The following is a 72,089-nucleotide window of genomic DNA, read 5'->3' as shown; positions in this document are numbered from 1 at the left end:
CTATAGAGAGATAAGTCTGACCAACCCTCCTAGGTTGGATGCTCAGACTATGAGGATAGTATAGCAGCTACAAGTAGAAATGCAAAATCTACTCACCTCAAAAGCTGCTTTGGAATTAACCATGGAAGGCACCTATGTGAATCTTCCAACTATGCTTGGAGAGCATTACAGACCTTGGATGATGCAGCCTTCAACTAAAGTTTACACTGCAGATTTCATCTCCAAGCCCACACTAAGCTCTGTCTGTAAAGGCATCATACCTCTCACTCTCCTTATCCTTAAGGTACCAAACTAGACTACATTCCTCCTCGAGGCAGGAGTTTCATGGTCTACCCACCTACAAACTGGGAGATCTATCACATAGAGCCTTCACCACACAACATTTTGTCGACAAGGAAAAGACTGTGCAAATACCCCTCCCCATATAACTTCACATTTCATGTTTTTCTTCTAGGGGGAATCACCTTTCTATTCAGAAAGAAATTTAGTATGCCTTCTTTTCTGCAACAAGAATTCTATGTGACATCACCAACTCTCTCTCCACGCTCCTCAAACGACGTAGGACCTTTACTCAACACTTCAAGTCAAAGAGTTATGTTTGATGAGAGGGTTCATATGATCAACAACCTCATGAACATCGTGCACTGGTCTTTGAACAGACAAGCGGAGTATGAGCGACAATTCAACATGCTGCTCGATCGTCTCTAGAAACAGAGGCCACCACCAGATGCTTAGATATTCACCTTTTGATGATGCCAAAAAGGGGAGAGTTCTAGATCAAAGGGGTAGGGTTAAAGAGGAGGATGCAACAAAGCAAGCCAAGTAGAGGGAGCAAAGCCTAAAAGGAGCAAAGCACACTACAAACGTAGAGGGAGCTTAATTTTAAATTGTTTACTTTTTAAGTCTAATTTTAATTACTCTAATGTTATTTTATTTACCTTGCCTAGAATATTTATACTTTGGTTCTTGATTGGCATTTGTTTTTGACAATTTTATTACTATGGATTTATATGATTTTCACAAATTTGTCTAAGCTAGACTTTGTAGACTACGTGTACTTAATTTGCATAGTATCACATCTAGGAGAGACGAAGCTATATTTTTATAACTCTTATTAATTGTATTTGTAAGGGTTGAGCCTGGAAAGGCCTTTTTAAAGAATACTTAGTGTTTGAGACAGAAGTGACTTGTGAAAAAATACTTGGGTTTGAGCATATAGAGACTTATTGAAAGAATACTTGGATTTGAGGCAGAAGTGGCTTGTGAAAAAGTACTTGGGTTTAAGCCTAAAGAGGCATGTTGAAAGAATACTTGGGTTTAAGCCAGAAGTGGAGTTTAAAGAATACTTGGATTTATGTCTGGAGAGGCTCGTTGAAAGAATACTTTGTTTAAACTAGAAGTGACTTGTAAAAGAATACTTGTATCTTATTGATGATAGTGGAACTCAATCTGCTTGGATTGAAAATTGGGCATAGTCTCTAGGTTGGAGATGAACCAGTATAAAATACTTGTGCCACTTCGTCTATTTCATTACAGTAGTTCATCTAATCAAGTTTCAGCATTTCGTCTGGTTATTACTTCACTGCAAAAATACGAGTTTTTAATATACACTATTCAACCCCTTTTCTAGTGTGTATCATTTTCTCCAACGATAAGGATGGAGAAAAAGTCTCACATTTTGTTAATGGACAAGAAGCATGTTTATTAGTCATTGACTTTTGTATTTCATTTTTTCTTGGAAGTGTTAGAAAAGATGTCTTAACCAAGAAGGGATAAATTGGTTGTTTAAAAATTTCTTACTCAGTTTTCTTGATTTTGAAAAACTTTTCTAAAACTTTTCAAATATGTATGTTGATCTATAAGTATATAGAATACCAAGTTGAGATTCTATGAAAATCCAAATTTATTCAGTTCTATATGAAATGTTCATGTTTCATATCACATCAAACATAAAATAAAAAATACAAGAATGTAAACACAAGTAAAGGGATAGAGAAAAATGCACAAACAATTTATACTAGTCTAGGCACATTCACTTGTGGCCTACATTCAGTCTGCAATCAACCAGGTTGAGATTTACCACCAATCTTAAATATCAAGAGTTTTAAAATCACAATACCACATGCAACCAGCCGTCAAAATAGTGAAAATGAAGTTCCTTCATTAAGATGAATTCATTAGACTTTCTTTTAGGAAGACATCTATTGGATCCAAAAATGTTATTTCAAATATTCCTTCACTAACTCGAAAATAAAATCCTATCATATCATCACCTAAATAAATCGAGAACCTTTCAAGAAATGGTGAGAATCATAAGTCAATGACTAATTAACATGTTTCTCACCTATTGGCAAAAGGTGAGAATTTCTCTCCATTCCAATTATATTTTTTTCTCTTACAAAATAACAAAACTTTCACTTACCATTTATGACTAAAGTTCTTTACGAAACAATTTCAGGTGGAGACTGAGTTTTCTTGGGATAATCTTATTTGATGGGATAAAAATAATGTGTTTTTTGATACTAGTTAATTAAGAGTTTCTCAAAGTCACTACTTGAAATTTATTTTTTTGTTATATAAATAAAAATAAACAATCTAATCTGTTAATAAATTAACTAGATTGTTTTCTAAAAGTTATCATACAATTTCATTGTTTATTGACCACTAATTTTTAATTAGTTAAAAAAAATAACAATACAACACTTGTAATAGTTATAATCACTTAAAACCAATACTCAACATGCTTACAACATATAATCATTTTTACAACAATTAAATTACTTGCATGCTATAATCAAACAAATTAACCAAAGATAAACGAAATTTCAAACCTTGTAGAAGAAACATATTCATTACAAAAAGTATAGGGGAAAACTAGTGGATTGAAAAACTTTTAGTGGTTTGCATTATGTTAGTTTGTTTCTCACACATATTTTCTTCTACCTAAAATTTAAACAATGTTGAAACTAATCATTGTATATAATGGGTGAGAAGCATGTTGATTAGTGATTGACTTTTGTGTTTCATCATTTCCTTTGAGGCTTTACAATTAATTTAGGAGATAATATGGAAGGATTTGGTTTTGTAATCAATGAGGGAGTATATGAAATAACATTTTTTGACCCAACAAAAGGCTTTCTAGAAGAAAGTTTAATGGCTTCATCATTATGAAGGAACTTTACTTTCCTTATTTTGACATCTTGCTGCACTTAGAAGTCCATTGGTCAATATTCTGATTCACTTTCTATGGTGTATATGAAGCACCCTAGGATTGGCAGAGCTCCCAAAGCCAATATATTGGAAATTCGTAAGGTATTAATTATCATGCAATGACTGAAATGGGATCATAACAATATTGGTTTATAGAAGGGTTGTATGTTGCACCTATTAATTCTTTTGATTCATTTAATGATAGGAAATAAATAGATTTTCTATCATTTGTCAAAAGAACAATTAGTTTCAACCTATAATATTTTTGTAAATCAATGTTATCTCCATCTCATTTCAGTTTTTGCATGAGAATCAATACCATAAAAATTCCCAAAAATTGATTTCGTGAGCCTTGCCAAACCAAGGGTGGTTCAGATACAACAAACAAAGTGAATCAAAATATTGACCCATAAACTTTTAAAATGCAACCACCTGTCAAAATAGGGGAAGTGAAGTTCCCTCACGAAAATGAATTCACTAGATATTCTTCTGGGAGTACATCTATTGGATCCAAAATTGTTATTTCAAATATTACCTCACTAACTCAAAAACAAAATCCTCCCATATCATGTCCTACATAAATTGAGAAGCTTGTAGGAAATGGTGAAAATCATAAGTCAATGACTAATCAACATGTTTCTCGCCCATGGACAAAAGGCGATAATTTCTTTCCATCTCAATTATTTTTTCTTTCTTACAAAATAACACAACTTCCTCTTAACATTTATGACTAACATTCTTAATGAAACAATTTCAGGTAGAGGTTGAGTTGTCCTAGGATAATCTTATTTGATAGAATCAAAATGGTGTGCTTTTTTATACCTATTTAGTCAGAGTTTAGATCCAACATTGTTTTTCAAAATATTATTTCACTAACTCAAAAACCAAATCCTCGGATATCATGTCCTAAATAAATTGAGAACCTTCCAATAAATGGTGAAAATCATAAGTCAATGACTGACAAACATGTTTCTCCCCTATATAGAAAAGGTGAGAATTTCACTTCATCCCAATTATTTTTTATCTTACAAAATAACGCAACTTGCTCTTAGCTTTTACGGCTAATGTTTTTAATGAAATAATTTTTGGTGGAGGTTGACTTGTCTTGGTGTTATCTTATTGGATGGAATAAAAATAAAGTGTGTTATTTGGTACCTGTTAAGTCAAAGTTTCCTAGAGCCACTAATTGGAATTTAGTTTTTTATTATATAATTATAAAGAAATATTCATATAAGTTAACAATTTTCCTGGGTTGTTTTGAAAGTTATTATACAATTACTTTGTCTATAGGCAACTAATTCTAAATTAGTTAAAGAAAAACACAACCCTTATAGTAGTTAAACTGATAAAGCCAATACTCAACATGCTTAAAACATATAATAATTTTTACAATAATTTAAATTACTTGTATGCCACAACCAAATAAATTAAAAACTAGAGGCAAAAACTAGTGGATTAAAATTTTTAATGGTTTTCATTTTGTTATTTTGTTTTTTGCATGTATTTTCTTCTACCTAAAATTCAAACTGTGTTAAAACTAATCATTGTATAAAATGAGCGAGAAGTATGTTGATTAGTGATTGACCTTTGTGTTTCAACTTTTCATTTGAGGCTTTTCAATTAATTTAGGAGATGATATGGGACGGTTTTGTTTTGTAATCGGTGAAGGATTATTTGAAATAACATTTTTGGATCCAACAAAAGGCTTTCCTGAAGATAGTCTACTAACTTCATCATTGTGAAGTAACTTAACATTCCATATTTTGACATCTAGTTGCATTTAGAAGTCCATTGGCCAATATTCCGATTCACTTTGTGTGGTGTATCTGAAGCACCCTTGGATTGACAATGCTCCCAAAGGCAATATATTGGAAATTTTTAAGGTATTAATTATCATACAACGATTGAAATGGGATGATAACAACATTGGTTTACAGAAGGGTTCTATGTTGCACCTATTAATTCTTTTGATTTATTTAATGGTAGGAAATAAAAAGATTTTCTATCATTTGTCAAAAGACCAATTAGTTGCAACCTAGAATTTTTTTTGTAAATCAATGTTATCTCCATCCCATTTCAATTTTTGCATGAGAATCAATACCTTAAAAATTCCCAAAAATTGGCTTTGTGGGCCTTGCCAAACCGAGGGTGGTTCAGATACAACAAACAAAGTGAATCAAAATATTGGCCCATAGAATTTTAAAATGCAACCACCTGTTAAGAAAAGGAAAGTGACGTTCCCTCAAGAAGATGAATTCATTAAAATTTCTTCTTAGAATACATCTATTGGATCCAAAATTGTTATTTCAAATATTACCTCACTAACTCAGAAACCGAATCCTCCCATATCATGTCCTAAATAAATTGAGAAGCTTCCATATGAAATGGTGAAAATCATAAGTCAATTACTAATCGACATGTTTTTCGCCCATTGACAAAAGACGATAATTTCTCTTCATCCCAAATATTTTTTCACTCTTACAAAATAACACAACTTCCTCTTAAAATTTATGACTAACATTCTTAATGAGTTATCCTGGAATAATCTTATTTGATGGAATAAAACTGGTGTGTATTATGATACCTATTTAGTCTAAGTTTCTTAGAGTCACCACTTGAAATTTATTTTTTTACTATATAATTAAAATGAAACAATCTTATCAGTTAATAATTTGACTGGATTATTTTGAAAAGTTATCATGGAATTTCATTGTCTATAGGCAACTAATTTTGAATTTGTTAAAAAAAAACAACACAACACTTGCATTAGTTATAATATGATAAAACCAATACTTAACATGCTTACAACACAAAATCATTTTTACAACAATTTAGATTACTTGTATGCTACATTCAAACAAAGTAAACAAAGATAAAAGGAATTTCAAACCTTGTAGAATAAACATATTCATTACAAAAAACTAGAAGGGAATACTAGTGGATTGAAAAACTTTTCGTGGGTTTTATTATGTTAGTTTCTTTTTTTCATCTATTTTCTCCTACCTAAACTTCAAACTATGTGTTAAAATAAATAATTGTATATAATAGGCGAGAGTTATTTTGATTAGTGATTAACTTTTGTGTTTCAGCTTTTCCTTTAAGGCTTCCCAATTAATTTAGGAGATGATATGGGACAGTTTGGTTTTGTAATCAATGATGGATTATTTGAAATAACATTTTTGGATCAAAAAGGATTTCCTCAAGAAAGTCTACTAACTTCATCATTGTGAAGTAACTACACTTTCATTATTTTGACATCTTGTTACATTTAGAAGTCCATTGCCCAATATCTCGATTCACTTTGTGTGGTGTATCTAAAGCACCCTTGGATTGGCAATGCTCCTAAAGCCAATATATTGGAAATTTTTAAGGCATTAATTATCATGCAATGACTGAAATGGAATGATAACAACATTGGTTTACAGAAGGATTCTATGTTGCACCTATTAATTCTTTTAACTTATTTAATGGTAGGAAATAAATAGATTTTCTATCATTTGTCAAAAGACCAATTAGTTGCAACGTAGACATATTTTTTAAATCATTGTTATCTCCATCCCATTTAAGTGTTTGCATGAGAATCAATATCTTAAAAAATTCCCAAAAATTGGCTTTGTGAGTCTTGCCAAACTTAAGGTGGTTCAGATACTACAAACAAAATGAAACAAAATATTGGCCTAGAGACTTTTGAAAGGCAACCACTTGTCAAAATAAGGAAAGTGTAGTTCCCTCACAAAGATCAATTCGTTAAACTTCCTTCTGAGAATACATTTATTGGATCCGAAATTGTTATTTCAAATATTACCTCATCAACACAAAAACCAAATCCTCCCATATCATGTCCTAAATAAATTGAGAAGATTCCATTAAATGATGAAAATCATAAGTCAATGACTAATCGAGATGTTTCTAGCCCATTGTCAAAAGACGATAATTTCACTCCATCCCAATTATTTTTTCTCTCTTACAAAATAACACAACTTCCTCTTAACATTTATGACTAACATTCTTAATGAAACAATTTCAGGTAAAGGTTGAGTTGTCCTGGGATAATCTTATTTGATGGAATAAAAATGTTTCTTTTTTATACCTATTTAGTCAAAGTTTCTTAGAGTCACTACTTGGAATTTATTTTTTTATTATATAATTAAAATGAAATATTCTTATCAGTTACTTGATTGAATGGATTATTTTGAAAAGTTATCATGCAATTTCATTGTCTATAGGCAACCAATTCTTAATTTGTTAAAAAAAATAACACAACACATGTACTAGTTATAATATGATAAAACCAGTACTTAACATGCTTACAACACATAATCATTTTTACAACAATTTAAATTACTTGCATGCTACAATCAAACAAAGTAAACAAAGATAAAAAGAATTTTAAAACTTGTAGAATAAACATATTCATTACAAAAAACTAAAGTGGAATACTAGTGGATCGAAAAACTTTTTGTGGGTTTCTTATGTTAGTTTCTTTTTTGCATCTACTTTTTTCTACCTAAAATTCAAACTATGTGTTAAAATTAATAATTGTATATAATAGGCAAAAGGTATTTTGATTAGTGATTGACTATTGTGTTTTAGCTTTTCCTTTGAGGCTTTCCAATTAAATTAGGAGATGATATCAAACAGTTTGGGTTTGTAATCGATGAGGGATTATTTGAAATAACATTTTTGGTTCCATCAAAAGGCTTTCCAGAAGAAAAGCCTACTGACTTCATCATTCTGAAGGAACTTAAATTTCCTTGTTTTGACATCTTGTTGCATTTAGCAGTCCATTGGGAAATACTTCGATTCACTTTGTGTGGTGTTTCTGAAGCACCCTTGGATTGGCAAAGCTCCCAAAGCCAATATATTGGAAATTTTTAAGGTATTAATTATCATGCCATAACTGAAATGGGATGATAACAACATTGGTTTACAGAAGGGTTCTATGTTGCACCTATTAATTCTTTTGATTTATTTAATGGTAGGAAATAAATATATTTTCTATCATTTGCCAAAAGACCAATTAGTTGCAACCAAGAAATTTTTTGTAAATCAATGTTATCTCCATCCCATTTCAGTGTTTGCATGAGAATCAATACCTTAAAAATTCCCAAAAATTGGCTTTGTGAGCCTGGCCAAATCGAGGGTGGTTCAGATACAACAAACAAAATGAAACAAAATATTGACCCATATACTTTTAAAATGCAACCAGCTATCAAAATAAGGAAAATGAAGTTCCTTCACGAAGATGAATTCGTTAAACTTCCTTCTGAGAATACATTTATTGGATCCAAAAATTTTATTTCAAATATTACCTCACCAACTCAAAAACCAAATCCTCCCATATCATGTACTAAATAAACTGAGAAGCTTCCATGAAATGATGAAAATCATAAGTGAATGACTAATCGAGATGTTTCTCGCCCACTGTCAAAAGACAATAATTTCTCTTCATCCCAATTATTTTTTTCTCCTACAAAATAACACATTTTCCTCTGAACATTTATGACTAATATTCTAAATGAAACAATTTCAGGTAAAGGTTGAGTTGTCCTAGGATAATCTTATTTGATGGAATAAAAATGATTTTTTTTATAACTATTTAGTCAAAGTTTCTTAGAGTCACTACTTGGAATTTTTTTATTTATTATATATTTAAAATGAAACAGTCTTATCACTTAATAATTTAACTAGATTATTTTGAAAAGTTATTATGTAATTTCATTGTCTATAGGAACCTAATTTTGAAATTGTTAAAAAGAATAACACAACACTTGTAGTAGTTATAACATGATAAAACCAGTACTTAACAAGCTTAGAACATAGAATCATGTTTACAACAATTTAAATTACTTGCATGTTATAATCTTACAAAGTAAACAAATATAAAAGGAATTTCAAACCTTGTTGAGTAAACATATTCATTAAAAAAAACTAGAGGGGCATACTAGTGGATTTAAAAACTTTTCGTGGGTTTCATTATGTGAGTGTCTTTTTTAAATCTATTTTTCTACCTAAATTTCAAACTATGTGTTAAAATTAATCATTTAATATAACAGGCAAGATGTATTTGATTAGTGATTGACTTTTGTGTTTCAACTTTTCCTTTGAGGCTTTCCAATTAATTCAAAAGAAAATATGCCACGATTTGCTTTTGTAATCGACGAAGAATTATTTGAAATAACATTTTTGGATCCAACAAAAGGCTTTCCAGAAGAAAGCCTATTGACTTCATCATTCTGAAGGAACTTAAATTTCCTTGTTTTGACATCTTGTTGCATTTAGAAGTCCATTGGGAAATACTTCAATTCACTTTGTGTGGTGTATCTGAAGCAGCCTTGGATTGGCAAAGCTCCCAAAGCCAATATATTGGAAATTTTTAAGGTATTAATTATCATGCCATGACTGAAATGCGATGATAACAACATTGGTTTACAGTAGGGTTTTATGTTGTACCTATTAATTCTTTTGATTTATTTAACGGTAGGAAATAAATAGATTTTCTATCATTTGCCAAAAGATCAATTCGTTGCAACCTAAAATTTTTTTTGTAAATCAATGTTATCTCCATCCCATTTCAGTGTTTGCATAAGAATCAATACCTTAAAAATTCCCAAAAATTGGCTTTGTGAGCCTGGCCAAACCAAGGGTGGTTCAGATACAACAAACAAAATGAAACAAAATATTGGCCCATAGACTTTTAAAATGAAACCAGCTATCAAAATAAGGAAAGTGAAGTTCCCTCATGAAGGTAAATTCATTAAACTTCCCTCTGAGAATACATTTATTAGATCCAAAATTGTTATTTCAAATATTACCTTACCAACTCAAAAACCAAATCCTCTCATATCATGTACTAAATAAATTGAGAAGCTTCCATGAAATGATGAAAATCATAAGTGAATGACTAATCAAGATGTTTCTCGCCCATTGTCAAAATACAATAATTTCTTTTCATCCCAATTATTTTTTCTCTCTTACAAAATAACACATTTTCCTCTGAACATTTATGACTAATATTCTTAATGAAACAATTTCAGGTAAAGGTTGAGTTGTCCTGGGATAATCTTATTTGATGGAATAAAAATGATGTTTTTTTTATACCTATTTAGTCAAAGTTTCTTAGAGTCACTACTTGGAATTTATTTTTTTTATTATATATTTAAAATGAAATAGTCATATCACTTAATAATTTGACTAGATTATTTTGAAAAGTTATCATGTAATTTCATTATCTATAGGAACCTAATTTTGAAATTGTTAAAAAGAATAACACAACACTTGTAGTAGTTATAACATGATAAAACCAGTACTTAACATGCTTACGACATAGAATCATTTTTACTACAATTTAAATTACTTGCATGTTGTAATCTTACAAAGTAAACAAAGATAAAAGGAATTTCAAACCTTATAGAGTAAACATGTTCGTTACAAAACTAGAGGGGAATACTAGTGGATTTAAAAACTTTCCGTGGGTTTCATTATGTGAGTTTCTTTTTTACATCTATGTTTTTCTACCTAAATTTCAAACTATGTGTTAAAATTAATAATTATATATAATAGGCAAGAGGTATTTTGATTAGTGATTGATATTTGTGTTTCAGCTTTTCCTTTGAGGCTTTCCAATTAATTCAGAAGATGATATGGGACGGTTTGCTTTTGTAATTGACGAAGGATTATTTGAAATAACATTTTTGGTTCCATCAAAAGGCTTTCCAAAAGAAAGCCTATTGACTTCATCATTTTGAAGGAACTTAAATTTCCTTGTTTTGACATCTTTTTGTATTTAGAAGTCCATTGGGAAATACTTCAATTCACTTTGTATGGTGTATCTGAAGCACCCTTGGATTGGCAACGCTCCCAAAGCCAATATATTGGAAATTTTTAAGGTATTAATTATTATGCAATGACTGAAATGGGATGATAACAACATTGGTTTACAGAAGGGTTCTATGTTACACCTATTAATTCTTTTGATTTATTTAATGGTAGGAAATAAATAGATTTTCTATCATTTGTCAAAAGACCAATTAGTTGCAACCTAGAATTTTTTTGTAAATCAATGTTATCTCCATCCCATTTCAGTGTTTGCATGAGAATCAATACCATAAAAATTTCCAAAAATTGGCTTTGTGAGCCTTGCCAAACCGAGGGTGGTTCAGATACAACAAACAAAGTGAAAACAAAATATTGGCCCATAGACTTTTAAAATGCCACCACCTATCAAAATAGGAAAGTGAAGTTCCCTCCTGAAGATGAATTAAATAGACTTTCTTCTAAGAATACATCTATTGGATCCAAAATTGTTATTTCAAATATTGTCTCACTAACTCAAAAACCAAATCCATCCATATCATGTCCTAATTAAATTGATAAGCTTCCAAGAAATGGTGAAAATCATAAGTGAATGACTAATCAACATGTTTGTCGCCTGTTGTGAAAAGACAATAATTTCTCTTTAGTCCAATTATTTTTTTCTCTTACAAAATAACACAACTTCCACTTAAAATTTATGACTAACATTCTTAATGAAACAATTTTTGGAAGAGGTTGAGTTGTCCTAGGATAATCTTGTTTGATGGAATAAAAATGATGTGTTTTTTGATACCTATTTAGTCAGAGTTGAGATCCAAAATTGTTATTTAAAATATTCTCTCACTAACTTGAAAACCAAATCTTCCCATAGCATGTCCTAAATAAATTGAGAACCTCCCAAGAAATGGTGAAAACCATAAGTCAATGACTAATAAACATGTTTCTCCCCCATTGAGAAAAGGCGATAATTGCTTTCCATCCCAATTATTTTTTGACATACAAAATAATTCAACTTCCTCTTAACTTCTATGATTAATGTTCTTAATGAAATAATTTCAGGTGGAGGTTGACTTGTCTTGGGATAATCTTGTTGCATGGAATAAAAATAACTTGTGTTGTTTGATACCTGGTAGGTCAGAGTTTCCTTAAGTCACTACTTGGAATTTTGTCTTTTATTATATAATTAAAAAAAACATTCATATAAATTAACAATTTGACTGGATTGTTTTGAAAGTTATTATACAACTTCATTGTCTATAGGCAACTAATTCTAAATTAGTTTAAAAAAATAGTGCAACACTTCTAGTAGTTAAAATGTTAAAGCTAGTACTCAACATGCTTACAACAAATGATCATGTTTACAACAATTTAAATTACTTTCATGCTACAATCAAATAAATTAAACAAAAAAAAAGATGAATTTCAAACCTTGTAGAAGAAACCTATTCATTACGAAAAACTAGAGACGAAAACTAGTGGATTGAAAAACTTTTAATGGTTTTCATTATGTCAGCTTGTTTTTTGCATGACTTTCTTCTACCTAAAATTCAAACTATGATAAAACTAATCATTGTATATAATGGATGATAAGTGTGTTGATTAGTGATTTACTTTTATGTTTCATCTCTTCCTTTAAGGCTTTCCAATTAATTTAGGAGATAATATTAGACGGTTTGGTTTTGTAATTGATGAAGGATTATTTGAAATAACATTTTTTTATCCAACAAAAGGCTTTCCAAAAGAAAGTCTACTGACTTCATCATATTGAAGGAACTTAACTTTCCTTGTTTTGACATCCTGTTGCATTTAGAAGTCCATTGGCCAATATTTCGATTCACTTTGTGTGGTGTATCTGAAGCACCCTTGGATTGGCAATGCTCCCAAAGCCAATTTATTGGAAAATTTTAAGGTATTAATTATCATGCAATAACTGAAATGGGATGATAACAACATTGGTTTACAAAAGAATTCTATGTTGCACCTATTAATTCTTTTAATTCATTTAATGATAGGAAATAAATAGATTTTCTATCATTTGTAAAAAGAGCAATTAGTTGCAACCTATACATTTTTTTTTGTAAATCAATGTTATCTCCATCCCATTTCAGTTTTTGCATGAGAATCAATACCATAAAAATTCCCAAAAATTGGCTTTGTGAGCTTTGCCAAACCGAGGGTGGTTCAGATACAACAAACAAAGTGAAACAAAATATTAGCCCATAGACTTTTAAAATACAATCACCTATCAAAATAGGGAAAGTGAAGTTCCCGCACGAAGATGAATTTTTTAGACTTTCTTCCGGGAATAGTTCTATTGGATCCAAAATTGTTGTTTCAAATATTCCCTCACTAACACAAAAACCAAATCCTCTCATACCATCTCCTAAATAAATTGAGAAGCTTTCAAGAAATGGTGAAAATCATAAGTGATAATAGGTGTAGAGTTAGCAAGTGACTAATATCATGATACATACTAACATACGTTCCCACATTTACATGTAGAAATGTTAGAAATTAAAATAAATGCAATAAACATAAAAATAGAACCAAACATTAGACATAAAATTAAATGATAACAAGAAAAGTATCCTACCTGAACCAATAGTAGAAGATGATTTTTTTCATGACAAAGCTTCAAAAGTTTCCTTTTTTTATAGTATTTTCTTTTTGAGGATCACGAACTTGAGCATTTTTATCAAGCATCACGTTGAGGGATCTTTTCTCTCTCCTATACGAGAACATCATCACATGGTAAACTTGCACGACAAAAGCTTCAAATAGTCTTTCTAAACCAATCGTAGTGTTTTTTCATCAATGATAATGTATACTCCTTTACAAAGTAATTATTAGTGGATGAAAAAATAAATCTAGAACATTAATTGTATCATAACATTTTCAAAATAATCTAGCCAATCTTCTGAGTTAAAAGCTATTTTTGTTTAATTATATAATAAAAATAAAATGAATCCAAACAATGTTTCTAAGAATTTTTGACATATTAGCTATCAACAAGCACAACATTTTAATTATATCAAATCAGATTAAAATCTCAACAAATTCTGCCATGTATAAAATTTTGTGCTTTTAAGATCATGTATCATAAATGTTAAGAGGAAGTTGTGTTTCTTTCTAAGAGAATAGAAGAATAAGGACGGGAAGAAATTCTTACCTTTTGATAATGAGTGAGAGGAATATTGATTAGTCACTGGCTTCGTGTATGCTTCATTTGTTGGAAGCTTCATTAGGTTCTTGTGTACTTCATTTGTTGGAGGTTTTCCAAGTACTTTAGGAGTGATATAGTAGGATTTGATTTTGGAGTCAGAAGGGGATCTTTGAAATAACATTTTTGTATTTGACTAAAGCCTTCTAGGAAGAAAGTCTAATAATTTTATCCTTAGAAGGATTTTCACTAGTTTCCCTAATCTGACACCTTATTGCCTTTTACAAGACCATGAACTAATACCCAGATTCAATTTATACGGTGGAGTTGAAACAAACTTGGATTTACAAGGCTCACAAAGACATTCTTCATGAATTATGGTATTATCTATGCAATAATTGAAATAAGATTAAAATAGCATTACACATCTTTAAGATTCACATTGTTAAGGAAACAAAGATAGAATATTAGTAGAAAAATGAAAATGGGCATTAAAAGATCATCACCAATTTTCAAGATTTATGTTGCATTTAAAGCACACGTAATGACCCTATCAACTTTATCAACTTAGAATATAATCTCACAGTATAATATACAACTCAACAACTTTACAACACAACATACAACTTAACAAATTTATACATCGTCAAACATTTCAAGTAAGAGATCTCTTACAACACAAGTAAGAAGTTTAAATGACTTGATCCTACTGAACCACAATGTCTGACCCTTCAAATCTAGGTCAAGTCAACACAACTTCTAGCATTCCAATACCAATTCAACAACTATTTGGTTTCTTGAATGTCCCACAAAAACTAGAAAAGTCCACTACTATGTTAGTAATATATTAGCTTGGGTATGGGTCCACCACAACGTTAGTATGCATAAACTAAGCCTATACGAAATTAACTCACTGACTACTTTTCAAATATTGTGTACCTTTCCAATATTTAGTTAATGATTTTGGCCCCTAACCTTATGCCTTACTCTAACAGTCACTTCATAAGTAGTATGACTCGACCTAGTCCGCATACTATATTAACTAAGAATCTAAAGAAGATAAATTTTAAAAATCAACACTTTATTTCAAGAGTCAACTCTCTCTCTCTCTCTCTAAAGGATTTTTATCTTATTGTGCTCATAGAGCACTGCAACAAAGATCCTCACAATACGATCTTTCAACTTATAAAACAACTCATCCTCCTCTAGTTCTAAGTTCAACTTCACAACTCAAGAACATGCATTATGCATTAATCAACACAACATATATCAACTTCAATTACAACTAAATTATCTACTTCTCATTAAACATACTACATTGCAACACTTGTAAATATAATCCAACTCAAACAAAAGTCAACTCATCATACAACATGAATTATTCATTATAAATCATAATATACCAATATTTTATCAACAAAATGAAACTATTGACACTCATGTACACACAAACACACACACACACACATATCAACATCACTCATGAATTTATATAAAGATAATTTCTTAAAACAAGGGTCTTACTGCGCACAAGTGTTCATCGAACAACCAAGACTTCTAGAGTTTGCTATTGGGCAAGCTACTCTCCACTCAATGAGGAAAACTCCTTGTGGCTTCCTCATCAAGCAATTATTGCTCATCGAACAATTAACCTCCCTAAGAGCTCATTTTTGGGTGGTTATAGCTTGTTAGGCAAGTTTAACCCCTTGTCGATTCTCTTGCTAGTCAACTATAGCTTGTTGAGGGAGCAGAACTCCCTATAGATTCTCTAATCATGCATCCCATGTCATGTTGGTCAAGCTCCCCAATAGACTATCCAAAAAATCATTTTCTTGTTGGAAAATGCTTTAGTCATTAAGCAAGAATGTGATTATGGACAATTGTTCATCATCCATGCGTTTGCTTTGGGCATGATATTCATCTCATTAGACGAGAAGCAAAGTTACACCATGAAAATTTTCTTTTCTTAACTTTTCCAGCCACTACCTACCATCATCTTCACATGCAACTTGGGAAATGCAATCCTTACACTTTCAACAAATCCAAAACAACTAAAACAATAAAAATTAACAACTAATAAGTGAAAGATCATGAATTCATCTTCAAGTTTAAAAGAAAAATCCTAACATCTAAAGATAACAACTTCAAGATTCTATAAAATCTACCGCCAATGGGCAAGACAACTCAAAAATCAACAACAACAACAATAACACAAGATATGATGAAAATACAATCTATTCTTACCTCAATTGCTTCATAATTAAGGAAAAGAGGAGAAAACAACGAACCATGAGACCCTTCACATGGTAACTTCTTCTCTAAGATTCTTAGCTCCCCCACTTGGATGTCCAAAGCTTATCTTTGTAAAACTTCTCTCTAAAATTCAAATAAATGAATTTATGAAGTTCAAGTTCTCTGAAAATCTTATTTACCTTCCCCCCATGTTTGGTCAACTTTGACCTCAACAAAAACAACTATAAGTAACATAATTCATAAAAACTCTTTAACTCTTAGAACTTTAAAAACATCACATAAAATAACATTGCAACTTAACTATACAAAAAAACATAAAGCCTTATACAATATGCAACATACACTCAACATACAACACAAAAATACACAAGTAACAATTATTTTTGGAAAACCACACATTTATCGCATGGTTCAATCTACAAGGAATAATGAACACATAAATACCTATTACAAACAACAACTAAGTTCTAAAAACTAAGTTTTTAATAAAAAAAATCATTCTCTTGTGGGATAAGTACAATTTTGCGAACAAGATAATTCAATGAAGAAAGGATATGTCTTGGACATTTTAGTTTCAAAAGAAGTTTGTATTCTATAATGTAAAATTGAAAATAGACTTGTAAATTTAAGTATCAAAATTCTACAAAGGCAAGAAGAGCTCACACCACATCTAGGGAATTATTGAAATATTTTAACTATCTAAAAATAATAAAACCATAAATTTCCTTTGTTGCATGTCATTAATTTGATTAATCCCTAGAAAAGTCATACTCCAAAAAAATAAGGGAATACATGTAAAAATGTATGGTAATGCATATGCTAATTGGATGAGCTCTACTTTAGGCAAAAAAATTATATCAAGACATTGAATTCTCTTTGGAGCAAAGTTGAGTTATACATAAGAAAAACAAATTGTACCTTAAGGTTGTCTATGGTTACCATACTCTATTTAGAGTCTAACATGAAAGCTTTTTTTTTTTTTTTCATTTTCTTTTGTTGCACCAGGAAATTCCCAGCCAATTGTTAAGGATTAGTTACTTTTGAGACGTACAGATCACTAAAGTGAGTTGTCTCTCAAAGCAAAGTATATTCAAAAAATTAAACTTTTGCTAGTATGCTTAAGGAACCCTTATCTAGCAACTATGTTGGACCATATTAATATATGAAAACTTCTTATTGTTACGATCATTTAAGAAAGAATATATTCTTTAAAACCATTGTAGTAAAATAGTGATATGAAAATTTCAATTTTGTAACTTGCACAACAACATGCTCCAAAAAGGAAACAAAGAAACAAACTTCAATAGGAATGTTTCCTTTAGTATGCATGTTTATCTCGGTGTGACAAAAAAAAAAAAAAGAATAGGAGTGATACTCTCTAATATAATTTTGTTTGGAACACCCTTGGGATGGAATCATTATATAAAATTCATAATAAAATTTACTACTTTAAATGACTATAGTTTATTATAAATAAATAGTTTTGAATATATAAATTATACTAGTATGTTATCATGTTCAATACACTAACTTTTTATTTTATATAGCTATAATTTATTATATAAAAAAAATAATTTCGAATATGTATTATATTATAATTGAAATTCATTAAAAATAATATTTTTAAATTTATAAATTATATTTTAAATTTATAATAACTGATTTATATTGTAATACAAAAATATTTTAATTATTAATATTTTCTAAAGCCTTGTTGCTTTTGTTTCTTAGTTGAAAACCTTGTTAACTTTATATTGCCAACTAACCTTGGATTAGAATCTCAATTCTATGAGTGCGTAAAATTACAAGTGTTTTTTTTTTTTTTTTTCATTTTCGTTTATTGAAATGACAAAGAAAAACGAAAAAAGTACTTTCTATTCATCAAAGATGAGTCAAAGCATAATAACAAAAGAGAAGTGGAACGCGTTTCGGACCATTTTTATTGCATGCTTTACATGATTTTTTTTATCAATGAATATAAATCAACTTGTATAAAATTGTCCTTATTTAATAGGTTTTAGCTTGTTCGAATCTTGAATTGTGCTAGATTAGTAACTGAAAAAATATTTAGGAGTCATCAGTTTTTAGTCAAACTTACCATTTATCAATTACGATATTTTAACTTAATAATCGAATTATTTAAAATTAAGAATTAAAAAAGACAAATTAAATCTATGTAAAAGAGTTAAATCAGAACTATTTAAACTAGGGGTTTAAGGTAGGGGTGGGCAAAATGAACTGAACTGAACTGAACTTATAAAAACTATACCGAACTTAAAAATAGTTCTTATGAACTGAACTAAACTAAATATTAGTTCAGACTAACTGAACTGAACTATTTTTTTTGTGTCATTGAACTGAACTGAACTATACTATAAAAACTTGAACTGAACTGCAGTTTAAACTGCACTGAACTGTTATGATATTTTGAATTGAACAATTTTGACTCATTGATCTATCAAAATAAGACACATTTGCCAATATTACTTTATTTTCCATTTTATTTAAATTTTTCAATATATATATATATATATATATATATATATATATATAATTAAGTCAAACAAACTCATTGAATTTTAAGCCTAAAAATAAGTAGTCCAACATAGCTCAATTGATCCGTTAGATTCGACAAAATTGATACAATTTTTTTTGGATCACTTTTTTTTTTATTTTAAGTTTTGGTTATTAGACTATCGAGTTAATCCATTAAGACATAACATGTTAGACACATTTAATTTTTATCCTTTTATAAAAATAGTTCAATTTTTATAATTCAGTTCAGTTTTATAGTTCAATACAGTTAACTATCCAACAGTTCAGTTCAGTTCAGTTTTTTTTTTAAACAGTTCAGTTCAGTTTTTTTACAAACAGTTCAATTTTTTATAGTACAGTACAGTTCAGTTCACCACCAGTTCAGTTCAGTTCAGTTTTTTTTGCCCACCCCTAGTTTAAGGTAGAATGCGAGTCTTAGATTTGCGTGTTGATATTGTAATTTTAATTGCATAAAAAAATAAATAAAAAAAAAATAATTCACGTCATCGTGTAACTACAATTAGATAGACCCGTCATCACTTATCAATTGTAATTTCAAATTTATATATAAATTTTCACATTTTTAATGTTATTACTTAAGGTATTTACATTCGACCCCAAATAAAAATTAGCCAATCAAATGTTTATCTGCTAACAAATAGAATTTTATTATTTTATTTCTAAGACATTAATTTTTTTCTAAACAAACATCATTTCGTCTTTAATAGTTAGTTAAATGTAACTCATTTTTTTTTGTTAAGATATACTTTGTATGATCTACAATTGAGATATTCAAAAAAAATTGTAAATCTTTTTCTCAATTTTAATACACTTCAAATTTATATTTTTCTTTGTCTTGAGAAAATATTTTCCATTCATAATTGTTTTTCCTGAAAGTGGTTTACATTTTCATATTTTCAAGATTTTTTAATGAATGTTTTTACTTTCCTATTTCACCATTTTTTGTTTCAAGAAATAAAAATACTAAAAATATATTTATTTATTTATTTTCAATAATTTATTTCGAGAAACAAAAATCATAAAAATATATTTGATTTACCTATTTTCAATAATTTATAAAATTATAAAGGGGAAATTATAAAATATTTTTGTTTGAAGATTAAAATGTTATGCTATAACATTGACTAAGAATGAAGTTGCAGCTATAAAGCATATAGTTATAGAATAACATAGCTAATATAAATTTAGAATGCTAAATAAAAAAAAAAGAAAAAGAAAATACATGACAACATACAAGATAATTATAGGACTAAAAAAAGTAAACCAACAAATTGTAAGGGAGAGAAATCAAAGAAACACGCTAACAATAATAGAATTATATAAGAAAAATCTTTAAATAAGGATAGTGGTGAGGTGAGTTGGTGATAGTGACATATATCGAATAACAATTAAATTAAATAAGGAAAAAAACATCAAACAAAATAATGGAGGTAAGTGGTGATTGTGCTAATTTAATAGTGGTGGATAGTTACCTAGTATGATTGTGTCTTGAATCTTAATTTCCTTGATCACTGCTAGATTGAGATAGAATCAGAAAGAAGGATACAATAATTAGAGGTAGAATCATAAAGGGGCCGATAGATTGAGATAGAATCAGAAAGAAGGATCCAATAATTAGAGGTAGAATCATAAAGGGGCCATTGATAGAGAGGTAGAATTAGAAAGGAGGGGGTGAATCAAAAAGGGGGCACTGATAGGGTGAGGTAGAATTAGAATGGAGGGGTCGACAAAATGAGGTCGAATCAGAAAGGAGGCGCCGCTAGAGTGAGTTCGTCAAAGAAAGAAAGGGGAACTATGAAAAATTAGGGTAACCAGGTTATATATATGTGTGTAAGGGTACCTATGTAGTTTTACATAAGTGAATAGTCATGAGTATGGACAAGCAGGTAAAAAAAACTCATATTCATTACTCGTCGATATCCTTTAAATTACCAATTTATTACTTATTGCAAATTTTATTTAAGGGTGTGTATTTTTTTTAAAAAAAAAATTCACTTCTATCATGTCTATTTTTAAACTTGATCAAAGGTGTTAAAAGAGGATTAGTACCTCAATTTTCCAAATTAGAATAGTGTATGAGGTTTAATTAAAGAAAATATTTTTTTTAAGAATAATGGATTGTTTTAAAATGGATTTTTATGATTTGAAAGATATGTTTTACAAGATAATGACGCTTTAGTAGATACAAACTTATTTTAAAGATTTTTGGGCCTAGTCCTGATGAACCCAATAAGCTTTTTTTCTTGTCAAGGAGTTTATAAGGTCTAAATCTAACACTTTTTCTCTATTTTGATTTGTCATCGTAGAACTCTCGTCAAGAGAATCATCATCCGAAAGAAAAACTATATAGAGATTGTAGTTGTATGTTTTGTGTAACATCTTTTTTAAAAAAAATAATAATGAATGCATTAGAATAAATCAAGATTCATAAGAGAAATATTTTATTAATTAAAATAAATGGGAGAGCTCATCAAAAACAATTAGGCTAGATTTTGGACTTAACCCGAAGACTAATTCAAAAGAGAAAAATAGAGAGGGATTAGGTCACTAAGCATATTTTTGAAAACCTAGAGTGCTCACAAGAGGAAATCTAGAGGAGAATATCGGAGGAGGCACAAACTAGCAATAGAAGCCACTAAAGAAGCATCATTCCACAAGAATCATCACTCCAGGTTGGGGCAGTGAGATTATCAATTCCTTAGACATATTTGAGGGATATGTTGATCAATCTCAAGATGAAGACATGATCCTAGTTTGTTTTGATGATCACAAATGAGCCTCTTAAAAGATAAGAATGCAACTTGTAGTTTACTTTGTGTTTTAAGCCTCTTAATGAATAAGAATGCAAGTCATATCTTGTCTTGTGTGGTTTTAAGCTATGTTGCCTGTGTGCTTTGTGCTTGGTAAATAACTTATCATTTTGTCACTATTTAGATAATGATTAATGACTTAGATAAGTGTTAAGATTGATTTGTAAAGAGAAATTATATGAAAAATCAAGATATTAAGTTTTCACTTAAGATAATTGATTATTTGCTCTATTTTTCAGTTATATGAAGAACAATTGTTGTAATAATCGATTATTTATTAAAATAATCAATTATTTCAAAAACACGTCTTTGAAATAATAGATTATTGATCTAAATAATCGATTAAATTATTCTTCGTTGATTTCTAGAATTGTTAGGAATAAAATAATCAATTATTCATATAAATAATCGATAATTTCAGTCTGAAAACTTAAATATATCATTTTCACACCTCTCTCCCCAATTTCTCTTTCTCCCTCTCTCTTTCTATCATTGTCACTCTTACTCTCCCTCTCTTCCTCTCCCTCTCCCAGGAATATTTATATACCCAAGAATTTAGTGTCTTAACCAAATATAAAAATCTTTAATCCCCAAAAATTCTATATGAATTTTCTCATGAACTTTTATGAGTAACCAAACAGATTTTAGTTATTCTTAGAAATCATAATTCTTAAAATCTGTAATTCCCATGAATCATCATTTCTGGGTATGAAAAAACTTCTCCCTACCAAACGCCCCTTAAGTGTTTGAATGTAGTGGGTAGAAGCAATTTTGTTCTTTCCAAAGTGAGTTGTAAGGTGAAATGACAAAGAGAGAGAAAATATCAAGTTTGAAATGACAACACCTCTAACTGTCCCACTATTCCATGTAAACTCTATCTATTCCCTGGTTCATAATCATTTGAAACGCATTAATGAGTAATAAATGCAAAATGTATCTTTTCATAAGGGAGACGATACATTATAGTACATGTATAAATAAGATAATATGTGAGAGATTGATGAGTTAGAGAAACTGTGCAACATCTCAAGTTTTCTAAAATTATTAAAAAGAATGTTTTAATTAATTAAAGGGGATTTTCTAAAATATTTTAGAGATTTTTAATAATTATGAGTGTTTTTAATTAAATAAAGAAAGGTTTGTGATGTTATTTTGTTATAGAAAGTATTTGGAGAAAATATATATTTTAGTTAATTATGGAATTAAATGTATTTTAGAAAATATTTTTCATATATTTTATTTCATAATTAGGTCGAGAAAAATACGTTTATTTTATATATTATCTATAAGTATTAATATTATTGAGAGAAGGAAAAGAAACCCATGGTTAAATTGTTTTACTGAAAGGTTAATATTATGAGTTAAGTTTTAAAAATAGGAGGTTATGACATCTTTCGAATATGCTTCTCATTATTCTATTTTCTATACTTGCACTCTAAAGAACTAAGAGAACCAAAGCTTGTGGGAGATCACCTCGGAGATCCATGCCTTTCCTTTAGCATCCACTGAGGTAAAGAAGAATGAAGGTTTTCTCTTTTGGAGTCAATTAATGTGTTGGGTTGGGGAATTACAATCCCGTTTTGCCTGTGTATCTAATTCTTTTGGAAATTCATGATTTTGATTTGTATGATGAGAATTTGTTCTTCATATGATTTGTATGGACTTTGTGCATGATCTTTGTGTATTAAATATGAAATGAATTGTATTTATTTGGATTATTTGTGAATTTATGAGTGCCCATAGGAACCCTTGAATTAGAGAGGAAAGTAAAGATTGATAAAATTGATGAAGAACATATATAAGAGTGTATTTTGAGTGTTAATTATGGTTGTAATTGATTGAATTGAGAATTAAAGTAAAAGGTTGTGTATGGATGTATTGGGGGTTAGGGTTTATGTATGATTTGAGAATTTTGGTGCAATTTGTTTAATTCATAAAATTTTGGTATGAACATATATTAATATTTAGGTGATTTCTATCTACATTGTGACACCCTCTACCCCAACATACATATACAATAATTATAAAAACATATTCTCAGAGTAAATAAAATCTTTTGAATTAAAACAGTGGTTCCACTAACATAAGAGTAGAGAATTTACATTCATAAATGTAAATCATGGTCAAATGCAAAATTTACAAGAAAATGAAACATGGCTTTTTCCAAAACAAAAAAAAAATAATAATGAAATCTAAACTAAGCCTAGCTATGCCCTGATGTCACATATCCTATTAGAGCACGCCCAACTGAAACCTAAGCCTCATCACCAGCATCCTCATGATAATGATCACCTACAACACAATTTAAACACATACAAAAAGCAACAAGGGAGTGAAAAACATCTCACTCAGGTTCAGGTGCAGGAATAAATGTTAGACAGCACACACACAATAAACATAATACAAGTCACTAGGACAAATCACGTATAAATAATACACATACACAATCAGTATCACATGCACATTCAGTTATCATGCAATGATGTCATGGAATCGACTCAGAAATGCATGCATGTGGTGCCAATCACGTGTCTCATAATCACATATCACGTGGTATGCTACCAAAAAAACATACCTAAAGTAGTCTAGGAGTACATGTAGGCTCAACCGCGCACTCTCAACTAGAAGGATGTACTACTAGGGTCTTGTCGAGATAACGAAGTCGCGCAAGATACGTCTCATGCACACAAATGGGCAAAACTAGGCCTTCCAAACTGCGTTATCCCCTAGGACTCCTTCGAGATGTTTCACCCGAAAGGCCTTCCCTAACGGTGTACTCCATATCGTACCCCGTCACATAAATGCATATGATGCATGTCACAGTACATTCACATGTTCATGGACTTAACATTTCACTTGTCATATCTCATTATGTCACTAGTTCTCATATCACATTATTATACTCATAGTCACAAGGTCACATATAAGAGATTCTCATCCTCATCATGCTCATAGAAACACATCACTTGCATTAACACAATAATAAGGCAGTTATTACACCATTAGCACCTTCAAACATGGCTTAAAATTTTTTTGTTTTTGAAATTAAACACATATTCACACTCAACAAACATTAAGGAACACAATAGAAAACTCAAATATCAAAACAGAAAACACTCATATTTTGCCTGTTTCTCGTAGGGTTTCCCGTAGGAACCCATAAAGCACTCCAATCCCTATCAAAACATATTCAAACTCAAAATTAAACACACATTCATGCTTAGTAATCATCAGGGAACACAATAGAAAACTCAGAAGCCAAAACATAAAACATTCAAAATTTGTCTGTTTCTCATAGGGTTTCCCATAGGAACCCATAGAGCATTCTAATACATATTAAAACATATTCAAACTCAAAATTAAACATACATTCATGCTTAGTAATCACAGGGAACACAATAGAAAACTCAAAAGCCAAAACAGAAAACATTCAAAATTTGTCTGTTTCTCATGGGGTTTCCCGTAGGAACACATAAAACACTCTAATTCATATCAAAACATATATATTCTCAAAATTGAGCACATACTCTCATTCAGAATCACACAAGGAATGCAACAGAACAATCAGAAAACAAAATAGAAAACTTTTATAAAGTGCCTGTTTCTATATGCATACATTAGGCAAGGGATTGGGGGCCAATATGACTACCCAATAGATATTTCCACACCCTCAAGTGAGGCTTCTCACTCCCCTTTACTTGGATGAGCAGAGGATGAAGCACGTGCAGTTCCCCAGTGATCTCCTCCTGTTCTCTTGAGTCTTCAGAGCGCGTAGAAAAGAAATGAGAGACTAGAGTCAAGAGAAATGAGAAGCGTGAAAAGTAACTCCTAACAACTTCTTTCTTAAAAATAATATAAATAAATAATAATATTATTTAGCAAAAGAGCACTACATTCCTCCTTCCCTTCTCATAAAATAATTAAACATATTTCTTCTTTTTAATAAATAACAAACATAATTCTTGATAAAAACATATTTTTCATAAAAATAGTTTATGGAGTCTTGATTTGCTTTAACTCTGTGAGATTCATCAACACCTCTTCTTGAAATTTTCCTTAAGGAACTTAAAGGTTGGAATTGGCCAAGATGAGATGCAATGAGGTTCACGTTGGACTAAGCTTCTTAGGTAGAAGAAGCCTAAGCCTAGAACTACAAAGAGGATAGCTCAAGGCAATTTGGAGAAGGAATTCTCCTATGATGACTTCGGCTAGAGAGAATTGAGTTCTCAAAGATGGAGAAAATTCTCATTCAATTTCCAAAAGTGTCTTACTTACACGGCCAAAAGATATTTATAGGCCAAGGTAGAGTACTAGAGAAGCTAAGTTAACGTAAGGTTTAAATCAAACCATGGTATGGTTGATTTAAACCTTAGGTGCCAAAATTTGAATGTTTAAATTCAAATTTGGTGCCAACCTTCCTAGAAATCTAGAAATGCCATGTGCTCATCTAATTTGAATGTGATTTAGTGTTCATTTAGGAGTGAATTTCGGTCACACCATATATGTGAAGCACATGGGTCCGAAATTCACCCTAAATTCAATACTAAATTACATTTAAATGTAGATGCACATGTAATTCCCTTGGCCTAGTGATCTCAATCCGAATTAATGGTCAAACCAAAATTCCTATACTACTTGGCCTAAAATACAAGGCCCACAAACAAGAATTACAAGCCCAATGAGTTAAACCTATTCTACATGGGCTTTAATGCACAGCCCAACTAAAGAGCACTATGGGCTTTTCTTTAGTATTGGCCCATTCTTCATTCATCCTCTTGACCATGGCCCTAGTGATTGGGCCCTTGATCCATGGACCTCCGTCATCCCCTCCCTTTTGAAGAGGATTTGACCTCAAATCCAAAGATGCTTCCTCATGGTCATTAACCCTTGTAAAAAGTGATAGATCAGAAATATTGAAACTAGGGCTTACTCCATATTCTTGTGGAAGGTCTAGGACATAGGCATTGTTATTGATTTTCTTGAGGACTTTAAAAGGTCCATCTTCTCTAGGACTAAGTTTAGACTTTCTTTTAGAAGGAAATTTGTTCTTTCTAAGGTGAAGCCAAACCCAGTCCCCTTCATTGAACATGACTTCTTTTCTACCCTTATTATTATATTTAATATACTTCTCCGTTTGAGATTGAATATGATCTCTAACCCTCTCATGTAATTTTTTAATAAACTCAGCCCTAGACGAACCTTCTTTATGGATGAAATAAGCCACATTAGGGAGAGGTAACAAATCTAAAGGGGTGAGAGGATTAAATCCATAAACAATTTCAAAAGGAGACATTTTTGTTGTTTTGTGCACTACCCTATTGTAGGAAAACTCTATATATGGGGTAGGTAGTCATCCCATGACTTTTTATTACCTTTGAGAATTGCCCTTAACATAGTTCCAAGAGACCTATTCACTACCTCAGTTTCCCATCAGTTTGAGGGTGACATGTAGTAGAAAACAGGAGTTTAGTCCCTAGCCTAGACCAAAGAGTTTTTCAAAAGTGGCTTAGGAACTTAACATCTCGATCAGAGACTATAGTCTTAGGCAACCCATGTAACCTTACTACCTCTTAGAAGAATAATTTAGCTATATTGCTTGCATCATCCACTTTGTTGCATGGAATAAAATGTGTCATTTTACTAAAACGGTCCACTACCACAAAAATGGAATCCTTTCCACTTTGGGTGCAAGGTAATCCAAGAACAAAGTCTATAGATATATCTACCCAAGGAGAATTGGATATAGGCAAGGGGGTGTACAATCCAAGAGCCTTAGTTTTAGAATTAGCTTGAAGACAAACTATACATCTGGAACAAAACCTTTGGACATCTTGTTTCATAAGAGGCCAAAAGAATTTCTCTTTTAATAATAAAAGAGTTTTCTCAATCCCAAAATGCCCCATGAGTCCACCCTCATGACTCTCCTATACCAAAAGTTTCCTAATAGATCCTTGGGGTATGCACAATTTATTTTCTTTGTAAAGAAACCCCTTAGAAATATAGTAACCTTGATAAGACTTTTGAATACATAAAAGAAAAAGGTTAAAAAAATCAGGATCTTTTTCATACAATTCCTTCATGTCATCAAACACTAAAATTTATGAAGCAAGGGTATTCAATAAAATATGTCTTCTTGATAAAGCATCAGTCACTACATTGGTAGAGCCTTTCTTGTATTTGATGACATAAGGAAATTGTTCTAGATACTCTACCCATTTTGCATGCCTTTTATTTAATTTACCTTGACCCCTCAAATATTTTAGTGATTCATGATCACTATGAATGACAAATTCCTTGGTAACAAGATAATGTTCCCAAGTTTTAAGAGATAATGTTCCCAAGTTTGAAGGGCTCAAACTAAAGCATAAAGCTCCTTGTCATAGGTTGGATAGTTCAAGGCAGCCCCATGAAGTTTTTCATTGAAATAAGCTATGGGGTGTCCACCCTGTAACAAAATAGCTCCTATGCCAATTCCTGAAGCATCACATTCTAGCTGAAAAGTTTTATTAAAATCAGGTAGAGCTAGAACAGGTGCTTAGGTAAGCTTTTGCTTAAGTTCTTGAAAGGCTAAGTTATGTTTTTCTTGCCAAAGAAAGACCACATCCTTCTTCACTAACTCATTAAGTGGTGAAGCTAATGTTAAGAAGTTAGGAACAAATCATCTATAAAAGCTTGCCAATCCATGGAAGCTCCTAACTTCACTCACATTAGTAGGAATAAGCCATTCTTAAATGGCTTTGATTTTCTCGGGGTCCACATGTACCCCATTTTTTCTCACTACAAACCCAAGAAATATAACATTATCCACACAAAAGGTACACTAGTCTACATTGGAAAACAAGTGATTTTCCCTAAGAACTAGCAACATTTGCCTTAAGTGATCCACATGGTCACTTAGGCTTTTGCTATAGATTAAGATATCATCAAAATAAACAACTACAAATCTTCCTATACAATCCCTAAGAACATGATTCATTAGCCTCATGAATGTACTTGGTGCATTAGTAAGGCCAAAGGGCATTACTAACCATTCATATAATTCAAACTTGGTTTTAAAAGCAGTTTTCCACTTATCACCTTCCTTAATACGAATTTGGTGATATCTACTTTTAAGATCACTTTTAGAAAATATAGATGAACCAAGGAACTCATCAACCATGTCATCAAGCCTAGGAATTGGGTGCCTATATTTTATGGTGATGTTGTTGATGGCTCTACAGTCACAACACATCCTCTATTTTGTAGACACCCAATTTCATCCAGACCTAAAAGACAAAGAAATGGACCTTTGTTATGAAGGAAAGAAGCTCCTAAAGCATGAAGACAACATGACATGACAGTGAGAGGGCTAGAAGCCCAAAGAAATTGGTTTAGTAACCCACAATGAGCCGTTCCAAAACTAGAACAGGTTCTTCCCAAGCTGGAATGGGTCGTTCCCATACTGAAACAGGTCGTTCTAGACCACTAAACAACCCCATAACCCTAGTTGAGAATGGGCCAGAACTGACCGTTCTTAAGCAGTTTGTTATGAGTTAAACGTAAATCTAGAACGGGTCGTTCTGACAACAGAACGGGTCGTTCCAATTTCATATTTAACCCATAACAAAATTAACCAGAATGGGTCATTTCGATCCCAGAACGGGTCATTTTAGTCAGATTTGAAGTCTATAAATAGTAGACTCAGACACTGCTCTCGAGGCTGAAAAAATTCATCTAGAATCCCAGATAGCTCCAAATATCTCCCCCCTCTCTCTCTCTTTTTTTATTTCTTGAAATCTGATAGGTATTTGTGTAGTGTGAAAGGCAAAGCACCTAAACATCCCACATTTGAAGAACATCAATAAAGCTTTCCATGAGGTATTATACACCGATCTCTTTCTCCATCTCCCACCTCTTTTATTTTAAATATCATTATAATAAAAGAAATAACCATGTAGACATCCTAGGTTAATTTATGTAATTTAAGTTTCATGTATATAAATAATCATCAATAAAGGGGACTTAATATTTAAATTATTATCTCTTATGCTAGCTTCATCGTAGGGTACTGATAAAGGGCGTTGTAGGGGTGCTTAATACCTTCCCTACATGTAACCGACCCCCGAACCCAGTTTTGGTTATCAAGGCCATTATTGGATTTTCATAAACCTTTATTTTTCCAATGTTTTGAGTAAAACATTGGTGACGACTCCTTCGAATTATTTTTTAAAATTATTAATTAGGGATTAGTCTAGTTTCCGGTCATTCCCTAATTGATGAGATTTTTCAAAAGGTAGTCCATACCATTGGTCGTAAGATCATAATTTTTTGGGTTGCGACACATTTTCCATTTTTTTTGGCACCAATAAAACAGGCACAGCATAAGGGCTTAAGCTCTTTTGAACCCAACCCTTATCCAACAAGTCTTGTACTTGCTTCTCTATCTCTTTTGTTTCTTGTGGATTTGTTCTATAAGCTAGTTTATTGGGTAGACTAGCTCCTGGAACAACATCAATTACCCCTAAAGGTGGAAGGCCAATTGGTCCTTCACTAGGGAATACATCATCAAATTCAATTAAAAGATTTTGTATTTCAAAAGGTAGAGAAGTATTTATAGAACTTGTGGCAGTGCATGTGAGTATTCCTCTACAAATGAGGACATATAAAAATGGTTCAATCAAGAGAGATTTTTTTAAAGGTTGGTTGGTAAAATTCTCTTCTTGCTAAACTATCTCTAGAGAGGAAACACGAGTCTCTCTAGAATCCTCTCTACTCCTAATTTTTAGGTGTTATTTTTACTCTTTTTTTCATGCTCTTTTTCATGATCACGTGGCCTTCATTTGTACTTGATCCTCAGCCACTTATGAAAGTGAAAGAGGATGAAGTACAAACTACTTACCCTTATGTGTGAAGGTGATTTTGTTAGTAAGGCCATCATAAATTGTTTGTTTATCAAATTACCATTGCTTCCCTAACAAGATATGACAAGCTTCCATGGGAACTACATTACATATAACTTTATCTTTATAATTCCCAATGGAAAACTCAACCTCCATTTGTTGATTAACTACCATATCACCATCATCATTGAGTCAATGAAGTTGATAAGGTTTTGGATGAGGTGTGGTAGTTAATCCCAATTTTTTAACCATCCTAGTGTTATAACAGTTGCACCATGAACCACTATCCACAATGAGAGAATAAGCTTTACAAGAAATGTTACACCTTGTATTAAAAATGTTCTCCTTTTGTGAATTGGTATCACTAGGTTGATTGCTAAGGAGCCTTCTTACCATAATAAGTTCCCCATCATAAGGATAAGTGACCTCACAGTTTTCTTCCTCACTTGTTTCTTCTTCATCCTCACTTGAAGATGGAGAAGTAGTATCCTCATCTTGACTACTATAAATGTCTTCGCCCCTTAAAATCTGTAGACACCCAATTTCGTCCGGGGGGCATACAAACAAGATAGGACATTAGAGGGCCCAAAAGCCCAAATCAACTTTTTTAAGTGGCCCGGAACGGGCCGTTCCAAAATCAAAACGGGCCGTTCCCAAGTCCGGAACGGGCCATTCTCGAATTGGAACAGGCCGCTCCGAGGCTTCTAAAAGGCCTAAAAATTGTCAGTTGGAACGGGCCGTTCTAGGCCAGAACGGGCCGTTCCAAAACCAATCAAAAGGCCTAAAAAATGTAGGTTGGAACGGGCCATTCTAGACCAGAACGGGCCGTTCCAAACCAATGAAAGAGCCTAAACTTTGTACCCCGGAACGGGCCGTTCTGGATACATAACGTTCAGATTCGGAACGGGCCGTTCTGAATCCAGAACAGGTCGTTCCGGCCCACATCTGATGCCTATAAATAGAAATCTCGGCCACAGTTCTGGGGACCCCCAAAATTTCGTCCAAGACTCCTTAGAGCACGAAATTTCTCTCTCTTTCTCTCCTATTGTATTTCTTGAGATTTGTGAGGCATATTATAGTGTGAAAGGTTGTCATAAAGCACCTTCTCCATATTTGAAGATTCAATAGAGCTCGTTCAAGAGGTATTTCAAACAATCTTTTTCTATATCTTTTATTTATCATCTTTATCTCTATTTTTTTTTATAACAAACACAATCATGTAGATATTTTAGGGTTATTCATATAATTTAATTTTTCAATATGTAAATAAATATTAATAAAGGAGATTCAATATTTAAATTATTAATTCTTATCATGTTAACTTCATCATAGGGTACCGATTGAGGACGCTGTAAGGGTGCTTAATATCTTCCCTACACGTAACCGACCCCCGAACCCAATTCTGGTAATCAAGGCCATTATTGGATCTTTAAAAACCTTTTCTTTTTTCAATATTTTGAGTAAAATATTGGTGGAGACTCCATGAACCTATCTTCAAAACCATTAATTAAGGATTAGTCCGGTGTCCGGGCATTCCTTAATTAATGAGACTTTTAAAAGGATGTCTAAACCATAGTCGCGAGATTGAAAATTTTCGGGTTGCGACAGATGGCGACTCCACTGGGGACGTTTAAAGAGGGTCAGACCCATTTAATTATTGAAGTTAATAAAAAAAAAATAATAATTTAAATATTTTTCCCCTTTATTTTGTTTGTCTTATTTGCTTGGCTTTAATATCTATTTGCCTATTTAAATTCTGCACTTGTTGGAATACAAATTGTACACAAAACCTTTGCACACAACAGTTCCCCCTACACCCGGGGGCATGAGGGTATTAAACTTAGAGAGTGGTTGACGTACGACCGGCCTAAGTTTGGCCTTGGAACCTGCGAGCCTTGTCAAAAATCACACTCAAGGTGATAACCGGTTACTCTAGCCTGAAATACTGCGACATACCTTAGAGTTTGCCAGGTGATGGCGACAGAGATACTGGGTCCTTATATTGGGGGCACCTTGGGGGCCTTAAAGACTAGTGAGATTAGAACCGTCCTACACAACACACTTTTATTGACAGGGACCACAGACCAAGGATTTGAACACAATCGTTCGTGGGTGTACGCTGATTGAGCATGTGTGTGTGCATTTGTTTGTACTATTTCTTCTAATAAGAGTGGATTGGAATTTTAAAATAAGCAAATAGATAATAAAAAAATAATAAAAAAATTAATAACAAAATTCTTTTACCCCTTCGTACATTCTTAGGTCAGCATTCCATTAACATCATATAGGTAGTTTCCTTTTTGTAAAAAATAAAATCAATAAAAGAAGTCTCTTATTTACCATGCATCATTCCCTTTTAGATAATAGAAATATGATAAAGATTAGGCAAAAAAATGACATTCATTCTAAATTAGCTCATTAGTTTCATTCATTTTATTTTATGAGCCAAGGAGGATTAGGTTGCATATGTATAGAAAGTTAAGAGAAGTGAATGCTCTAATATACGACAGTACCTGCACTCTAAAGAAAAGCCCAAATCAATTTTAAAAATACTATGGTGGGGCCCTTGCTTTGATATGTTTTTTAAAGTAAGTCTTCTTAGAATCTAATATAGATTCTCGCTTAATACTGTCAAAATCTATTTGAGCATTCACAGATAAACAAATCAATGAAACTGATATTTATTATTCTCAACTTTCTATACATTCTGCATTACATTCATTTAGAGCATATCCCTCCTTGTAAAAGAATAAATGAGAATAAAAAGGGAAATTAACCTATGTGCGTTAGTCGGAAGTAATGGAAGCAATCTATGCATAAAGAGTTTAGGGTAAATCATCAATACGCCCTAAGAGGACAAAGTCGTGTCGTGCAACCGTGAAATCCAGGCGGAATAGGAATGGACGAATCCACACTCCTAACGAGTTGTAAGCACCTGAGGAGGATGAATCTCTCAAACACTAAGGCAAAACGATTAGAGCTTTCCCGAAAGGTGATTTCAACAAGAGAGAAGCATTCCTTGTTAAGAAGCTGCTAGAATGAAAACCTACAAAAGGCGTTCTAGGAAAAAAAAACAAAAAAACAAAAAAAAGAGCAATGTTTGTTCGAGCTGAAAATCGAGAGACAGCTTGAATGTTCCTCTTGAGACTTCATAGTAAGCTCTATCATCACTTCTACCCATTCCTACATCTCAGGAAAGATACGGGTTGAGAACACCTTCATGAGAGAAGAAGCCAAAGGCCCTCCCTCTACACGAAATCTTCTGAAGTGCCACATCCAAGCAAGTGGAGGACTAGCTCTACAGTTAGATGACCTAAGCCTCTCTAAGGGGAAACCTCCTTCTTTCTCTTTGTGTACGAATCACGAACTTGGGGCATGCCCAGGCCCTCAAGCTTCATTAAATGGGAACGTGTAAATTAAAAATTCTATTTTAATTCCATACACTTTTCTACTTCATTTCTCTTCTCCCTTTTATCTACTCTAAGCCTCGTTAACAAACCTTAAATGAACAAGTACATTTGAAATAAGGACGTCATCAGAAAAAATGGCTTAATACGCAATAACAAACACATAAAGATCAATCAAATTGGGCATGACTTGTGGATAAAAGTCTAAACAAAATCAGCGCAAGGGGCATCCCCCTTTAATGAAGGAATGAATGATGATCACAAATGCTGCAAAGACAAAAGCCTGGCAGGAAACCCACTAAAGGGGCTGCGCAAAAATTAGGGCAAGGTCTGCTAGGAGACTCACAAACAAAAAGAATAGCCTAGGCAAAAGGGAGGATCAAAAGAAAATGTCCGCTAGGGAACACATCTCAAGTAACCTAGGCAAAAGTTAGGACAAAGGAACATCACGAGCTGAAAACCGAAAGGCGGCTCGGGAAGATCATTTAATCAATATGCAATCCCAAGTCAACGCTTAACTTTGAAGGAAATAATAAGCCAACGTGGAAAATGATTTCCTCACTTTGAATGTGCTTGTTCATCAGCCTAAACCACTAGCCTATCTCGACCAGCCATTCTTCTAAAAACATTTTTGAAAAAAAAAATCCTTTCTAACAAAACTTCTGCAAAAAATATGTATATCCTCTTCCTCTCTTTCCTCTTGACCTATATGGCATTAAGATAAATTTGAGAGATACACGGAGTATGCACAATGAATACTCACAAGGAAAAGATGGAGGTGTCCTAGAACAGAGTCTAGGTACACCTGATCTAATGGCTAACATATCACATCCGGTACAAGCGAGAAGGTTGAACTACACAAACCTCAGGTTCAAGAAGCAACACTGAATTCGACAGGGCTAAAGGCTAACAGTCCATGCCATTGATCAATGCGCATAGATTAATTTCTTGAAAGAAAATAAATTTGCATTTTAAGCATTAGCATAGAAGCATCATTGCATAACATGCATATGGCACAAGCGTGCACAAAAGGGTATAAGTTCATTTAAAAAAAAATTCCAATCCATTTCTGCTTTGCATTTTCTTTTACATTCTTGCATTCTTTGTGTGTGTCTATCCATCACTTGTTGGAGGAATCAAGAGGCCGAAGCACTCGTAAAAAAGATCAACAGTTAGACAGTACCTTAAGAGCCAAGATCATGTCAAAAAAAAAACCTAGCCCCAACAAGGGCATTCCATACAAGTGGTTTCATATAGCCACCAAGAAAAGAAAGACACATCAATAGCAAGATGGGATAGAACCGGACGAGGAAGAATAATCAAGCCTATAAGCATGAAGAGGCCATCATGCCTTACTTCTTCACCAATTGAAGGATAATCCAAGAGAATGCTAAGACCACCAGGAATGGTTTCCTCACCAAAGCCAGGAGTGGCTTCCAAAATAATACTCATCAATAAAAATTCAACAAATAACATCATGGGAATAGATCCCTCCATCAATGATGACAATAAAAAGCAAAAAAAAAACAACATGAGAAAAAGGCAAGCTTCGTAAATGTTGAAAAAGCCGAAGCATTTAGAAAAATAGCAAAAAAAAGGCAAGCTTCAAACATGAAAAAGCCAAAGCTAAAAAATGAAATTCAGAAAAAACCCTACCACAAATAGGTGCCTGGAGAGGCATCACAATACTCACGTGGCAGGGGAAACACTAGAATCTCTACCAACCATCCATCAATAATCGAACAAGCAATCATCAAAAGGACTCAGCATTACGCTTGGAGAGGCATCACAATACTCACATGGCAGGGGCAACACTAGAATTCTTGTTACCCATCAACTCCTCTGCCCACCAGCACAAGAGCACCACCAAACAGCAATCCTCGTCTTCATCAGACGTCCTCGCCAAAGAAAAGGGGGCAATCAAATCACAATATCTGCAGCCAGCCTAGAGAGGCCAGGCATAATAATACTCAGCATTTACTCATTTGCCCACCATCACAAGGGCACCACCAGAAATTCTCGTCTTCATCAGACATCCTCCCAAAGAAACGAGACAATCACATCACCAGCATCGGCAGGCGGCCTGGAAAGGCCGACACAATAATACTCACAATATCTGCAGGCGGCTTGACGAGGCTGGCACAAAAATACTCACAATATCAGCAGGCGGCCTGGAGAGGCTGAAACAATAATACTCACAATATCAGCAGGCGGCTTGGAGAGGCTGGCACAACAATACTCACAATATCAGCAGGCGGCCTGGAGAGGCCGACACAATAATACTCACAATATCAGCAGGCGGCCTGTAGAGGCCGGCACAACAATACTCACAACATCAGCAGGCAGCCTGGAGAGGTCGGCACAATAATACTCATAATATCAGCAGGCGACTTGGAGAGGCCGACACAATAATACTCACAACATCAGCAGGCGGCCTGGAGAGGCCGGCACAACAATACTCACAATATCAGCAGGCGGCCTAGAAAGGCCGGCACAACAATACTCACCATTAGCAACCGGCCTGGAGAGGCAGGCATATAATACTCACCGTTCAGCAGGTAGCCTGGAGAGGCCAGCCATAATAATACTCCCTCTTGAACAAGCTACAAATAAAGGGACACATTATCATAAGAGAAACAATGGAGCTTCTACTCGAAGACTGAAGATCAGGTATATAGTTTGTCAACCTTGTTACCCAATAGAGTATGCAATCAATGCTCAACTGCTCTAAAGGGTGAGGATACGAGCAAATACACTTGTCCAAGGGAAGCAACGTAGAAGCATCAACACAGACATGAGAAGAAGACCCGGACGAAATGTCTAAGTCTTTACTTGCATTTGGAAAAGCAACACAGCTATTCCAAAGGACAAGTAAAGAGGGGCAGCTGTAGACACCCAATTTCGTCCGGGGGGCATACAAACAAGATAGGACATCAGAGGGCCCAAAAGCCCAAATCAACTTTTTTTAGTGGCCTAGAACGGGTCGTTCCCAAGTCTGGAACGGGCCATTCTTGAATTGGAACGGGCCGTTTCGAGGCTTCTAAAAGGCCTAAAAATTGTCAGTTGGAACGGGTCGTTCTAGGCCAGAACGGGCCGTTCCAAAACCAATCAAAAGGCCTAAAAAATGTAGGTTGGAATGGGCCATTCTAGACCAGAACGGGCCGTTCCAAACCAATGAAAGAGCCTAAAATTTGTACCCCAGAACGGGCCGTTCTCATTTCAGAACAGGCCGTTCTGGTTCCCCGGAACGGGCCGTTCTGATTTCAGAATGGGTCGTTCTAGGGTACAAAAATGATACATAACGTTCGAATTCGGAACGGGCCATTCCGAATCCAGAACGGGCCGTTCCAGCCCACATATGATGCCTATAAATAGAAATCTCGGCCACAGTTCTGGGGACCCCCAAAATTTCGTCCAAGACTCCTTAGAGCATGAAATTTCTCTCTCTTTCTCTCCTATTGTATTTCTTGAGATTTGTGAGGCATATTGTAGTGTGAAAGGTTGCCATAAAGCACCTTCTCCATATTTGAAGATTCAATAGAGCTCGTTCAAGAGGTATTTCAAACAATCTTTTTCTATATCTTTTATTTATCATCTTTATCTCTATTTTTTATTTATAACAAACACAATCATGTAGATATTTTAGGGTTATTCGTATAATTTAATTTTTCAATATGTAAATAAATATTAATAAAGGAGATTCAATATTTAAATTATTAATTCTTATCATGTTAACTTCATCATAGGGTATCGATTGAGGGCGCTGTAGGGGTGTTTAATATCTTCCCTACACGTAACTGACCCCCGAACCCAATTCTGGTAATCAAAACCATTATTGGATCTTTAAAAACCTTTTCTTTTTCCAATATTTTGAGTAAAATATTGGTGGCAACTCCATGAACCTATCTTCAAAACCATTAATTAAGGATTAGTCTGGTGTCAAGGCATTCCTTAATTAATGAGACTTTTAAAAGGATGTCTAAACCATAGTCGCGAGATCAGAAATTTTCGGGTTGCAACAAGATCATGAAATTTTTATTAGGGCATTGAGAAGCAATGTGGCCTCTCCCAAGACATTTAAAACATTTTATCTCACTAGACTTAGTACTAGGGTGTGAGGTGTATTTTCCTTTTTCTTTCTCTTTTTCTTTTTCTTTACCCTTGTCTAGGTTTTTGGAGGACTAAAAAAAAGGTTTCTTTTCAAAAAATTTGTCCTCCCTCTTGTGTTCCTTCTTGTAATAAGTAGATGATTAGGAGTTTTCTTTCTTGAATGTTTTTCTCAACATTTGTTGTTCAACCTTGATACAAAGTTGAACCAAATCATTCAAATCCCTATAAGGTAAAAGCTCCACTTTATCTCTTATTTCCAAGTTAAGACCACTTAAAAACCTAGCAATGGTAAGGTTTTCTTCTTCCCTTATCCTAACCCTCATCATATATAGCTCCATGACTTGCTTATACTCTTCAACACTCATGTGTCTTTGTTGGAGCCTTTGGAGCTTATTCATAAGCTCCCTAGTATAGTAAGAGGGTATATGTCTCCTCCTTAATGCACTCCTCAATTCATTCCAATATTGAATTGGAGGATCATTATGGAGATGCCTATCCTTAACAATGGACGTCCACCAATACATGGCATGGTGTTGGAAGCTCAAAGTGGCAAGAGATACTTTTCTCTCTTCACTTACTTGGTGGCAAGCAAAAATTTGCTCTACCTTCATTTCCCAATCTAGGTAACCCTCAACATCATCTTTTCCATGAAAATAAGGGAGATCTACTTTGGATTCCCTAATTTTGGGTTCCCTATGAGACCTTCTAGGAGGGGGTTGGTAGTGATCACCTAGTTATAGGCTTTCTTCTTGCATGGGTACCCCTAAGGTGAAACAATGTGATTAGGAACTTCTGCTCCTACTTTAGTGCTTGTGGTATAGATTTTCTTCCTTTTGCTTCAAAATTCTAATTTCCTCCTCTAGAATAGCAAGTCGAGCCTCTCTTTCAATCCTTTCTTTAATCTTTTGTTTGGCTTCTTGCTCTCTCAAAGTTTTAGCAAGTTTAGCTCATGTGCAACTTTTAAAAAATTTATAAGCACTTGCATCACTATCACTTTGGTGAGGAGAGAAATTTTCCATTATAGGCAAAAGTTTTTCTTTTACAAAAGAATTTTGAGAAGAAATTTTGAAAAACTTAGACTAAGTACTTGGAGGACTAAGTATACAAATTGAACCTTGGAGGAAGGTGAGCTACTAAGAGCCATTTAATAACCAAGCCTCTTCAGGTAAAAAATATTAATCCCCCTTTAGTTAATCCTTGCCAAAACAATTTGTTTATGAAAATTTGATTTTTCTTATAACAAGTGAAAACTATCTAGTCGAACAAATTAAAATTTCAAGTATTCAAAATGCAGAATTTAAACTACCTAGACGTATCCCTAAGGTGGAAGCTTGATAGGTATCAAAGACCTTCAAAGACCACTTCCACCAAGTCAAACGCAAGCTAATTAACATTAGGGAAAGATGGTTGTGCACCTAAGACACGCCCCAAAGGTCGTTTACAGTAAAGGAATCAAAAACAAATTACAAAATTGAATCAAAGTGGCTTTAAAGTTCAAAGAAAATAGCCACTGAGTTAGAGACCGATTTAGCGACAGATTTTAGTGACAAAAATTTTTTGCGATGGAAATTTTCGTCTCTAAACTCTATTTTCCAGAATTTTACAAATTTTTCTCAAATTTTATTTTCTGGACCAGGTCTGTCTAGATTGATCTGCAGCTCCACAACTGAATTGGCAGCAACCTCTCCAAGTGTTTAAGGTGATATTTGAAGTGTATTTAAGAATTCGTCATGAACAACCAAATTTGAATGCTTCCACAAATCTTCCTTGGTATCCTTTTGATGACCCTTGTAGTACTAGCTTCTACCAAGAATGGTTAGTCCACACATTGTTCCTCATTTAGAAGTCCAAGAATGAAGCATAACACACCAAAAGAAGTTTAACTCAAGGAGGCCAATCAAATAGATAAACTAGAATTAAAGGTATTCAAAGAAATGACAAGCACTCAAAGGAATTTTCCCTAGGATTGGTTCTAGAATAGATGACAAATCAAAAATGAATTCAATGTAGATTAACACCAATAGTTGCTCAAATTTTCCAACTAGTAAAATTCAAATGAATCGAATGCTTTCAAAGAATTTTAAACTTTTTTTTGGCTTTTCTTTTCTTCTTTTTTTTAAACTAATATTTTCTTGGAATTTCTTTTGAATTTTTTTTTATATCACTTTTTAATTTCTTAGGAGTTGCCTTTTTCTTCTTTAAAATTCAAATAGTAGTCTCAGTCAAACAGCTAGACTAGGCACCAGATTTGGCAATTTGAATTTGAATTGCAAAATGTAATGCAAATTGCCTTAAGATGATATGAAATGTGTCATGCTTTTCTTGTTTCACTAAATTCTCTCCATGTGTCACAGTCTAGACATGATTTTTATTAGATTTTGAATTTCAAATTCCAATTCAAATTTCAGCAACTATCAACATAATTCAAAGAATAAGATTTCTGGAATTTCAAAGAAAATTATGACAACCAAATGACATAATAGAATCTTAACTCTATAAGAGAATTACTAATGATGTAATAGTAATTCATGGAATCAAATTATTCAAAAATAAAAGCACCAAAGCACATTTGAAATTCGGTCAAAACAGATTTAATAGCATGCTTCACACAATTTTTAAATCAAACAAGCATATACTAGGAATTGTTAAACAAGAAAGGACTAAACATGACTCTAATGACAAAACCAGATAGATTCTAAAATCAAAGACTCAAGCAATTCATATGACCGAATCAAAATCAAAATCAAGGAGACTCAAAAAAATTGTAAAATGCACAAGCACATGAAGCCTAAGGCACATTTAAATCATGATTCATATGAAACAAGATATGAACCAAATGAAATTTCCGAAAAAGAAAACTAGATCTATCAATTAGATGGAACAAGAATTAGATCTAGGAAATAATATACTTAAGACATATAAACGAAATGATGCAGACAAGAAAGATAGTTCACCGAAAAGAATTAGTGACTTATCTTAGGAAGAACCGAGCTCATGATACCACTTGATGGAGTCTTGATTTGCTTTAACTCCATGAGATTCATCAACACCTCTTCTTGAAATTTTCCTTGAGGAACTTCAAGGTTGGAATTGGCCAAGATGAGACGCAATGAGGTTCACGTTGGACTAAGCTTCTTAGGTAGAAGAAGCCTAAGCCTAGAACTACAAAGAGAATAGCTCAAGGAAATTTGGAGAAGGAATTCTACTATGGTGACTTCGGCTAGAGAGAATTGAGTTCTCAAAGATGGAGAAAATTATCATTCAATTTCCAAAAGTGTCTTACTTACACAGCCAAAAGAGATTTATAGGCCAAGGTAGAGTACTAGAGAAGCTAAGATAACTTAAGGTTTAAATCAAACCATGGTATGGTTGATTTAAACCTTAGGCGCCAAAATTTGAATGTTTAAATTCAAATTTGGTGCCAAGCTTCCTAGAAATCCGAAAATGCCATGTGCTCATCTAACATTACACATAATATTCTTAAGTCAAACATTAACATCTCATCACATTATGCATAATCATCTCATATCATATCATGTATAATCCTCTACTATCACATATAAAGTTTTTCATGCTACGTACAAACATATCATATTAGGCACATAACACACAATAAACATTTGATATATGACATAAACACAAAGCCTCAAGTACAAGGTAACATAAACATAATCTTGTATCATCATGATAACTCATACACAAATATCCCCTCTCGTTATTGCTCTTTCTTAACCATATGTATAAGTTTCTCAAACCATCTCCAAGATTAAACACTTAATGGGTAAATAAACTTACCATTACAACTCTCAAACTGTCTCTCCTTATCTTAAGTTCCTACAACATTGTGATATTATTAATTTCTATTATAATGGCTTATAAAAGAACATTAATATGATTGAAAGTTGATTCAATACGAAGTACAGTAGAACAACAATATAAAGTTTAGAATAACAGTTGTATAAATAGTGGATTGGATTCAAGTGTACTTGTTAACCCTTAGATCTTCCTTAAATAAATATGATTTCAGTTTCATTACTTTCACGTTCATTAATTAACTCAACTAGATCCCTCAAAAATGAGTCCTAAGATGATTAATCCTAAACATGATTCATCTATGCTTTGAGATTAACACCTTGCATTAAGAACGATAACTTGAACAAAGGAGGCTAACCAAATGAAGTCTATTCCTAAAACAAGAGATGATTAGGTGTGTGATTCAATTTGGGTTTTTGAAAACGTTTTCCAACAGAGTTCAAAAACCAAAAATCATAAAACGGATGATCAAACCAAAATAAGCATTAAGAGAAGAACCAGACACAAGTAATGGAAGTGAAATGCATATATAATCAAGAAGAAGAAGAGTTAGTAGTTGCACCGAAGCCAATCCCAAATGATCTAGCCCGTTATTGTAAGGGCCATTACAAAATCAAAGGAGAAGAAGAAATTACAAAGGAAAAGAAGAAGAAATGAAGTTGATCCTTGTTCCCAAGTGATCCAGCCTCAAGATCTCTTCTTTGGCTATGTTTTGCTCTATTCCTCTTTTTTTCCTCTACTGCTCTGTGTTGTCTTATCTCTCTCTTAATTCCCTTTTTATATTGGCCTCCAAAATAGGGGAAAGATCCAATTTTTATCCCGTGGCTGCAGCTGTCGTCCACAGCCATAGATGTGGAAGGTCCATCATGGTTAAGTAATATTCATGGCCACAACTAGGTCCCACAACTATGGCTGTGGAAGTTCCTTCATGGTGAAGTAAGGCTTCAGTGCTACAGCTGTAGACTCACAACCATGGTTGTGACTCTCTGGAACCTTTTCTTTCTCTTTAGTATCCCATGGCACGAGCTGTGAATTCACAACCATGGCTATAGAATGCTGATTTCCAAAAAATTTTACAAAAAGAGAGAAATTTCATCATATTTCTACTACTCTTCCAATCTACTTAAGTTCACTTAAATTTTCCTATTTTGGGCTAAATATCATCAAACATATTTACATTTTTATCCAAAAAGAGTGCTAAATTCTAAATAAAAACATGTATAATAAGCACTCAACAAATACATGGAGTTATACTTATGATATCAAGTTAATCTAAATTTTGTTATAAAGATAACAGAATTACCTACAACTTCTATGTTGACTTTAAGATTTAATTTTATTATATACTATTTTAAAAAATTACATAACCATAGTATTTAAGCTTAACTCTAATAGCTTGACCTTTATTTACTAATTTGATCAAAACTTGAGTTCTAAACCTATTATTTGGGTGATTTAAGCACCATTGGAAGGATAACATCCAAGCCTACAACTCTTATGAATACTATGAAACCTAATTCGGTCATATAAGAGTCCTCAAAGTGCTTACAAGTTTCAGACATTATGTTTTGCACATAAAACATGAGACTCATATTGTGACTCACATAACTCGATAGTTTGTTGACATATTTATGTGATTCTTGAGTCTAAACTATAGCCTCAAATGTCTAGTTTCTAATCTAACAAACATAACTCTATTTGGTTAACCATGTAAAGAGAAATCACCTAAATACTGATATATGTTCATACCAAAATTTTCTGAATTAAACAAATTACACCAAAATTCTCAAATCATACATAAACCTTAACCTCCAATATATCCATATACAACCTTTTACTTTAATTCTCAATTCAATCGATTACAAAAATAATTAACACTTAAAATATATTTATATACCATCAATTAACCAAACACATATATTGTAACATCCCAGTTTTTATTATTATTATATGGTATTTGGTCATAATTTTGTGATTATATTTTACTTCAATTGTAGCTAATTCACATTTCATTTATGCTTAATTGTAGGCTTTAGAAATATATGTATATTGTTGGGCTTAATTAGATAGTTGTAAACTTTCTTTTCAATAAAATCGTTTTCGCTGGGCTGACTGGCAAACCTCGGTGTTTAGGGCATAACTTGGGCTGTGATGGTCCAAATGATGCAAAATTGGTGTCAATGGAAATCTAAGAGAAAAACGCACAACTTTCACAGAAATAGCCATTTGCAAAATCGGTCGTTTAGGAGGTCAAAATTGGAATTTGATTGATACAATTGGTTCTCGCTGGACTGATTGGCAAGCCTCGGTTTGTGGGGTATAACTTGGTCGGTGGTTGTTCAAATGATACAAACTTGGTGGCTATGGAAAGATAAGAGAAAATCCTACAACTTTCATGAAGGAAATATTTTCAGATTCGGCTGTCTATAAGGTCCAAATCAGTAGCTAAAGTCGATGAGGAAAAGAACATGGCACCAACTCCATTAATTCATCCCACCAACTTTAATAATTCATCTCACTAATTCATTCCACTTAGTTTTGTCTAAGATTTTTTCATTATTTTCCATTTTTTAATGTGTCTTGAAGGCTATAAATAGCCCTTCACTTCTCCATTGCAAACCATCCCTCAATTCTCATTCTCTCTTCTCTTATACTCTCTTCTTCTCCTCTTCTTCTCTTTGAAGACCTAGAGGAATCCATAGGAGGTGGTTCTATCCTAGTAGAAGGAGCCTAGAGGAGGAAGCTCTTCTTTAGTTTCAGCGCTTGTCATCCAGGTAAGGGGGGAGTGAGAAACCTCGCTCTGGGTGTGGGATTGTATGCTTGGTAGTGGGATTGGCCCCCAATCCTGTGTTTGTTGTATGTCATATTGTTTGTATGTTCTAATTGCTGGGTTAATATGTGTGTATGAATAGAAATTCTGTTGAGATTATGATTGTGAAAGTTATGAATATGATATGATAATGTGAATGTGATGTTTCTAATGATATGATGTGATGATAATGTGATGATAATGTGATCTGATGTGATGATGAAATATGATGTGAAATGGCCATGAGATATGATTGACCATGAGATAGATAATGTGATAATGTGACAATGAGATATGAAATGTGATAAAGAGAAATGACCATGGAAAGTGATAAAGTGATATGAGAATGCATAGAGTCTTGTTTGACATGCATCATTTGCATAAAGTGATAAGGGTACGATATGGAATACGCCGCCAGAGAAGGCCCCCTAGTGTAAAAACTGTGGGGATCAGTCCTTGGGGATGGCTCGGTTTGGAAGTCCCAGTCTCGCCCATTGTGTGCATGGGATGTATCTTGCGCGGCTTAGCTATCCTGACGAGACTCTGGTAGTATGTCCTTCTAGTGAGAGTGCGCAGAGGTTGTGTCCCGACATGTACTCCTAGACTACTCTTTGTGTATTGCTAGCGGCAATATACTACGTGATAAGTGACTGGCGCCACATGCATGATAAAATGTAGTCCGTGTCCATACATGTGTCTTTTGATGTTATATGACAAATGAATATGCCTTGAATGAGTAAGATGTGATATTGTTATTAATCTATGTTATACATGTTTTGTTTGTGCTTGGCTATCTGGTATATATTTCTACACTGTGAGCCGAGTGAGATGTTTTCTCACTCCCTTTTTCTTTGTGTTGTTTTTCTCTGACTGTTATACAGGTGATTATCAGTATGAGGCTGAGAATGTTGGTCGTGAGGCTTAGGCTTCTTTATGGGATATGCTCTGATAGGACATGTGACATCGGGGCATAGATAAGATTAGATTAGGATGTTAATGTTATTATTTTGGAAACTTGAGATTTATTTCTTTGTAATTTCTGCTGATTGTGTTTGTTAAAAATGTGATACTCTTTAAACATGTTTGATTATTAAATGTTATATTTAAATTTATTGAGTTATGATATGCGGGGTAGAGGGTGTCACATTTAGTGGTATCAGAGCCTGGTTGATCAAATCGACCGTGAGTTATGAGTCTATTGTGCTTGTGTGATAGTTGAGAAATTTATACTAGCATGATGGTTGATTATGTTTGTTGTCATGTGTACTATTTTCTTAGATTATGGCTGGTAGAAATGATCGTGCAATTGCTGATGCTCTTCAAGCGTTAGCACAAGCCGTGAGTAACAATAATAGGGCTGAAATCACTCCTAACTGGTTAGAGCGATTTCAACAAAATAATCCACCTACTTTCCAAGGAGGATATGACCCAGATGTTGCGATGAATTGGCTAATGGAAATCGAAAAGATTTTTAATGCCATGGAGTGTCCTTTCGCTCAGAAGGTGAGGCTGGCTACCTTCATGTTGACTGCTGATGCCCATTTTTGGTGGGAAGGAGCTCTTCAAAGGATGATTGATGGAGGAGTGCAATTGAATTGGGACAACTTCAAGAGAGTCTTCCTCGAAAAGTATTTCCCGGATGATGTAAGAAGCCAGAAAGAAGTTGAATTTCTTGAGCTGAAACAAGGAAATGATACAGTGGCAGAGTATGCTGCAAAATTTGATGCCTTGGTTCGCTATTGTACTCATTACCATGGTGAGGGTGGTGAAAGGGCTAAGTGTATTAAGTTCGTGAATGGCCTTCGTCCGGAGATAAAAACAGCAATTAATTATCAAGAGATCTATCACTATCCAACGCTTGTCAACAAGAGTAGAATCTATGATCGTGATAATCGTGCACGTGCTAGTTTCTACAAAGGGGCTGGAGGTCCTATACGTTCTGCAGGTTCTAGTGCTCTGGGTAAGAGTAAGCCTTACTCTGTTCCTACCAAAATTCAAGGAAATCATGCTAAGAGTAGATCCGTTGCTAGAAATTCTTTCGTAAATGGTGCTGCTAGTGTAGGAGGCTCTGTTTCTACCCCTACTAATCGATGCAAGAAATGTGGGCTGCGTGGGCATGAACACTATAACTGTCCCGACAAAGAAATAACATGTTTCAATTGCAATGGCAAAGGTCATATTAGTACTCAGTGTCCACAATCGCCAAAGCAACGTATGATGGGAACAGGAGCTAATTCTCAACCTAAACGTCCAACAACTACTGGAAGAGTATTTGCTCTTAGTAGTGCTGAAGCTACTCAGTCCGATAATTTAATACAAGGTATTTGTTTCATAGCTGAGAATCCTTTGGTTGTACTGTTTGACTCTGGTGCAACTCATTCTTTCATTTCTTTTGCCTGTGTCCAAAAATTGAAATTGCCAGTGTCTTATTTGAGCTATGATCTAGTTGTAGAAACTCCCACAGAAGGTCCCATATCTACTTCTAGTATTTGCCTCAAATGCCCAATTGCTATTTCTGAAAGACAGTTTCTGGTTGACCTTATCTGTTTGCCTCTTAGTCAACTCGATATCATTCTTGGAATGGACTGGTTATCTTCCAATCATGTCCTACTAAATTGTTTTGAAAAATCCATATCTTTTGGTGAGAATAAGGGCGCAGAGTTTTTAAGTGCTAACAAAATAAAAACTTGTTTAAAGGAAAATGAAAAGGTTTACATGATTCTCGCCTGTTTAACTCTTGAGAAAGACCATGAGCCTAGTAAGATTCCCATAGTAAGAGAGTTTCCTGAAGTTTTCCCTAAGGACATATCTAGCTTACCACCTGAGAGGGAGATTGAGTTTTCCATAGACTTAGTACCTGGTACTGCACCCATATCCATAGCACCTTATAGAATGTCCCCTAAGGAGTTAGCTGAACTCAAGAAACAGATAGAAGAACTTCAAGAGAAACAATTCATTAGACCTAGTGTCTCACCTTGGGGAGCGCCTGTTTTGTTGGTCAAGAAGAAAGATGGGAGCATGAGGTTGTGCGTAGACTATAGGCAACTAAATAAAGTAACCATCAAGAATAAGTATCCATTGCCTAGAATAGATGACCTTATGGACCAGCTAGTTGGGGCTTGTGTGTTTAGTAAGATAGATTTGAGATCAGGTTATCACCAAATCCGAGTGAAATCCGAGGATATCCCAAAGACTGCTTTTAGAACCCGCTATGGGCACTATGAGTATTTAGTTATGCCTTTCGGTGTAACTAATGCACCTGGAGTATTCATGGATTATATGAATAGGATCTTTCACCCCTATTTGGATAGATTTGTAGTAGTCTTCATAGATGACATCCTTGTATATTCTAAGACTAAGGAAGAACATGCTGAACACCTTAGGATTGTCCTTCAAACCCTTAAGGAGAAGCAGTTATATGCTAAATTGTCTAAGTGTGAATTCTGGCTCAATAGTGTAAGCTTTTTGGGACATGTGATTTCTGAAGGAGGGATAGCTGTAGACCCTTCTAAGGTAGAAGCTGTACTTGAGTGGAAAACACCTAAGTCAGTTTTTGAGATCAGGAGTTTTCTGGGGTTAGCTGGGTATTATAGGAGGTTTATAGAGGGTTTTTCTAAATTAGCATTACCTTTGACCAAATTGACTAGGAAGAATCAACCTTTTGTGTGGGACTCTAAGTGTGAAGAGAATTTTCAGGAACTTAAGAGGAGGTTAACTAGTGCCCCTATTTTAGCATTACCTGACCCTAATGAAACCTTTGTAGTGTATTGTGATGCCTCTAAGATGGGTTTAGGAGGGGTACTTATGCAGAAGGGAAAGGTAATAGCCTATGCTTCTAGGCAATTGAAAATCCATAAACAAAACTACCCTACCCATGACCTTGAATTAGCTGCAGTAGTATTTGTTCTTAAGTTGTGGAGGCATTACTTGTTTGGGTCTAGATTTGAAGTTTTTAGTGATCATAAGAGCCTTAAGTACTTATTTGACCAAAAAGAACTAAATATGAGGCAGAGGAGATGGTTAGAGTTCCTTAAGGATTATGATTTTCAATTAAATTACCACCCTGGCAAGGCTAATGTTGTAGCTGATGCTCTGAGTAGAAAATCCTTGAGAATCTCTTCTTTGATGATTAAGGAGTTGCACATGATTGAAGAGTTTAGAGATATGAGCTTAGTGTGTGAACTGACCTCTAGGAGTATTAAGTTGGGAGCCTTGAGAGTGACTAATAACTTGATAGATGAGATTAGAAAAGGTCAGAAAGCAGATCCTTTCTTATTGAGTCAAGTAGAGAAGTTGAATCAAGGTGTGGAAAGTGAGTTTAAAGTTGGAGTAGATGGGGTGTTAAGATTTAAGGACAGGTTATGCATTCCTAGTGTGCCTGAGCTTAAGAAAGCAATCCTAGAAGAAGGTCATAGGAGCAGCCTTAGTATCCATCCAGGAGCCACTAAGATGTACCAAGACCTTAGGAAAATGTTCTGGTGGCCTAAGATGAAGAGGGAGGTAGAGGAATTTGTGTATGCTTGCTTAGTATGTCAGAAAGCTAAAGTAGAACACCAGAAACCTTCAGGTCTGCTACAACCTTTAGATGTGCCTGTGTGGAAATGGGATAGCATCTCGATGGATTTTGTAGTAGGATTACCTAGGACAAGGAAGAACTTGGATGCTATATGGGTCATTGTGGATAGATTAACTAAGTCTGCCCATTTTATTCCCATTAACATTAGATACCCTTTGGAGAGATTAACCAAGTTGTACATAGGTGAGATTGTAAGGTTGCATGGGGTTCCTACTAGTATAGTTTCTGATAGAGATCCTAGGTTCACCTCTAGATTTTGGGAGAGCTTGCATAAGGCGTTAGGCACTAAGCTTAGGTTGAGTTCAGCATATCACCCCCAAACAGATGGCCAGACTGAGAGGACCATACAATCCTTAGAAGACTTGTTGAGAGCTTGTATCTTAGAACATGGAGGTACTTGGGATAGTTTCCTACCTTTGATAGAGTTTACCTACAATAATAGCTACCATTCCAGTATTGGGATGGCACCCTATGAGGCTTTGTATGGTAGGAGATGTAGAACACCTTTGTGTTGGGTAGAACCTGGAGAGAGTGCCATTTTGGGACCTGAGATAGTTCAACAAACCACCGAAAAGGTTAAGATGATCCAGGATAAAATGAGAGTGTCCCAAAGTAGACAAAAGAGCTACTATGATAAAAGAAGGAAAGACCTTGAGTTTAAAGAGGGAGATCATGTATTCCTTAAAGTAACTCCTTGGACTGGAATTGGTAGAGCACTTAAATCTCGCAAACTTACTCCAAGATTCATTGGTCCCTACCAGATCCTTAAAAGAGTTGGTGATGTAGCCTACCAAATTGCGTTACCTCCATCCCTATCAAATCTTCATGATGTCTTCCATGTTTCTCAACTTAGAAAATACATTCATGACCCATCTCATATTGTGGAACCCGACAACATTCAGTTAAAGGATAACCTCACTTATGAAACCATACCTTTGAGAATTGAGGACAAGAGGGTAAGGCAACTAAGAGGTAAGGAAATTCCTTTAGTCAAAGTTGTTTGGGGAGGAAACTTTGAAGAAGACGCTACATGGGAACTAGAAAGCAAAATGCGGGAAGCTCACCCATTCCTGTTTTCAGGTAAATTTCGAGGACGAAATTTCTTAAAGGAGGGGAGAATTGTAACATCCCAGTTTTTATTATTATTATATGGTATTTGGTCATAATTTTGTGATTATATTTTACTTCAATTGTAGCTAATTCACATTTCATTTATGCTTAATTGTAGGCTTTAGAAATATATGTATATTGTTGGGCTTAATTAGATAGTTGTAAACTTTCTTTTCAATAAAATCGTTTTCGCTGGGCTGACTGGCAAACCTCGGTGTTTAGGGCATAACTTGGGCTGTGATGGTCCAAATGATGCAAAATTGGTGTCAATGGAAATCTAAGAGAAAAACGCACAACTTTCACAGAAATAGCCATTTGCAAAATCGGTCGTTTAGGAGGTCAAAATTGGAATTTGATTGATACAATTGGTTCTCGCTGGACTGATTGGCAAGCCTCGGTTTGTGGGGTATAACTTGGTCGGTGGTTGTTCAAATGATACAAACTTGGTGGCTATGGAAAGATAAGAGAAAATCCTACAACTTTCATGAAGGAAATATTTTCAGATTCGGCTGTCTATAAGGTCCAAATCAGTAGCTAAAGTCGATGAGGAAAAGAACATGGCACCAACTCCATTAATTCATCCCACCAACTTTAATAATTCATCTCACTAATTCATTCCACTTAGTTTTGTCTAAGATTTTTTCATTATTTTCCATTTTTTAATGTGTCTTGAAGGCTATAAATAGCCCTTCACTTCTCCATTGCAAACCATCCCTCAATTCTCATTCTCTCTTCTCTTATACTCTCTTCTTCTCCTCTTCTTCTCTTTGAAGACCTAGAGGAATCCATAGGAGGTGGTTCTATCCTAGTAGAAGGAGCCTAGAGGAGGAAGCTCTTCTTTAGTTTCAGCGCTTGTCATCCAGGTAAGGGGGGAGTGAGAAACCTCGCTCTGGGTGTGGGATTGTATGCTTGGTAGTGGGATTGGCCCCCAATCCTGTGTTTGTTGTATGTCATATTGTTTGTATGTTCTAATTGCTGGGTTAATATGTGTGTATGAATAGAAATTCTGTTGAGATTATGATTGTGAAAGTTATGAATATGATATGATAATGTGAATGTGATGTTTCTAATGATATGATGTGATGATAATGTGATGATAATGTGATCTGATGTGATGATGAAATATGATGTGAAATGGCCATGAGATATGATTGACCATGAGATAGATAATGTGATAATGTGACAATGAGATATGAAATGTGATAAAGAGAAATGACCATGGAAAGTGATAAAGTGATATGAGAATGCATAGAGTCTTGTTTGACATGCATCATTTGCATAAAGTGATAAGGGTACGATATGGAATACGCCGCCAGAGAAGGCCCCCTAGTGTAAAAACTGTGGGGATCAGTCCTTGGGGATGGCTCGGTTTGGAAGTCCCAGTCTCGCCCATTGTGTGCATGGGATGTATCTTGCGCGGCTTAGCTATCCTGACGAGACTCTGGTAGTATGTCCTTCTAGTGAGAGTGCGCAGAGGTTGTGTCCCGACATGTACTCCTAGACTACTCTTTGTGTATTGCTAGCGGCAATATACTACGTGATAAGTGACTGGCGCCACATGCATGATAAAATGTAGTCCGTGTCCATACATGTGTCTTTTGATGTTATATGACAAATGAATATGCCTTGAATGAGTAAGATGTGATATTGTTATTAATCTATGTTATACATGTTTTGTTTGTGCTTGGCTATCTGGTATATATTTCTACACTGTGAGCCGAGTGAGATGTTTTCTCACTCCCTTTTTCTTTGTGTTGTTTTTCTCTGACTGTTATACAGGTGATTATCAGTATGAGGCTGAGAATGTTGGTCGTGAGGCTTAGGCTTCTTTATGGGATATGCTCTGATAGGACATGTGACATCGGGGCATAGATAAGATTAGATTAGGATGTTAATGTTATTATTTTGGAAACTTGAGATTTATTTCTTTGTAATTTCTGCTGATTGTGTTTGTTAAAAATGTGATACTCTTTAAACATGTTTGATTATTAAATGTTATATTTAAATTTATTGAGTTATGATATGCGGGGTAGAGGGTGTCACATATATCACTTTCACAATTCTTCATCAATTTTATCAATCTTTATTTTCCTCTATAATTCAAAGGTTCCTATGGGCACTCATAAATTAACAAATAATCCAAATCAATACAATTCATTTTATATTTAATACAAAGATCATGCATAAAGTCCATACAAATAATATGAAGAACAAATTCTCATCATACAAATCAAAATCATGAATTTCCAAAAGAATTAGATACACAGGCAAAAAGGGGTTGTAATCCCCCATCCTAACACATTAATTGACTCCAAAAGAGAAAACCCTCACTTTTCTTTACCTTGGTGGATGCTAAAAGAAGGGCATGGATCTCCGAAGTGATCTCCCACAAACCTTGGTTCTCTCAGTTCTTTAGAGTGAAAGTATAGAAAATAGAATAATGAGAAGCGTATTCAAAAACTGTCATAACCTCCTATTTTTAAAACTTAACTCACAATATTAACCTTTTAGTAAAATAGTTTAACCGTGGTTTTCTTTTCCTTCTCTCAATAATATTGATACTTATAGATAATATATAAAATAAATATATTTCTCTCGACCCAATTATGAAATAAAATATATGAAAAATATTTTCTAAAATACATTTAATTACATAATTAACTAGAATACATATTTTCTCCAAATACTTTCTATAACAAAATAACTTCACAAATTTTTCTTTATTTAATTAAAAACACTCATAATCATTAAAAATTTGTAAAATATTTTATAAAATACCCTTTAATTAATTAAAACATTCTTTTAATATATTTAGAAAACTTGAGATATTACACTATCTGTCTGACTCCTTAATTTGTCACATATTATTTTATTTATACATGTACTATAATCTATCATCTCTCTTATGAAAAGATATATTTAGCATTTATTGCTCATTAATGCTTTTCAAATGATTACAAAATAGAGAATAGATAAAGTTTACATGGAACAGTGGGACAGTCAGAGGCGTTGTCATTTCAAACTTGATATTTTCTCTCTCTTTGTCATTTCACCTTACAACTCATTTTGGAAAGAACAAAATCGCTTCTACCCAGTTTATTCAAACACTTAAGGGGTGTTTGGTAGCGGAGAAGTTTTTTCATACCCAAAAATCATGATTCCTAGGAATTACATATCCTAAGAATCATGATTTCTGAGAATAACTAAAATCTGTTTGGTTACTCATAAAGGTTCATGTGAAAATTTATACAAAATTTTCAGGAATTAAAGATTGTCATGTTTGGTTACAACACTATATTCATGGGTATATAAATGTTCCTGGGTGAGGGATAGGAAGAGAAGGGGAGTGAGTGTGACAATGATAGAAAGAGAGAGGAAGAAAGAGAAATAGGGGGAGAGAGGTGTGAAAATGATATATATAAGTTTCCAGACTAAAAGTGTCGATTATTTACATAGATAATTGATTATATTATTCCAAGCAATTCTGGAAATCAACGAAGAATAATTTAATCGATTATTTTGATCAATAATCAATTATTCCAAAGGCGTATTATTCAATAATTGATTATTACAACAATTGTTCTTCATATAACTTAAAAATAGAGCAAATAATCGATCAAATTAAGTGAAAACTTAATATCTTGATTTTTCATACGATTTCTCTTTACAAATCAATCTTAACATTTATCTAAATCATCAATCATCATTTAAATAGTGACAAAATGCTAAGTTATTTACCAAGCACAAAGAACACAGGCAACATAGCTTAAAACCACACAAGACAAAATACGACTTGCACTCTTATTCATCAAGAAGCTCAAAACACAAAGTAAACTACAAGTTGCACTCTTATCTTTTAAGAGGCTCATTTGTGATCATCAAAACAAACTAGGATCATCTCTTCATCTTGAGTTTGAACATATCCCTCAAATATGCCTAAGGAATTGATAATCTCACTCCCCTTACCTGGAGTGATGATTCTTGTGGAAGGATGCTTCTTTGGTGGCTTTTATTGCTAGTATGGGCTTCCTCCGATATTCTCCTCTAGGTTTTCTCCTGTGAACACTCTAGGTTTTCAAAAATACGCTTAGTGACCTAATCTCTCTCTATTTTTTTCTTTTGAATTAGTCTTCGAGTTGACTCCAAAATCTAGCCTAATTGTTTTTTATGAGCTCTCCCATTTATTTTAATTAATATAATATTTCTCTTATGAATCTTAATTTATTTTAATTCATTCATTATTTAATTTTTGAAAAAAATAAGATGTTACACAAAACACACAACTACAACCTCCATATAGTTTTTCTTCCAGATCACGGTTCTCTTGACGAGAGTTCTACGGCAAGAAATCAAAATAGAGAAAAAGTGTTAGATTTAGACCTTATAATCTCCTTGACAAGAAAAAAAACTTATTGGATTCACAAGGACTAGGCCCAAAAATCTTTAAAATAAGTTTGTATCTACTAAAGCCTCATTATCTTGTAAAAAAATATCTTTAAAATCATAAAATCCATTTTAAAACAATCCATTATTCTTAAAAAATATATTTCTTTAATTAAACCTCTTACACTATTCTAATTAGGAAATTTGAGGTACTAATCCTCTTTTAACACCTTTGATCTGGTTTAAAAATAGAGATGATAGAAGTGAAAATAAAATAAAAAAATAAAATACGCACCCTTAAATAAAATTTGCAATAAGTAATAAATTGATAATTTAGTGGGTACCGACGAGTAACGAAGATGAGTTTTTTTACCTACTTGTCCATATTCATAACTATTCACATATGTAGAATTACATAGGTACCCTTACACACATATATATAACCTAGTTACCCTAATTTTTCATAGTTCCCCTTTCTTTCTTTGACGAACTCACTCTAGCGGCGCCTCCTTCCTAATCCGACCTCATTCTGTCGACCCCTCATTTCTAATTCTACCTCACTTTCTCAACACCTCCTTTTTAATTCTACCTCACCTTATTAGTGCTCCTTTTCTGATTCACCCCCTCCTTTCTAATTCTACCTCTCCCTATCAATGATCCCTTTCTGATTCTACCTCCAATTATTGGTGCCTTCTTTCTGATTATATCTCAATCTATCATTGAACAAGGAAATGAAGATTCTAGACACAATCATATTAGGTAACTATCCACCACTATTAAATTGGCACAGTCACCACTTACCTCCATTATTTTGTTTGGTGTTTTTTCCTTATTTAATTTAATTGTCACATTGTCATTATCTCACCTCACCACTATCCTTATTTGAAGATTTTTCTTATATAATTTTATTGTTGTTAGCTTGTTTCTTTGATCACTCTCCCCTGCGACTTGTTGGTTTGCTTTTTTAGTCCTATAATTATCTTGTTTGTTGTCATGTATTTTTTTTTTATTTAGTGTTCTAAATTTATATTAATTATGTTATTCTATAAGTATATGCTTTATAACTACAACTTCATTCTTAGTCAATGTTATACCATAACATTTTAATCTTCAAATTAAAATATTTTACAATTTCCCCTTTTATAAATTATTGAAAATAAATAAATCAAATATATTTTTACAATTTTTGTTTCTTGAAATAAATTATTGAAAGTGTTTTTATTTCTTGAAACAAAAAATGGCGAAATAGGAAATAAAAAACATTCCTTGAAAAAATCTTGAAAATATGAAAATGTAAACCATTTTCAGGAAAAAAAAATTATGAATGGAAAATATTTTCTCAAGACAAAGAAAAATATAAATTTGAATTGTATTAAAATTGAGAAAAAGATTTACAAATTTTTTTAAATATCTAAGTTGTAGATCATAAAAAGTATATCTTAACAAAAAAAAAAATTCAGTTACTTTTAACTAACTATTGAAGACGAAATAATGTCTGTTTAGAAAGAAAAAATTAATGTCTTAGAAATAAAATAATAAAAGTCTATTTGTTAGAAGATAAACATATGATTCGCTAATTTTTATTTGGGGTATGTAAATACCTTAAATGTAATAACATTAAAATGTGAAAATTTATATGTAAATTTGAAATTATAGTTGATAAGTGATGACGGGTCTATCTAATTGTAGTTACACGATGACGTGAGTTATTTTTTATTTTTTTATTCATTAAAATTATAATATCAACACACAAATCTAAGACTCGCATTCTACCTCAAACCCTTAGTTTAAATAGTTTTGATTTAACTCTTTTACATATATTTAATTTGTTTTTTAATTTTTAATTTTTAAATAATTCGATTATTAAGTTAAAATATCATAATTGATAAATGGTAAGTTTGACTCAAAATTGATGACTCGAATATTTTTTCAGTTACTAATCTAGCACAATTCAAGATTTGAACAAACTAAAACCTATTAAATGAGGACAATTTTATATGATTTATATTCATTGATATAAAAAATCATGTAGAGCATGCAATAAAAATGATCCGAAACAGGTTCCACTACTCTTTTGTTATTATGCTTTGTCTCATCTTTGATGAATAGAAAATGTTTTTTTTTTCTCTTTTTTCTTTGTCATTTCAATAAAAGAAAATGAAAAAAGAAAACTTGTAACCTTACACATTCATAAAATTGAGATTCTAATCCAAGGTTAGTTGGTAATATAAATTTAACAAGGTTTTCAACTAAGAAACGAAAGCAACAAGGTTTTAGAAAATATTAATAATTAAAATACTTTTGTATTATAATATAAATCATTTATTATAAATCTAAATATTATTTATAAGTTTAAAAATATTATTTTTAATGAATTTCAATTATAATATAATATATATTCAAAATTATTTTTTATATAACAAATTATAGCTATATAAAATAAAATAAAATAAAAAAGTTATTGTGTATTGAACATGATAACATACTAGTATAATTTATATATTCAAAAATATTTATTTATTATAAACTAGTTATTTAAAGTATTAAATTTTATTATGAATTTTATATAATGATTCTATTCAAGGGTGTGCTAAACAAAAGTATATTAGAGACTATCACTCCTATTCTTCTTTTTTGTCACACTAAAGGTAACATTTCTATTTGAGTTTGTTTCTTTGTTTCCTTTGTTTCCTTATTTTTATGGAGTATGACTTTTCTTGGGATTAATCAAATTAATGAGATGCATATCCACATACAACAAAGGAAATTTATGGTTTTATTATTTTTAGATAGTTAAAATATTTTAATAATTCCCAAGATTTGGTGTGAGCTCTTCTTGTCTTTGTAGAATTTTGATACTTAAATTTACAAGTTTATCTTCATTTTTGCATCCTAGAATGCAAACTTCTTTTGAAACTAAAATGCCCAAGACATATCCTTTCTTCATTGAATTAACTTGTTTACAAAATTGTATTTATCCCACATGAGAATGATTTTTTATTTATTAAAAACTTAGTTTTTAGAACTTAGTTGTTGCTAGTAATAGGTATTTATGTGTTCATTTTTCCTTGTAGATTGAACCATGCGATAAATGTGTGGTTTTCTAAAAACAATTGTTAATTGTGTAATTTTGTGTTGTATGTTGAGTGTATGTTGCATATTTTATAAGGCTTTACATTGTTTTGTGCAGTTAAGTTGCAATTTTAATTCATGTGATGTTTTTAAAGTTCTAAGAGTTAAAGATTTCTTATGAATTATGTTATTTACAGTTGTTTTTGTTGAGGTCAAAGTTGACCAAACATTGGGGAAGGTAAATAAGATTTTCAGAAAAATTGAACTTCATAAGTTCATTTCTTTGAATTTTAGAGAGAAGTTTTACAGAGATAAGCTTTGGAGCCTACGAAGTTTAATCTTCAATCTGATTCCACTAGAAGTTTCCTTTCATTCTATTGAAGGTTATATTAAGTAGTAGAAGTAGATATTCAAGTGGAGGAGCTAAGAATCTTAGAGAAGATTAAGTTACCATATGAAGGGGTTTGTAATTCCCCAACCCAACAAGTTGATTAGTCATTGACTTATGATTTTCACCATTTCTTGGAAGCATCTCAATTTATTTAGAACATGATATGGGAGGATTTGGTTTTTGAGTTAGTGATGGAATATTTGAAATAAAAATTTTGGATCCAATAGATGTATTCCAAGAAGAAAGTCTAACGAATTCATCTTTGTTAGGGAACTTCATTTTCCCTATTTTGATAGGTAGTTGCATTTTAAAAGTCTATGGGCCAATATTTTAATTCACTTTGTCTGTTGTATCTGAACCACCCTTGGTTTGGCAAGGCTCACAAAGCCAATTTTTTGGAATTTTTATGGTATTGATTCTCATGCAAAAACTGAAATGGGATGGAGATAACATTGATTTACAAAAAAATTCTAGGTTGCAACTAATTGGTCTTTTGACAAATGATAGAAAATGTATTTATTTCCTATCATTAAATGAATCAAAAGAATTAATATGTGCAACATAGAACCCTTCTATAAACCAATGTTGTTATCATCCCATTTCAGTCATTGCATGATAATTAATACCATAAAATTTTCAATATATTGGCTTTGGGAGCATTGCCAATCCAAGGGTGCTTCAAATACACCACACAAAGTGAATCAGAATATTGGACAGTGGACTGCTAAATACAGCAAGATATCAAAACAAGGAAAGTTAAGTTTCTTCACAATGATGAAGTCAGTAGACTTTCTTCTGTAAAGGCTTTTGTTGGATCCAAAAATGTTATTTCAAATAATTCCTCATCGATTACAAAACCAAATTGTCCCATATCATCTCCTGAATTAATTGGTAAACCTCAAAGGAAAAGATGAAACACAAAAGTCAATCACAAATCAACACGCTTCTCACCCATTATATATATACAATGATTAGTTTTAACACGGTTTGAATTTAGGTAGAAGAAAATACATGCAAAAAACAAACTAGCATAATGAAAAACATTAAAAGTTTTTCAATCCACTAGTTTTTGCCTCTAGTTTTTCGTAATGAATATGTTTCATCTACAAGGTTTGAAATTCATTTTCTTTTTTACTAAATTTATTTGGTTGTAGCATGCAAGTAATTTAAATTTTTTTAAAAATGATTATTTGTTGTAAGAATGTTGAGTATTGGCTTTATAAGTTTAACTACTACAAGTGTTGAATTGTTGTTTTTTTTAATCTATTTTAGAATTAGTTGCCTATAAACAATGAAATTGTATGATAACTTTTCAAAACAATCCAGTCAAATTGTTAACTTATATGAATGTTTCTTTTTAATTATACAATAAAAAAAACTAAATTCCAAGTAGTGACTCTAGGAAACTCTGACTTAACAGGTACCAAACAACACACGTTATTTTTATTACATCCAATAAGATTATCCCAAGACAAGTCAACCTCCACTTGAAATTATTTCATTATATAAGAACATTAGTTATAAAAGTTAAGAGGAAGTTGTGTTATTTTGTAAGGTGAAAAAATAATTGGGATGGAGAGAAATTCTCACCTTTTCTCAATGGGGGGGAACATGTTCATTAGACATTGACTTATGATTTTCACCATTTCTTGGATGATTCTCAATTTATTTAGGACGTGATATGGGAGGATTTGGTTTTTAGGTTATTGAGTTAATATTTAAAATAATAATTTTGGATCTAAACTCTAACTAAATAGGTATCAAAAAACACACCATTTATATTCCATCAAATAAGACTATCCAAGGACAACTCAACCTCTACTAGAAATTGTTTCATTAAGAATGCTAGTCATAAATGTTAAGAGGAAGTTGTGTTATTTTGTAAGAAATAAAAAATAATTGGGATGAAAAGAAATTATCATCTTTTGTCAACGGGCGAGAAACATATTGATTAGTCATTAACTTATGATTTTCACCATTTCTTGGAAGCTTCTCAATTTATTTAGAACATGATATGGGAGGGTTTGGTTTTTGAGTTAGTGATGGAATATTTGAAATAAAAATTTTGGATCCAATAGATGTATTCCAAGAAGAAAGTCTAATGAATTCATCTTTGTGGGGGAACTTCATTTTCCCTATTTTGACACGTAGTTGCATTTTAAAAGTCTATGGGCCAATATTTTGATTCACTTTGTTTGTTGTATCTGAACCACCCTTGGTTTGGCAAGGCTCACAAAGCCAATTTTTGGAAATTTTTATGGTATTGATTCTCATGAAAAAATTGAAATGGGATGGAGATAACATTGATTTACAAAAAATTTCTAGGTTGCAACTAATTGGTCTTTTGACAAATGATAGAAAATCTATTTATTTCCTACCATTAAATGAATCAAAAGATTTAATAGGTGAACCATAGAACCCTTTTGTAAACCAATGTTGTTATCATCCCATTTCAGTCATTGCATGATAATTAATACCTTAAAAATTTCCAATATATTGGCTTTGGAAGCATTGTCAATCCCAGGGTGCTTCAAATACACCACACAAAGTGAATCGGAATATTGGCCAATGGACTTCTAAGTGCAACAAGATGTCAAAATAAGGAAAGTAAAGTTCCTTCATAATGATGAAGTCATTAGACTATCTTCTAAAAAGCCTTTTGTTGGATCCAAAAATTTTATTTCATATATTCCCTCACCGATTACAAAACCAAATCCCCACATATAATCTCCTAAATTAATTGGAAAGCCTCAAAGGAAATGATGAAACACAAAAATCAATCATTATTCAACACGCTTCTCACCCATTATATACAATGATTAGTTTGAACACAGTTTGAATTTTAGGTAGAAGAAAATACGTCTAAAAAACAAACTAACATAATGCAAACCACTAAAAGTTTTTCAATCCACTAGTTTTTGCCTCTAGTTTTTTGTAATGAATGTGTTTTTTCTACAAGGTTTGAAATTCCTTTTAACTTTGTTTAATTTGTTTGATCATAGCATGCAAGTAATTTAATTTTTGTAAAAATGATTATGTGTTGTAAGCATGTTGAGTATTGGTTTTAATTTATTATAACTATTACAAGTGTTGTATTGTTATTTTTTTAACTAATTAAAAATTAGTTGCTAATAGACAATGAAATTGTATGATAACTTTTTAAAACAATCCAGTCAAATTATTAACAGATTAGGTAGTTTCTTTTTAATTATATAATATAAAAAATAATTCCAAGTAGTGACTTTGAGAAACTCTAAATTAATAGGTATCAAAAAAACACACCATTTTTATCCCATCAAATAAGATTATCCCAAGACAACTTAGCCTCCACCTGAAATTGTTTCATTAAGAACATTAGTCATAAATTTTACGAGGAAGTTATGTTATTTTGTAAGAGAAAAAAAAATTGGAATATTGGAGAGAAATTCTCACCTTTTAATGGGTGAGGAACATGATAATTAGTCATTGACTTGATTTTCACCATTTCTTGGAAGGCTCTCAATTTATTTAGGAGATGATAGGACAGGATTTTATTTTCGAGTTAGTGAAGGAATATTTGAAAACAATTTTGGATCCAATAGATGTCTTCCTAGAAGAAAATCTAATGAATTCATCTTCATAAGGGAACTTCACTTTCACTATTTTGATGGCTGGTTTCATACGGTGTTGTGATTTTAAAACTTTTGATATTTAAGATTAATGGTAAATCTCAATTGGGTTGATTGTGGGCTGTATGTAGGTCATAAATGGATATGCCTGAACTAGTATAAATTGGTTGTGCATTTTTTCTATCCCTTTACTTGTGTTTACATTCTTGCAAGTCTAATTTTATATTTGATGTGATATGAAACATGAACTTTGCATATAGAACTGAATAAATTTGAATTTGCATAAAATCTCAACTTCGTATTCTATATAGAGTTATCGATCAACCTACATATTTGAAAAGTTTTAGAAAAGTTTGTTAGAATCAAGAAAATTGAGTAAGAAATTTTTAAACAACCAATTCATCCCCTCTTGGTTAAGCCATTTTTTCTAACACTTCCAAGAAAAAAATGAAATACAAAAGTCAATGACTCATAAACATGCTTCTTGCCCATTGACAAAAGGTGAGACTTTTTCTCCATCCTTATTGTTTTGTTCTCCCTAAAAGGAATACAACATACTCTTAACATTTGGGATTCATATTCTTAAAGACAATATTTTAAGTGAGGATGAATTTGATTGTGTTAATCTAATTTGATGGAATTAAAATTGTTGCGTTTATTGATACCCTTTATTTTATTATGATGATATAATTAATAAAGAAATAGTCTTGCAAGTTAATAACTATCTATTATGTTATTTAGAAATATTTCATTTCAATGTCGACTTTTATTAAACCAGTAGATGACAAATCATATTCTCATAGTTGGGAAAAAACCAAGTTGGTAATGGAATGAACCTAGTTGGCTTGTCAGGGATAAGGACATAATCCATTTGTCCTACAGTGACTGTAGTTTGTTGTGCATTGTTGTTTAGCTTCATGTATTACCATTAATCTTCATGATCAATCACAAACCACAATTTACCTTCTAATCTGAAACTTAAATAATCACAAGAGTAAATAACTCGACATAGGTTATAGTGTTGTCTTTAAGGACTTGTCTGCCTAATCTACAAGTCCCCCCAAATATAATTGTTCTTTCCTAATAGTAATTACGATACCAAAACTAGCAGGTGTTTTCAGTGAGAATAACCCAATAATTTAGAAGAGATAAAAGGAAGCAAGTTAAGGGTGTGTAAAGAGTACTCTTTAAAACCTTTTAAAATACCATATTTATAATGAAGGCATTTGTTTCTCAAAAGTACCTAAGACCAACTCAATAAGTCAAGAAGATCAGATAGAAACAACTTTTAGATGACAAGTCAAAAGATAAGATAAGACTCAGTCTAAAAGACCAAGTAAACAAAACTAAATTAATTAAAAATATTTATCTAATAAAAACTAAAATATTTTTGTAAAACTTAATTTAACAAATATATTAACCATTTTCAAATATCGACTCAAAATATACAAGCTTAAGATTTTTACACAGATTAAGGATGATACTAAATGCATTTGTTTCATACAATTTTACTAAAATAACTTATACTCTCATGATAGTTGCTCATATTTAGTATATAGGGATTGATTAATTGTATGATTTTCTTATAGAATAATTTAAGTAATAATAATTACTTTATCTATGAGAATTATAATGACAATAACATAAATTAAACTTGAGATCCAGGTTAATTAAATATATTTAGTGTTGTTACAATTTTTTTATCTAGCATTGAATTTTAATGGTGGATTTGATGTATAGAACAATTTTAGCAATTAAATTTCAAATTTCTGATTTAAATTTGAACAATTTTATAAGACTAGGGTTTTAAAAAAGAAAATCTAGATTTTCTATAATTGAAATTAGATTTTTGTGAGTTTTTGAAAGATGGAAGAATGTTTAAAATAATTAAACAGATTCGTTTTATAAAGACTAATGGAGTTAAGGCGCTTTGCGTCTTTATATTTTTATTTAAAAAATTAAAATTAAAAGAAAACAATTAAGGTTAAATAATACAGGTGATTAAGAATTTAAGGATTTGATTAGTTATAGGTGGTTAACTTATTTGAGTGGTTACACTAGTGGTTATAAACCGATCTATACCCTTTATATACCCTAGTATGTCGAGACACTTTGTCTCTCTATATTTAAAATATTTTAAATAAAATAAAAATTGAGGTTAAGTAATAAAGGTAATTAAGAATGTGAGTGGTTATAAGTAGTTAATTTATTTGAGTTGTTACACAGGTGGTTAATTTCTAATATTGTTTTTTATTATCTAAATATATTTAAGTGTAAAATTGTCTAAAGCATGTGGAGACCAAAAAATAGTTATAAGAAGGTTGTGTGTAATTATTCAAAGAGGATATAAGAAGTTTTTTTTTTTACCATCTAAGGGGTATAATAGTCCACTAAAATGTGGAGACCAAAAATGGTTACATACTCCCAATATCCCCATTATAATAGGTATAGATTCTTTAAGTGTTTGTATTTTCTGCAACCTCTCCATGTCAGTGAATATTTTCTACAACCTCTCTAAGTTAGTGAGTGATTATTCGGATTGCTTGTCGATGTGTCGTCAAAAGAGCCCTTATGCTGAGGGGCGGAAGACCATCATCTTTGCAAGGTGATCGCAATTATGTGGTTCCATATCTTTGCTAGGGGATTGGTAGGAGATGTTGATGATGTTATTCGTCTTTGATTGTTTTACCTTTGTGTGGGCGGTTGTTCATTGGGGATTGTATGATTCTGTTGGCTACCTACTTGTCAATCTAACTTGACTAGGGATCTCTTGCTTGTGGCAATCATCGCCCTTGGTTACCTAGTTGTCAATCTAACATGATCAGGGGTTTTAATTGAGTATTATTTACTAAAGTCTCTTCAGGCTTGATCTAAGCTTGCTAGGGACATTGGGGAATAGGCTACTCTTCTAGTCGAAATTTTGCTTTTGTGGGTTTTTAGCTACCCAGTGATCAGTTTGGCTTGACCGGGGATTTTTTATATGAGCAACTTTGCCCCTTGTTTGGATCTCAGATATCCGATAGCCCACATGGCTATTAGTCTTTGCTTGGCCCTCAACTAGCTCCTCTTTGGGAGAAAGTGGTGGCTTTATTTTAGATAAGGGAGGTACGATGACTATGCACCTTATTTTGATCTCTGATATCCCGTTGCCTGAATAGTTGTTAGTCTTGGACGACTTGGTTGATTTTTTCTTATTGGTGAGTTTCTGAATTTTCATTTTCTTAGCTTCGGCTTTATCAACATGTTTGAAGCTTGGGCTTTTCTTGCCATTTTTTCCTTTTTTCTAGATGTTTTGGCATTTTCAACATGTACAAAGCTTACCTTTTACTGAGCTATTGGATTTTTCTATTTTTAGTTTTATTTTTGGATTTTGTTTCTAGTCGTTAATGGTGAAGAGACCCCTTCCCCACAATGATGGTGCTTGCCAGAGCATTATTGATGAGTATTATTTTGGAGCCACTCCTGGCTTTGATGAGTATTCTTTCTATGCCACTCTTGACTTTGGCATTCTGTAATCCATCCCTAACCTTAGCATTCTCTTGATTCAGTTGAAGGCAGAACCTCCTAGGTTTGAAGCTTTCCCTATGTCATCATGACACCTCTTTTTGAGAAATCAAAATGCTTAAGATTCATTTGCTTTTTTTTTGTCTCTTGAACTCTTAACTAGGTGGCCTTTTCATGCCTCATGCTGACTGTAAGATCGCTTAATCCTCTCTTGCAGGTTCGGCTCTGTTAACATTCCTTTTTTTTCTTAGGGGTCATTGATCTTCCGCGTACCCTTACAGAACCACTTTTAAGGAGTTCCCTTATTGGGCTACGCTTCTAACGCCCCTTTGTCGATACGATTTTGGCCCGTATGGCCTTGCTCGACTGTTGAGCTTCTTGGCGTTTGTGGGTGCTTTGGCTTGAGAGCTCCCTGTGATCCATAGCAAACACAAGCAAAGAATGCAAGAATGCAAAAGCAAGAATGGATTGGAAAATAATTTATTTATTTTTGTTTTTTTTGTTTTTTGTTTTTTTTTTTTTTGAAATTCTTACCCTCTTGTGCACCCTTGTGCCATGTGCATGCTATGCAATTATGTTTCTATGCTAAGCTAAAAAATGCAATTAATTTTACTTTCGAGAAGTTATCCTATGCGCACTAATTGTCGGTGTGGATTGTTAGCCTTCAACCATGTCGAATTCATCTTTGTTGAGTAATTTTCCTTAAACCAGAGCTTTGTACAATTTGGCCATTCTTTACCTGTATAGGATATGATCTATGAGCTCCTTAGATCAAGTTTTCCTAGACTTTGTTCTAGGATAGCTCTAACCTCTCTCTGTGAGTGTTCACTGGCTAAGTTTGACTAGTGTTTAGGCTAACAAGCGAGCATACTCAAAATAGGAAAATCATTTTCCACGTTAGCTTATTATTTTCTTAAAGGTCAAGCGATGATTTGGTATTGTGTTTTAACTAAGTGACCTTCCCAAACTGCCTTTCAATTTTAAGCCCGAGATGTTGCTTTCATATCCTAACTTTTGCCTAGGTCACTCCCTTTGTGGGATTCCTAGCGAACTTTTATTTTGACCCTAACTTTTGCCTAGGTCCTCCTTTTTGTTAGAAAAGAATGGCTCAATCCAAGAGGAGGGGTGAATTGGATTCTATGACACTTTAAAATTTTTCAGAGTTCTTAGGATCTTTATTTCAATTTAAACTTTTCTAATATAAATTCTCAAAGAATTTCCTTGAAAGACTTGCTAATGGGAATGAGTCATATATGCTTTCTTGATTAATCTTTGATAAAGTTCAAAGTTAAGAACACTTAATATGCAACACTTTAATTCAGTTTAAAGCAATGTTGTGCATACAAACATATTAATCAAGATTATTCCCTTTAACACACAACCAATATATTTCTCAAAGTAAAAGATAAGGGTAAGAGAAGAATGCACAAGTCTTTTATCCTGGTTCAGCCACTTCACATGTGACCTACATCCAGTCCTCAATCATAACTTGATCCAGATTTGTTCCACTATCTCAATGAAGAAGTTTTACAAGCATACCACACATGCATATACTCCTACATTCAAGATAACCACTTTCTTGACCCCAAGAAAGCACCTCTTGTAGAAACTCACTACAAGAATTTCTTACCACTTGAGACACCTACTCAAGATTTACAATTATTCACAGAATTAAAGGAACGAATTCACCTGGAAGCTGAACAAATCAGACTGTGAATTCAAAATCAAATCTCAATCTTTCTCTTCCAAGAATGTGATGATGATGATGATCTGCATTTCAAAAATATTTTACTTCTTAGTTTCACAAAGAAAACACTCCAAGAAGGTCACAAAGACTTCACAATAACACTTTTCTCTTTTTGATTGTTAACTCATTCTCTGTTCTAAAGTTTCAAAGTGTGAAAACTATTTATAACATTTTCAGAACCAGATAATCGATTATTTTAAAGGATAATCGATTATTTTGTTCTTCATGATTTATGGAAATCACTCAAGAACATAATAATCGATTATTTTACAGGATAATTGATTATTCCAGAGAGTGCATCCTGGGATAATTGATTATTTCACAAATAATCAATTATTACAACAAGGCATCCTTTTCACCTGTTGCTGGAATAATCGATTACATTTAATGATAATCGATTATTTTGAGTCAGTTTTCAAAAACTCAGTTTTATATCTCAAAATAACTTTCCAAGTATTTAAATCATCATCAACTCACTCTTAGTCAAATTAGATTAAGATTAACTCATGCACAAAGCACACACATGCAAAATAAGCTAAACAAATCAATACAACTTATGAGCTATCCCTATTACACATCATAATAGCCATATTTTCTTCTTGACTTTGTTTTTGACTTGTTGATCTCCTTGGTCAGCTTTGATTCTCAGAATCCACCCTTTTGTTATCATCAAAACTTTCATACTCTAAGTTTGAGTTGATTCACTACTTCATGAATCTCAACACTTTTTTGGGGGGTTTCTAACGTGCTTTGCCCTAACTTTTGCACATGCCTTTTTTTGGGTTTCCTACTAGGCTTTTATTATTTTGCAACATTCGTGAGATGATCACTACTTTTTCACTAAAAAGGGAAATGCCCCTTGTGTTGATCTGGATTCTTATCCACAAGTCATGCCGAGTTTTATATAATTATTATCCTTTCTTATTTTAGCATGTTATTAAGTTTTTGTTTCCAATGACGTTCTTATTTTAAATATACTTTCTCATTATGGGTTTGTTAGTGAGGCATAGATTACACAATTAGAGGAAGAAAATAAATGAAATAGAAAGATGTATGGCATTAAAATAATGTCTTCGATTTACACATGCCCATTTAATATAGCTCGAGGGCCCAGGTATGCCCCAAGTTCGTGATTCATACACGGAGAAAAGGAAGGAGAATGCCCCTTAGAGAGGTTTGGTACACTTGACCATCAGAGTTGAACCTTTTCTATCTAAATACCATATCTTCTAAAATTTTGATGCAAAGGGAGACCTCCCTTGATGATGGTAGTTGGTTCATATCCTAAGTACTATTGCCTTTGATTGTCTTGGAAATTTGACAACTCAGTTATCCCTTGAGCATATTTACCAAGTCCTTATCCTGGCTGGTAACTTTTCTTTGAGTAGCATTTGTGTTACCAGGTTTTTGTTAGTTGAGATCTTTTTAGCATGGGTGATTTCTAGTGTTTGAAAAGCATTTTCCGGGGCCTCCTCTACTGCATCCACGTATAGAATAATAAGTGGTTTACTTATGAGTAAATCTTCTCTTGCTTACACCACTATCAATTTATCATCCACCACGAACTTAATTTTATGGTGGAGCATGGAGGGTACAACTTGCACTTGATGTATCCATGGTCTTTTCCTCGGATGCAACTATAGGCAGGAGTGACGACAGAACTTGGAGTAGAATAAAGTCTTGGTTCTTAGAAGGAATACTCGAGCTGGCTTTCGGTTTTCAGCTCGAGCGAGCATTACTTTTTTTCTTTTCTTATTCCTTTATCCTTAACTTTTGTATAGGACATATCCTATCGGGATCTTTAGCCTTTTTTCTACCTAAGACCCTTGTCTTAGCGGGCTTTTCTTACCCTAACTTTTTCCTAGAACACCCTTTGAGTGTTTTTGTTATAACGGGCTTCTAACAAGCAACGCCTTCAAGCATAATGCTTTTTCTCCGTATTGGAATTTTCTTGCTGGGAAAACTCTATTCACTCCATCTTATGCGTTTGAGAAATTCATCCTCCTCCTCATGTTCCTTTCATTTCTTCTTTGAATTTCTCCTTCTTTTTGGAGGTATTGGCTTACAATTTGCTAGGAGTGTAGACTTGGCCACTCCTAGTTATTTCTATAATCCTAGAGATGTTGGATGAGTCTTTACCTAATAGCGCTTGGATTTCATAGACCCACGGCACGACCTTATCTTTGTCGTATGCGAAAGGACTCAGCATCTTGATCGTTAACTGTTTCAGTGTTCCTTGCCCTTTACCCACTTGAATTGTAACTGGTTTAATTTTTAAGTATGCCCCCCTTTAATATGCGAGCTTGATTACCAGCAGATTATATTTCATTAACGCGCATAAGTTAATTTTATCTTTTTATTCTTATTTACTCATTTACAAGAAAGGATATGTTCTAAATGAATGCAATGTAAAATGCAAAGACAATCAAGATATGACAAATATCAGTCTTATTCATTTGTTTATTGGTGAATGCTTAATGTTTTTAATAGATTTTGATAGTATCGCAAAAAATCTAAAAAAGCTCCAACGTAGCTGATGTTCATGTGAAACATGCCTTATTAGTACCTAAGTCTGCACTATTTTTTTTTTGTGAGCTCATAATTTGCCCCAACTTTTGCTTAGGACGTCTTTTATGTATTTTCCGTTCCAATGGGATTTTGCAAGCAGTGTAGATTAGGTTTTAAGAAGGCTTGTCTCAACAAATATTTTCATCAAAGCGAGGGCCCTACCATAGTATCTTTCAAAATCAATTTGGGCCTCTCTTTAGAGTGCAGATATTGTCTATCTTAGGCATAATGTATTTTAAGACATTCACCTTTCTTAATTGTCCATGCATGCTGCTACCTAATCCTTCCATAATCTAATAAAATAAAATGAATGGGAGTAAATGAGCTATCCTAAGAACAAATGTCATTTTTTTGTCTAAACTTTATCATGTTTTTATTATCTAAGAGGAGATGATGCATGATAAAGTTAGGGATTTTTTTGGTCATATTTTTTATTGAAGTATGAAACTGCCTATATGATGTTAATGATGACCTAAGAATGCACAAAAGGATATTAATTTTCTTAATTTTAGGCTCTAATCAACTATTGTTTTGCTTAAATTTCAATCCACTCCTATTGAAAACAAACAATACAAACAAATGTACAAGCATATGCACAAACAACGTATACCCGCGAACAATCACGTTCAAATCCATGGGTTGAGGACCCTGCAGAAAGGTGCGTAGTATAAGGTGGTTATAACTATTCTCGCTAGTTTCAAAGGTCCTCAAGGTGCCCCCGTTACAGGGACTCGGTATATTTGTTGCTGTCAACTGGCAGACGTCGGTGGCCTATCCAAAGTATCGAGCTAGAGTAACTGGTTATCTCCTTGAGCATGATTTCTGACAACGACCTATGGGCAGCTAAGACCCTTTCTACGACCGGCCTTACATCAACCACTCCCTATGGTCATCCCTCTTGCCCCTCGGGTATAGAGGAAACTTGTAGTGTATAAGGATTTGTGTATAGTGTATTTCAAACAAATGCGGGAACCACTAATGGAAAAAAAACTTTTAAAATCGGTTATTTTTAACTTTTAAAATCGGTTCTGTAACCGATTTTGAAAGAGCCGATTTTAAAAGTTAGACTTTTAAAATTGGTTAAACAACCGATTTTAAAAGTTAACTTTTAAGATCAGTTGTTTAATAACCGATCTTAAAAGTCCGGCTGGGGAAAAAAATTAAACTGGAACGGACCGTTCCAGTCTAATCAAAAGGACTAAAAATTAATTTTCAGTACGGCCTGTTCTCCTAGGAGAACGGCCCGTACTCAAGGGAGAACAGCCCGTTCTCCTAGCAGAACGGCCCGTACTCAAGGGAGAACGGCCCGTTCTCCTCGCAGAATGGCCCGTTCTCCTCGCAGAACGGCCCGTTCTCCTTGTAGAACTTGCCGTTCCAGGTTCGAAATTTACCCAAACTTAACCTACAACGAAAATAGAGACGAGAAAAGCATGAAAAAACGAAAAGAGACACAACAAGAACATGAGAAGACGAAAATGAAAACGAAAACGACAACAAAATTTACCTTATTGGAGACTTTAGAAAATGAGAGCGTCACAGATTAATAAAAGGAATGGAGGGAAAGATTAAAGAGAATGAGAATGGAGGGGAAAATAAATGATTTCTGACGATACTTTTAAAATTGGTTATTGAAGAACTGATTTTGTATACTACATACAAAATCGGTTCTGAAATAACTGATTTTAAAAGTAGCACTTTTAAAATCGGTTCTTAAATAACCGATTTTAAAAGTAGCACTTTTAAAATCGGTCATAGAATAACCAATCTTAAAAGTACTTTTAAGATCGGTTATTTATATCCGATCTTAATAACCGATACTTTTAAGATCGGTTCTTTTATAACCGATCTTAAAAGTACTTTTAAGATCGGTTCTTTTGTAACCGATCTTAAAAGTGCCACTTTTAAGATCGGTTCTTTTATAACCGATCTTAAAAGTACTTTTAAGATCAGTTAAATTTTAACCGATCTTAAAAGAGTTCATGTTATTTACAAATTTGCCACCGCGTCACTTTTAAGATCAGTTACCTTGTAACCGATCTTAAAAGTCCGATTTTAAATCCAATTTTTGCACTAGTGAATTTAAACAAACATATAGTTATTAAAGCCTTGCTAAAAATAAACATTTACAAACAAGGTAAAAGGGGTAAAACTTTAATATTATTTTTTATTATGTTAAATTTGTCACTAAATTAGAACCTCTAAAGCAAGACTTTTATAAAAGAATCTTTGCAAATGCACACAGGAACATTTTGGCAGCCTTTCGCTCTACAAAAGTCTCACTATCACTCAGATATTTACATAGAAACGG

General features: G+C 32.9%; 1 long non-coding RNA gene across 1 annotated transcript; it reads right to left on the bottom strand.

Annotated features, from left to right (window-relative positions):
* Positions 1 to 42,524: 42,524 nt before the first annotated feature.
* LOC145958836 (uncharacterized) lies at positions 42,525 to 54,913 on the bottom strand. The gene is made up of 2 exons (XR_014434395.1): positions 52,850 to 54,913; positions 42,525 to 43,069 (listed from the first exon to the last, which is right to left on the bottom strand). It is a non-coding gene; the product is annotated as an uncharacterized LOC145958836 (long non-coding RNA).
* Positions 54,914 to 72,089: the final 17,176 nt, after the last annotated feature.

Source organism: Cajanus cajan, chromosome 6 (assembly GCF_000230855.2).
Source record: "Cajanus cajan strain Asha chromosome 6, NIPB_CcT2T_4, whole genome shotgun sequence".
Lineage (NCBI taxonomy): Eukaryota > Viridiplantae > Streptophyta > Magnoliopsida > Fabales > Fabaceae > Cajanus > Cajanus cajan.
The sequence above is the reverse complement of the archived record's forward strand: the minus strand, read 5'-3'. Positions and strand labels throughout refer to the sequence as shown.